Below are 72,089 nucleotides of genomic sequence, written 5' to 3' on the forward strand. Positions count from 1 at the left end.
AGTTCTAATTCAAACATTATCATGGCCTCAGATACCAAAAATACACGATAAACATGTTTTACAAAGAGTTCCATTCGCCATTCCTTCGCAAAAATATAGAGATATTTTACCACCAAAAAATGGAAAACAAGAAAAGTGCAGAGGAAGATAAAAAATTAAGACAAAAACAGCACATTTTAATGAGGCAATTGAAAGTAGAGGCAATTAAAAATAATAAAGTTTAAAAATGGCGGCCAAAATCGTTGTGCGATTTGTGACATAATAATAAAACCTCTTAATAAATTAGAATGTTCAGCGTATAAAGATAGCGTCCATTCAAATTGCGTCCCAAAATCTCACCAGGTCCATGTCCTAATTGGGATTGATGTTTTATTTAGTGACTCAGGTGATGAAGTATTTTTAACAGACAGGTCAATAATTTTCTAAGACCTTAGAATTCACTCTCCGTCACTTTATACTCTTTTATTACATCAACGGTGAGGTAAAGGAGTATGTTTGTTGATTATATCATAAGATTAGACACTTTGATTCAATATTTTATTGAAAAGTAAGCCTTAGTTGTTTAATTTATGCAGAAAAAGATGGGTGGCCGATCACTGTCTGGAAAGTGGCCGATTACTATCTGAGTGTGGCCAATCACTGTACTTTTTGCGATTTTTTTTTGATTTTATATTTTTTCTAATAACCATGTTTGGTATTATATAATATATTACACATAAATATCAATATACGTGCTTTGTAAACACGAAAAAAAAATTACATTTCAATAAAACCCCATTAATAAGCTTATTCTGATAGATAAAAGCAAGCCATTCGCTTAACTGCCCATCATTGTACCTATTACCCTAGGTCGTCGTTGATTTATAAATTCATAAAAATTTTAATCTATTTAATAGGCTCCACTTGGTCCACGGTCATTCGGTATGCTCCCATGCTATATAATATTATATTGTTAAAATTTTTGTACCTTTTATTTTACTTTTCATACTTTTTTTTGTGATACTGCATATATTTATTTCTGCTTTACACTGTTTTAATATATTTCTGTTTTTAAATGTAATGTTGTGAACGTCTTAAATTTATAATTTGTAATGTTCACCTTATGAAAAAATAAATAAATTTTGAAGTTTGAATTTGAACTCAAATATCGTGGAATTAAAAAACAACTTTGTTACAAAACCATTATTTGATTAACTCGTTCCGTGCGTCAGATACTATTAGCATGTTAATTAAATGTGGTAAAATAGTAATTAACTGGTCCACAGGTCTACCACGTAACCGCCAGTTTATATAAAAAACATATTTGTATAACGAAAAGTGCCTATTATTAAAACAACTTCGATTTTAAGCCATAATCAATTTATGATGGCTTTATATTTTTTAATTTAATTTGAAATAAGAATATATTCTGCTTTATGAAAACAACCTTTGATGATTTAAATTAATAATTTACAAGTCAAAATAAACACAAACATGACTGAAAAAGACATAGAGCATCGTTTTGAAAGATGTTACGTAGATGCAGCTGTAAAACTTGGTAAAGCTCTATTGCAGTATAATTTTAAAAGTTTGCAAAAGTCTAAATTAATAATTTTCATAAGATATATACCTACTGAGCTTGTTGAATTAAATCTTTGTCTTTTAGGTAGCGGGTTTGCAGTTGGCTTATTGGTGTCTGTATTGTTCACTAAAAGACGAGCATGGCCTCTTATCTTTGGATCTGGACTAGGCGTTGGATTGGCGTGGACCAACTGTGAAAAAAGTTTAAATCTATTCTTCGAGCAAGCGTGCCATACACCCGTCAATACAAACAGCTGTCATGAAGTGTTTTTGGAAACCCTAAAGAAATAAAAAATAATTACTTGCTTTCTATAATAAAAGACTTAGTTAAAAAAATTACAACCATATAAATAAGCTAGAAAATATGCATTTCTAGAAGAGATCTATTATTAACTTGTCATGTAGTATATATAAAATTTAATTTAAACTCTTCTTGTCGCTGAATTATGTAAAATCTGTTATTTCTCAAAAAATAAAACATTACCTACTTAAATTATTTTTTTATTATTGTATAATTCATTCACCATTCCTATTTAAACACGTCATGAACATATGTCTTAATTCAATCTCACCAAAATTACCCAAATTTCAAAATAGCTATTGCATAGTTATTGGTTAATTTAATCGTGTTTAGGTATGGTGCAAAAGGTACTACAAATGGTAAAGCACGTTGGCTTAAAACTGATGGATGTGAGTTCAAGTCCCGCAGGTATGTTTGTGTTGTGTTCCGAATTATATTGTATGACTTTGTAATTATTGTTTAAAACAAAATGATAGGTGAGTTAAATAGATATTATTTAAAATAATACAAAATATTGATGGGTTGGTGCAGTGGTCGGCAACCTAATATGGCATGTAGGTTTCTTGGAGGCATGGCCTAAGCTGTGGAGTCTAGAGTCAAGGACATGGCCCCCACAAGGGGAGGACTGACAGGGTTCTGTGGGGGGGGGGGGGGGGGGGGGGGGGCTGTGGCGCGTCTACCTTATAAGTAAGATAAACACACATCACAAATTTGCTCTAATGGTAAAAAAGTCACTTGCGGCGTTTTATTTTACTTCAAGAATATTAAAATTTTAAAATATGTGATTGTGTAATGCAAATATTGATTATTGTGTATCGATAGGTATTCGAAAACTTCATAACTCAAGTGGATTTATTGAAAAATACAAAAAAAATAATAAAAATACACTGAATACCCTTCATTTTACCTGGAACACTCTTTGGGAAACGTATCTGTAGAGCGTCTGTTTTTAACCTTAGGGATAGGTAGGGGGGCCCGACAAAGATCCTGGCCTAGGAGTACCCTTCAGGATGTGGGGGCAATGGTCAGGGATGTCACTTCTAGGGAGTCACTCTACTAACTACTCTTGAATTCTGAATTCGGATTACACTTATGACACTAGTTAAGTGTCTAAGTACCTACTGAATTAGTGTCTTCGCCGACAATATTGAAAAAGTATACACGCATATGGTTGAAATTGCATGTAAAAAATCCACAGCGTTCATTACAATAAACAACTTCTTTTGTAGTTTATGAATGCCATGCTTATTTCATGGAAAAATTCTAATTATGTATTTTTGTTTGAATTGCGACTTTTTGTGTTATGTGACAGCTCATTTAAAAATACCTATTCTCTGATATAACGAGTAACGCTTATAACGAGCAAATTCAGTCGGTCCCATCTTCCTTGTAATAACAAAGTTCGGCTGTATCTGTTGCCAGGTACCATGTATGTATTTTTAAATATTTGATTATTGTGTGTCTTTTAATCAGGTTAATCCATTGATATACTACTAGATGAGCAGTTACCATACAAGTGTCATTTTAAAAATGTACCACAAAAGATATTACGAATATCGTCTTATAATATTTCCTTGTAGGTATAATGCGTTAAGACCGTTAACATGGATTCCCGAATTTCACCCGTATTGCCCTGGCTGTAAAACTAAATTTGCATTCTTGGAATAGTGAACCTAAGGGTGGCTGCAACGCAAAACAGACAGAGCAAGTCGTCATGCGCTGACTATTAGTTAGAGTAAGATGCAAGCTAGATCGGGCTTACTCGGTAAGTTTTAACAAAGGCCGAGTCGCTGAAAATCGGGCGTCATTTTAAGAAGCATGATTCATCCAGTAGTATATCAATGGGTTAATCTAATATGCTGAAAAATTACCATAAAGTCCTGTTTTGGGAAATCCTATAAATCTCATTAAATTTGACAAAACTGGTTTGATGACATCTATTATCATGAAATCTTTCTTGTATGATTCCTATTTCACTGTAGAGGTGAGTTGGAAATACTGTCACCAGTTTGTTTACTCAAGTATCGGATGAAACTACCCATACTTAGTATGTGTGGCCCAATAAACTTGTTCCAAAAAACTTGCAACAAAACACATTGTGAGTCGCTGGCTAGTTGGTAGACTTTCAATACTATTGACATTAAATGCGCACGAGCGAGATAACACTTGAATACAATTATATTTTAATTTGTTAGTCTATGGATGTGAATGACTTCATCGTATGTATGAACAATAAGTCATAAATTTTCTGTAGCAGCATATTCCCACGGAAACGTGGTGAGGTGACAGGTGATGGCAGTTTAAAATAAAAAAAACCATTGTTATTCATTTTATCCTAACAAGAATATTATAACATAACATAAAAACAACTCATAAATTTAAAATGTGTTTAAAATTTTATAATAAATGGGACATTGCGAAAAGTCCAACTCAGTGTATTTTTAGCGATTCTATTGAAGCCGATATTTCAAATGCTAATATGGAGTTAAGTTTTAGTTCCAGTTGAGTATGAGACTTAATGTCGCATATGCACGCCAAACGCTCTATATAGTATTCCAAATACTAATAAGTATTTTGGAACAAGTTTTGATACTAAGTATTTTTTTATACTGGTAGTAAGTATACTTAGTCTTCAAAATCGACCAGTTTTACCACCTCTAGTTCACTGGTATTTTTTGTGGTCTTTCCACTAAAACACGCTGGATTATTAAACCGATTAGGTTCACTGAAAATAAGAAACAGCAAAACATTAAGGACATTTGGGGATAAAAATAACTAGTGGAGGCTTTTATCAGGCAGTGGTTCCCCCTCTGATAATAATAATAATGTATAAATATTTTACCATTGACCAACATTTTACACTATCTTACCTATGATAGATAATTTAAAATCGTATGAGTGTTTTCTTTCTTATTAAAATAAAACAATATTATGTACCTACCTTGTAATAATTCCACTTTCGGCAACGGAAATCCTTACCAACAGCCCTCAATCCTTCACGTGGTCCAGTGGAAGGTGTATGTCGGTAATAAGACTCGGTGGATGTTAATCTTCAGTGTTGTTTATTCGTAAAATAATCTTAAAGTATAGGTACCTACGGGAAAGAACTCGATCCGCAGTGAAACAACTTGAAGAGCAAATAATTCAAAATAGTTTTAAAAAATCTATTTCAAATTGCAGGGTTACGTGGAGGGTAGTATAACATAGCTAGATAGGGTGCATAAGTTGGGGTTGATCGATAATACAATATTGAGTAAGTACATTGCAATAGTCGAAATCACACCAATCGATTATTTTTAGCAATAAATACATACCTAATTAGTTACTTAGGGTGTCGATGAATTAAACAAAAGATTATTTATTGTCATTGGAGAGATATCATAGAGAGTTATGGGTACTTAACAAGTTTAATAATAATCAGGACTGGTTTCGTCCGCTTCGTCTACTGCTGACAATGTCCCTTTGAAGCGGACGAAACCTGTACTGATTATTATTAAACTAAGTGGAATTAGTAGTACATATTATTGCGTTTTATTTCAATTAATACAATAATTACAGTAAACACTATAAAATAAATTTCTGAGTATGGGTTCATAACCCGTAATAGCTGTCAATGTAAATATTTCAATATCGTAGAATTAACAAAAACTATATTTACAAACCATTGAAAAGCCGAGCCACGAAGAAAAATTGTAACATGAAGGAAAAATGACTATGATGATTGCTAATTCACATGCAAACATAGACAGATGTGTAATGAATGATAAATGAAAATCTACATGTAAAGTTTAATTCATAATAACTTTTTATGTATTTTCTCAATCTATTAAAAAAATCTTTTTGTCCAATACTTGTATGACACGTCCGACCCCAAGAATTTTGTATTGAAACGTAAAACATATCAACATAACCTACAATTTTATTGGTCAGGTCATTGCGATTGCAGCATGTACTACAACAAATATCATGTTATAATAGCTGATACATTTGACAGTTCACAGGGAAAGCGGGCAGCGGCCGTCATGTAATTATAATTCAGAACAGTCGGATCTTGCATCTCAATTCTCAATGTGAAAAATTGACATACTCTATCTCACTCTAAAAATTGACACAGCCAAGAGAAGGACTGTTTTAAGATGGCATTTTTTGACATTTCAGAATACATAAAGTCATCTCTTCTTGGTCGTGCACTCATGGCTGAGGATCGTGACCACATTTAAATTTCGCCATCCTTTGAGCGACCAAGACTTTCCATCCTTCTCGATCTTCCGCTTCTCTCAGGGCAGAATGGATGGTGCCCCCAGTCAGCTCTTTCACTTGGTCGCTCCATCGCGCAGACGCTCTTCCTCTGCTTCGCCTTCCCTGGAGGCTACCCAAAACTACCAGTCTCTCCAGGTTGTCCGGTCCGCGCCTGACAATTTGTCCAAAAAACTGCAGAATTCTTCTCAGACATATCGTCGAGAGCCGTTCCTTTATCTTCAGTCCCTGGATGATTGACTGGTTCGTCCTGTGCTCCGTACAAGAAATGCGAAGCATTCGGCGCCAACACCACATCTCAAAGGCATCAATTGCCTTCCGTTCTCTTGCCTTCAGGGTCCACGACTCGACTCCGTATAGGAATATCGAGAACACTAATGTTTGCACAAGCATCATTTTTGTGGCAATCGAAATTCCCCGATCCTTCCATATAGTGGTAAGGCGTGTCATCGCACTTTTTGCAATTTGTGTGCGCCTTCTTATTTCCTCTTCGCATCCGCCCTTTCCACTGATGGTCGATCCAAGATATACAAACTCGTCGACTGTTTCTAGGTTTTGGAGTGTACTTGGTGTTGGTAGAAGGTTGGCCCGATCAACAACCATTAACTTGGTTTTATTCCTATTAATAAGGAGGCCGTATTTGCGACTCTCTTCCTCCATACATGTCATCAAATTTGGCTTTTTTTTTTATGTTTAATGATATGTTAGAATAGCCTCACTAATGATCATGATGAGAAAATAAATAAAATGCGACAGCAAACAAAGATTTTTTATAAAAATACAAAGAATAAAATAATGAAACAAATACAAACACATTCATTTTGGTTTTAAATCAATTATATTTTCTTCATCAAAACTATTTACTAATTGTACATAATATTATATATAATAATCAATATTAATTGCATCACAACATTGTTAAAATGATGCGTCAATTCATATTAAACTTTCTTATAAAAATGTAATCTTGGCAGACTATTATTTCATGAGGTTCGGTTGTTAACTGTTTGCCAAACCAATGGCCCCTTGCGCCGGATTCAAACACACATATTGATAGAAAAAATTACAAATGCATTCGGCCCAGCAGAGGTATTTGAATACACGGTAACAGAGGCGAGCGCTCAAGCGTCTACTCCGCTGCAGGCGCTTCTTATAGTGAGATTTGAATAATAATTGTAGATACATGGGCTATTAGATATTATGTGATGTCCACATTTGTTCACTCCACCTTCCACTTCCAATTATAATCCAAGGAAGTCAAAATTATAGTATTTTGAAAAATCTATCGATGGATCCTTCAAAATATTTATTTACTTATTTACTTATTTTATGTATATCTTTTTAATGAAGCAACCTCGTATGAAGCCGGGTACTTCAATTAGTACAATATAAAAAAACAGATGTAGTTTTTCCGTAAATAATGACAGAACGCATGCATATGAAAATATATAAAAACTTTCTTATATTATTAAACAGACATGCTGAATAACTACAAGGTAATCCATTTGTCTTTGATGCACAAAAATATATTTCTGATGAAATTCATATTAAGAAAGCTAATCCTGAATTCCTGGCATTGATCAATACCCGGAGTATACCATTATATTAGTGGCTTGCTAAAACTAAAATTCCATATATCCACTGATGAGATTATGACATTTATACATCATGTGTGAAAGACAGAAGGTAGAATATAGCAGGTCAGGGACGCACCAAGCGGATGAGAAAGACCCGGGAGTCCAAAAATCCGATTTTATTTATTAATCGATTATTGATATGATTTTATGAAACATAATGTTTTATTTAAATACATAAACCGAATCTAGAAACGAAATATATATATATATATATATAGCACATATCGTCGGTGTTTTGTAAAAAGGGCGAATCAACCATTTTGGCGAAATCGAGATTTTAATGAAAATACAATATGTACCCCACTAGCTTTGTTGTATAAAAACGGCGAATTTTTATCTCCACAGTAAAGTACTTAAAAACGATAATCGACTAAAATTAAACTAATTAAAATTACGAAATAAAAAGCAAATGTGACATATTAGGCCTTTTAAAATATTATATAATAATACCTATTATAATGACAGTATTCTTTCTAAGCTTTATTATAAACTTGTTAGATATTTATAACCATCTACAGGTAAAAAACAAATAAATGTCAAAAGTTAAAAATCCTCCTCCTGTAAAGTAGCATTTTGGTTAATTCGCCCTTTTTACAAAACACCGATACGTTGCCTAGTCGTCGCTATAGGATTGGTTTGTCGAATATCCGTTTTTATCGAAATCGATCTTTTAATGCAGAATGTTTGTTTGTATCTAAATGGACCAGAACCATCCTTTTCTTTAAATTACTTTGTAATGGTAATGAATACATCATTCATATGCTGTAAAAACAACAATTTAAATAACTCCATGTATTTAAATATAGGATTATGAAATTTGTTTTTCGTCTCCTGAACATTTCGTCTATTCGACAAACCAATCTTACAGCGACGTAGTGTCAAACAGCAGCAAATCATTACCGTAAGTTAAAGCAAAATATTACTGCTTATTTAGGCGTTTAAAAACTCCAATCTACAACTAATTCACCACAGTTGTATGTAGAAATACCGAAAAGCATTCTTTTAAAGTCTAAAATAGGATTATAGCATAATAATTAAAGCGTTTTTGTACAGATATAATGTGTTGTATGACACGGCGCCATACAATGAACTGAGTCATAAGGGTACAACATTTGAAGAAAAACGCTCGGATAGTAAAAAAGCCGACTGCAGAAGCTATTTTCGGTTTATATTTTTTGGCTATTTTAAACTTTTGTTATTCGGATATTAAATCAAAAGTGGTTTTCATATATTGGAATTTTCGGCTGGCTTCCGGGTGACAGCCACCTTTGGCGCGGCCCTATAGCAGGTCATGTTATTTATAACATTCCCTTGACTTTCATAATATAATAAAATTATAAAACATATTATCGTCATATTATATTTAAAAATATTTTTTGTTACTTGAATAATGGTTGTCCAAAATTATATAATACGTAGAATATTTCGTCTCTGTTCTGGCAGAACACACTAACTGGAGATTACTAGTTTTGAGTAATATGACTTTGAAGTTGTTAAAATGTTTGAAATGGTCTATCATGTGAGTTTATTAAGTAATCGTAAAAAGAATGACTTTAAAATAAAGACTGTTTATTTATTAAGAAGGTTTCCAGACGGTAAAGTTTGAAATAAGGAACATTTTGGTATAACTAACTCAATATGTCATTTTTTCGAATTAATGTCTTCTGCCAGAACAGTGACGATTTGTTTAGCTGAAGCTAAAAAATTTTGACTTTGTTTTTTGTGCTTTCAGTTTATTAAACAAGCAAAACGTCGTAATGCAACAAAATGGCAAAAGATTCAGCAAAAAGTCAATACTCATAAATACATATAAATTCAATACATTCAAACGTTTATTCTATTCATCAAATTGTTACATTACAATATTCTGCTCAAACCTAAAACGCAGATCCATGTGTTGTTATTGATCTGAATAATTCTGTGTACGAAAGGAAAATAAGTCAAAAAGCACTACTTTTAAAGAAAGCCAAATGAAGATTGAGTTTTGTACTCTGTAGGTTTAAAGAGGGTTGATTTTACTTGTCTCTTTTCTCCTTTGCATTTATATATCTCTGCGCAAAGTTGGATTTATTATTAATGACACAGTAAAATTAGGGGTACAGTTGTAAAGGGCGAACAATTCATTATCTCTTTACTATCTCGATAAATCGTTACTAAGTCTACACATTGTCTAGGTAGAGACGGTTTGATTAGGTATCTCACCGACCGGTACTTCAGAAAACTGATATCGTTGGCGCACAATATTCCTAGACATATTTTTTTAGATGGATCGGTGAATCTAACTGTCACTTATTAAATATGATAATTTTTAAACTTTGCAGTGAAGTAAACGCGGGTAATTTAACGTTTGGCCGAGCCGCGCCGCCCACTAAGAGCCGCGCATATCTAGGTGATTTTTTTCAACTGTTAAATATTTGAAAAATATCCTCTGTCTTTCAGCGGGACAAGGGGAGTAGATGAATCTCGGTAGAGATTAGCGTTAGTCAAACTTCTGTCGCATGGACCATGGGGTGTGAATTTAGAGTAATGATATATAGAGAGGGCATATTTTTAAGCAAAATGAAGCCGCGTTTCTAGCGTATAACACACAGTAGAACAATGATTTTATTACTATCAACTTGAAACTACGAAACTTGAACTATGAAACATACCATCGTGTTGCTTCTCAGTACGACCACCAAATTTAAACACAACATAGTTAACCATATTATGTTCTATTTAAATAATTACCATTAACTTACAATAAATTGTTTGCAACAAAATACATGCTCGCAGTTTTTAAATGCATGTAATCAGCCAAATCACGCGACGTTTTCATATTTTTAAAATTCAGCCGAAGGAATTCTATCTTACTCCAACGCATAGAGCGGAGATATAAGCGTGCCGAATGCTTACTCACTCGCACTTATGGTTCATTTTTGTTCAGGCCTTGATCTCGAGGTAGCGTCGCAGTCGCAATTCCTTTAAGTCGGACTAAAATATTATTGATTGTGTTTTGCAAAAATTATATTGGTGGTATTGTTGATGTTGTATTGTCGATGGAGAATTAGGGCATTTCATAGGTTAGAGTAGATTTGGTATTAATATGTAATTCAGTGACGAAGGGTGGAAGTAGGCTGTTAATATCCGCCATAAATGGTGGACACTAAACTTTTTCAGTCATACATATTTGTTTTCATTGAAATAAGACTGCAATTTACAGAGACGGTGTTAGTTTGTTTTTAAAATTAAATTAAACTCTGCAAAAACCAAGCCATAATAGATAATAGTCCAAAAATACTCGTCTATCTATAAAATATCTAAAATTATGCAATTAAATCATACATAACTTTTATACATAATAATACTGTTTTATCGATTATAGTTTGGTTTAGGCAGAGCTTAATGAATTTAAAAAAATGAACCAACAATATGTGTAATATGTATTCTTAATCCAACGAAAACAAATAAGAATGAATGAAGTGTGAAAAATTTTGTCGTTTCGCTCAAAATACACCAAAACTATTATGGTTTGGTTTAGGCAAGGTTTAATTGATTTTTAAAAACTAACTAATACAATCTGTAATTATTTATAGTCTTAGTTCATTAAAAACAAATATGTATGACTAATAAAGTGTAATGTGCACTTTTTATGGCGGATCATAAGAGCCTATTTCCACCCTTCGCTACTAATACACATTGTAGTTCATTTGGCATACATATTCAATTAATTATAGACTTATCTCCCTTTCCTTTCCCAAACAGAATTATATTTGCGATATGCAACATTGTCTGAAACCTGCCAAGAGTATAAATTATATATTATATTGTCAGGTGTATTAATTTTGGACAGCCGATAAGCAGTATTATAAAAAATGTCACAACAGATCATCTTACATTTCATTTTACTCGAGATATTATCACATTTATCATTTTTATCTTATAATACAACAGCAGACAATAAATGCCAAATTTGAAAAGTTGGCGAGCTGAGTTTGTTTTATTTGTTATCCTTGTTGTTTCTTATCGTGTTCGGAAATTTATATGTATGCAGTTTGCCGTATCACACTTCACCATGAAATGTTGTATCGGAAATACGTATGTATATACGTACGTTGTCGTATATTAAAGACCGTCCAACCTCTTTGGGTCGTATAGTACTGAGATAAAATTTGTATCTAAATAAAACGTGGTTCTTGTCAGTTTCCAGGAAGCCAGCGGCAAACAAAATTTGAAAATAGCCAATATACTGGATTATTTGTTAGGTTGGGTAAAGTCAGTTTAGGTTAGGTTAGGTTTTCATTCTTGAATTCATGATTTTTGCCAAAATTGGCTATTAAAATTGGCACAGTTCCCGCCTGGCTTCCTGTATAACGACTTGTACCCAAAACACTTAATACGTAATAAAAATACCGAAATACAAGGGAAAGACAGTTGAAAATAGGTAAGTATGTAATTAAATTAGAAATACAGAACACTGCGTAATTTATTTCATCTCAGTGCTATGAATAGAGATGACCGTATAGTATAGTAGTAAAACAGCCGATATACTAGGTTACTAGGAAATTGAATTGATATTCATATTGAATCTAATAAAATTGGAGACCGTATAGTATACGGTCATTTCTTTCCGGTAAGAAAACTCATGGCGAACTGTGCTATGGTGAAATGTGTCGCTAAATTTCAAAACCCGTTATAACACTTTTTTTAAATAATTAAGATATTAAATCAAAGAGTCCAGGAGTCCTGTCTAATCCACATTAGAAATTAAATTTGGTGGATAATTTCCCCTTTCCTCAATTTCCAGTTTTAAAAAAAGATCACGATATAACGAATCGGCACTCGCCGGGGTCGCGATGATCGGTGGGTTACCTGTAGCGGGTTTTGAAATTTAGCGACACAAATGTAATATATACAATTTACATGTAACCCTCTCTTATAAATAAAATATGACTATTATATATTAGGGATTAGGGCTTCGGTAGAATTATTACTCGATTATTATTACACTTAGGCTTAATTTACAAATAAAATCATCTAGCAAGATTGGTCAGATACGCGTAAGAGCAATTGATTCTTGGTTTCAACAACTTATTAAATAGGTATCAAAAGTTAGATAAACCTAACTGATTATTTAAATGAAAAATGAAATGAGGTACTGTGTACACTACTCCCTCAGTAATCCGCCATCCCAAAAACCAGACAAGTGTCCAATTAGTGAAAGCGGCGGATTATAGTATATATGTTACGCCGATTGTGCGAAATTGAATATTGCATGAAATGGGCAAAATTTTGCCTAAATCATGAAAAATGCAAGCCCGTTACCTTATTCATGAATTAGACAAAATATCTGGAGAGTGCGTGAATTCGGCAGTAATTTTTCTGTCTAGTTCATGTCTTGGACAAATTAGATAGTAGCGCTACGGTGGTATTTTTTGCAACTAAACTAAATGTATCAAAATGCTCGTGCATTGGTCAAAATGTACATATATTATCTATGGTCAAAATAGATGATCGCGCTCCGGTGATATTTTTTGCAACTAATCAAACTAAACAAATGTCATTGATTATAATATAAAAATATACCAATCAATATGTAACTGCAATGACTTTCATATCTATTTACTATGCGCAAAGAAATCTAGAATTATAATATGATAACGGAAGAATTTTATTGAAATGTATTTTCATGATTTGATTCGTGCTTGGTCGATTGAATGTTTGTGATAGTTTGTTGACACTTGATAGCTAACCTCAAAATGGACATTCAGTTGAATACTTTAATTCAGAATTACAAAACCAAACCTAACCTAACCTAATAATAATAATATTATATTATATCCAATTATAACTAATAAAACCATCCGTATTAAATTTACTTTTTCTTCTGTCATGTTGACAGTTCAAGAATTCCATACCCTGGCGAATTCATGTACCCAGCAGAAAATTTACCTAATTCATGAATAAGGCAACAGGCTTGACTGTTACATGAATTAGCCAAAATTTTGGCCATTTCATGTAATAGTCAATTTCGCACATTCGGTGTAACATATACATACAGAATATGGTAAAAATTAAAACAGATATTTCGTAAAAATAGTTTTTTTTTTGAGAAATTTGTACTAGCAAATTACAGTTTTATTTATAATCAAAATCAAGTATTTACTAAATTATACATGTTTATAAACTAGGTTTATTAACTAAATATTAAACAGTAAATCACTTGACGAAACCAGTTGTTCAGTGAGGAAGATATTCTTGCTTAGGTTTCCTGGCTTTCCCTATGACCAAAAGCTTCATTTTGTGTGTCCCGGTTGCATTGGAGCATAGCATAATAGTGATGCGATCTTTGGGCACTATTCTCACTGGTAAGTTACTTTCTTCGCGATGAACGTACGTTTTACGAAGGAGAAGTTTCCAAAATAAACCCGTCTCATCTGTGTTGTATACTTGTACGCGGCGGACTATTGACAATCAAATACCGGCGAATTATAAAGTTTGATTTTGTGGTTTCAACTAGTAAAAATATCGGCGTATTATAGTAGTTGTTGGATAATCGAGCGGCGGATTTTTGAGAGTGTACTGTATTAAAAATGACAGATAATTTAAAAGTGAGCCAGGAGCAGAAGCAGCAAAATGAGATGGGAGCGACATCATGGGGTTCACATCGCCACAATGTTTACACATCTATGACATGAAAAAGAATATGAACACATAATTGCTTTGTACGACAAGTTATAAGCATTTTATTCCTAACATTAGATTACACTCTATAAACTCCTGCAAAATTAATTTATTATTTTCATAGCAAATTGCATTTCAATTGAATGTTTTTACTTGACTTGTAGTCCTTCAAAACTAATTAATATACTACTAAACATCAGTATATTTTCTTGTAATAGCAGTAGCGAAGGGTGGAGGTAGGCTGTTAAGATCTGTCATAAATAGTGCACATTAGCCGGCTCTCACATCAAAACTCGTCTCGCCTGCAACGTGTCGAATACGTTGATGACATCATTATTCACAAAACAATGGAGCTCCACAGATTGGTCGAATGCGACTGTTTAGTTTGAAAAAAATGTCTGCTATTGCAATCGACAAGTTGCATTCTTCTCGGGCACCGAGTCGAAGACTCCAGGTTGCATACAAATACCTACGAATTGGTCATACCTATACCGGCTCGCCACATCCAAATATGTATACGAAACGAAGGTTACGTGCGGCTGTCGCGGTCTTCATATGCAACACTGGATCGCCGTTCTTGGAAGGTTTGATTTATGGTTGTGTGGCAGACGAGGCGAGTTTAGGTGTGAGAGTCTCTTTGTTAGTCATATGTATTTATTTGTTTTTATTGAATCAAGACTACAATTTACAGATGGTATCAGTTAGGTTTTAAAAATCAATTAAACCCTGCATAAACCAAACCATAACAATTTTGGTATATTTTGGGCGATACGACAAAATTGTGCACACTTTTTCATTAATCCCTGCCTAAACCAAACTATAATAGATAAAAAATATTATTCTATCTATAAAATATTCAAAATTATGTATGATTTAATTGCATAATTTTAGATATTTTATAGACAAATGAATATTTTTTGTCTATTATCTATTACGGCTCGGTTTCGCAGGGGTATATTGAATTTTAAAAACTAACCAACACCGTCTGTAAATTGTAGTCTTATTTCAATTAAAACAAATACGTATAACCGACAAAGTTTAGTGTGCACTATTTATGGCAGATCTTAACAGCCTACCTCCACCCTTCGCCACTGTGTAATAGTAATGGATGTTTTGAGAACAAGACCTTCTTTACAAAAATAGGAAAAGTGGGTTACCTTCTGGGTGAGACTGTAAGAAGGTTTAGTTTTCGAGTGGAGTTTTGGAGAAATATGGGATAAATACACATTAAAAACTATGTTATTTTCAATAGTTATGTCTGTATCATATGCGTTAAAGTTTGTCATGTAAATGAAACACACATTCACTATTGGTAATATTTGATGACACTTAATGGACGTTGTATTTATTGCGTTTTCTGGCCTGACCAAACTCAATTGGATGGAAGCCTTGGTCCATGGTGACTGACTTTTGCATTTCTATCTTATTATGTAATCTGTTCTGTGGTTGAAACAGATATATAAAATTTACAATTGGGTATTAAAGTTTGAAGTTGATTTACTCAATTTGGCTGCCTATGCACTCGGATCCTTTAAATATGCAGTTCCGCAATTACTTTTAGTATGGAATTGTATTTATTTTTCAATTTTGACTTAAGTCACGTACTGTGGAACCATCTATGACAGAGTTGGCGAACCTTTTTACGTACACGTGCCAAAATTTCCCAAATATTATTTTTTGACTGTCTGACGTGCCGAGCAATTTTTCGAGTAGTTTGAGGAGCAAAAAAATGAAATAATAGCTATTCTATTATAAAGTTCAAAAATTATGGGTAAATTCCTCGGTGGGCCACAGTCGGCTCGTTTTTTTAAAAAATGTCTGCGGCGGGCAATGATCGTCTCGTTTTTCTTAGGCAAAAATTCCGCGGAGGGTAATTAATGTCTCATTTTTTTTTAGACAAATTGTTAAAGTTCAAAAGCAAACATCACTTTCCTTATAAATTTTATGGAACGAAGAAATATCAGTAGATATCATAAAAAATCATTAATTCAGTATATTGGCAAAAAATATTGATTGTAAATCGATCAAAAGCAGAGTATCTGCCTGTCATTCATGCAAGAATTTTGGCTGCTAATTATCGTGGAAAATTATCGATTTTCAATAACGCATATCTCAGAAACTGTTGGGAATTCGACACATATATATAGAGAATTTTATAGGAAATTTAATTAGCTTTCATTTTTATTTGAAACATTTTTTCTACATGCACCGTTTCCGAGATATAAGCTAAAAACCAATAATTACAAGATAAAAAGAACTTTTTATATACAACGTTTGTAAATTTTCTGTTGATTCATATAAACTTGACTTGACTAACTTAAGCGATCAAAAAAATTTGTACTTGATAGAAATACTGAATAATGAAATGCCATTTCATATTGATTTCCATAGTAACACATGTATATATCATTTAATAATTTAGTTGCCAGGACCCCCTAGCAACCAATAATGGTATCGAAATAACTTTTCATACAGAACAGATTTAATTAAAATGAATTCAATTCTACTTAAAGATGGCTAAAAGTATTAAAAAAATGCATTGGCATCGTGTTCTGATATATTCTAAAAGTTTCAAATGTCTAGCTAGTCGGGAAGTTAGTTAAAAATCGATTGCAAGATTTGTACCGGACAAACAACCACCGGACAAATAAGAATACGACCTAAGAAAAACGTTGTAAAAAATGTGATCTTTCGACCCCCCCCCCCCCGCCTTTAGCTCACCTCCCAGGAGCGGGACATTTAGTATGTTTACCTACTAACTACAATATATTCATTGACTGGACTATAGATATTTGTAAAACTTTTTGTAAAAAAAAATATTTTTTAAATTGTATCTAATTTTTTCTCTTCAACATAAAACATTCGCGCGCCATGCAAAATCATCACGCGTGTCATAGGTTCGCAATTCCTGATCTATGACATAATTTCATGTTTTTCGATATACGCAAAAACAAAAAAATATTTTTAAATAAAATCAATGGTAAGGTGATTCGAATTATTCTATTGCCATAGGCCTGCGTAGTTTCCGATCAATGTCGCCGGAAGTGGACCACCAGCAGTGAAGATGCGAGTACCCGTAGCATCGTAGCAATGAGTGTAAATCGCCGGGACGTATTTCACCTGGTTGAATCCGTCAGCCTCTTCATCTGGGAACTAAAATTATAATAAATATCAGTAAATATTGCTAAGCGGTCAGACCGATTAGACATCGTTCTATTTCAGAGGCGGGAATTTTTATTACATACATACAGTAAAACCTCGTTAATACGAATTCCACCGGACCGAAAGACGAAAAAAATTCGAATTACATAATGTACGGGCGGAAAATTATTAAAATTTTGAAAAGAAAAGGCTTTTTTAGATTTTCATCAATTTTGTTTACAATCATAGATGTGCCTACCAATTTTCCGATACGATTCTTTCAAATACCTTGTGTCATAATCTATAAATTGAAGTTACCATGTGGCTAAAATTATAGAAAAATACAAAATATTTTTCATTTTTCCAATTTGTCAACACAATTGTTTGGCATTGGTTCTCTAGTAAAACTATGTGAAAATCCTGTGTTAATGGGTCATAAAATGTCAGGATTATTTTTATTACCTTCATAAAATTAACAATTTATGATGTTTGTCACAATTTTCTATGACCGGCTCATACTTTATTACGATTTATTGAATATTTTATATGCTAAAACTCGTATTACGAAATTTGAATTGAAGGTATGGTTTTTTCGAATTTCGAATTATTCGTGTTCTTATTAACGAGGTTTTACTGTATATGGTTGAAAATCTGTATGTAGTGAGTCATCGTACTGCAGGTAACCCCGGGAAGCCATTCGAAGGTGAAAATAGTTTTTCCGGTGTAACACCCAAGTAAGGGTTCTCCGAGAACAAAAAAAAATATTTTAAGGGTTTCTTCAAAAGAATCTCAGCACAGCAAAAACACTACTAATAATAGTAAAAGTTGATTAATATAGAAGAACTTACCACATATCCCTTAGATGCCTTCAGCACAACAGTCTTTGAGGTGTGTATATGACTTTCCAAGTATTTTCCAGCTCGTAGATCATAAAACATTAACATTCCTGTAACAAAAAACAAATATTTTGAGAATTAAACTACAAATAAAATAATAACAAATTGTTTTTTTACATCTTTTAAATATTAGTGACAGTTTACGAGCCCGATGCATGGAATGCCACAAATTGTTATTAGCTATTTAGTCGCGTATCGGCTGTTTAAGGTTGTACCTCAGTTGAGGCACGGTCTAAAAAAATCGTAGCTAGGCGATGCGCGGATTGCGGGTGCAAATGACGCATGCCAAACGAAATATAATTTGTCGTATAAATCCAACATACGTCCATTTTATGTTCTATTAGTAACAATAATAATATAGTCATTGACATGTTTTCTTTTTAAAGTAAATGGGTAACGTTTTTAGTCATCTTTACACGATTTAAGAATTAATACGTCCGTCGCCATCACGAAACAAAGTGATGTGTTTCCAGCTCGACGTTCTCTCTCAGAATGCGAGCGAGTCCAAAATTTCGTCACGCCTATAATTGAAAATTATTTGCCGTTTCACTGATGTATCACCGTAACGAATGGCAAAAACATTATAAACAAATCATTTGCGCATCAGACTATAAATATATTTAGGGATTGTGTGGGGTGGGGGTGATGTGGTGATAAGGGCAGTAGTGGTGTAGATGGATGTACAGTAAGTCCTCGACTTACGCGAATTCGACTTACGTGAATTCGTACTTACGCGATTTTAAAAAAAATGCTTGTTTTGCTGCAGTTTGTTTCTCTGTGCTTGTGTTAACACACAATTTATTATGTTATAATATGGATCATGTAAAAAAATTAGTAGTAAAGCAATCTACGATAATTACCAAGAAAAGAGGAATATTAATAGAATAAATGGAAATATTGGTTATATGGATGGAAGATATGCAGCAACAACAAATTCTAATAAGCCTTATACTCATACAGGATAAAGCCTTGAGTCGTTTTGAAGACATACAGTGTAAAAATGATGATAGTGTTGATACTAATACATTCACTGCAAGCCAAGAACGGTTTCAAAAATTTTAAAGCCGTAATAAACTACACAACATCAAAGTAACAGGTGAGGCTGTCGAGTTATGCATATACATCAGTGGCGAAGGCTCCATACTAAGCGATTATTTAAAGCTTACCTTCTATTTTCAAGTATTTAATTTATATAAATAAATATCTATATTGTAGGACATTGTAGGTTATAATAAAAATATTGATTGCCATCTATCGTCGTTATTTATAAGTAGAGCTTTTAATTTAGTCATGTTTCGAATCAAAAATAAATGACGGAACGTCCAACGTGAGTGCTATTTTTAGAATTATTTCAACGATAATCCAAGCCGAATTTTCTACCGAAATTCAGTTGCTAACTTCATGCATGTCTGGGTTTTTGTTCGAGACTCAGAAGCGTTAACAGACAAGCTTATTCGAAATGTTGAATTGTTTATTGTCTTTGCTTATCTTTAAAAGCAAATAATAAATAATAAGGATGATTAAAAAAAATAATAACTATTGTGTTCGATCACATATAATTTATAAATTGTTATTAAAAATAAATATTGTATTAATTCGCGATTATTATTTAGGTTACTTCAGTCATAGACAAACATAACATGCTATTCACAGTTTATGTCATTTTGACATGTCAAAGCGGTGGTAAAGGTTTATTTTATAATACAAAATTCATTGTGTTACTGTGAATGTGGATAAATTATCTCATATTGTACCGAAATCATTCGCCAGTGCTTTAAATATATAAGTATTTATTAAATTGTGTAGTGTCCCGGTAGAAAATGTGCGAACGATTGCATTTAAAAATTATCAAAGCTTGACCTTCCAAGGGTTCATTTAGATTTGAATACAGCAAAAAAACTTATATTAGACATTTTCACAACAATTTATAAATGATAAATATTTGTTTTTAACTGGCAGTTATACATTAAACAAACTTTTTTGTTGGCGATGCGTATTGTTTGGTAAAGAAAGTATGCGTGGAATTCTACTGCCATAAGTGATTTAAATAATTTGACAAATTCAGCGGTGGAACCTATGACCAGTGTGTCGTTGTCATTAGTGTGCACCTATTCATCAGTAGTAATATCGTAAGTATTATCTTCTTATTTTCCGTAATTTACCTGACAAGTGTGCTCTTTTTCTCTGATCTCCACAGCTTACCTCTTTCCAAAAGTCACCCTTCGCCACTGATATACATACAGAGGAAGCTATGAATTTTATCAAGGGTCTAGGAGAAATCATAAATAATTACAAGATAAAAAGAACTTTTTATATACGTTTTTAAATTTTCTGTTCAATCATATAAACTTAACTTGACTAGCTTAAACGATCAAAAAAATTTGTACTTGATAGAAATACTGAATAATGAAAAGTCATTTCATATTAATTTCCTTAGTAACGCACGTATATATTACCTGCCACAATATATTTTTAATGTGGACGAAATTGGGCTTATTGGTAAAAAATGCCAGATCAGTCATATTATATATCCCAACTAGAAAAATCTATGCCAGGTTTTAAGGTGTTTGAAGATAGGCTAACCCTTTTACTTGGTGGAAATGCTGCTGGGGATTGCAGAATTAAACCACTTCATCAATCAATGTTTTCTTAAATGTATGTATGTATGTAGGTCCATTTTATTTTCACTTATCCTTTGAAACCAACACATATTATTTAAAAAATTGCACGATTTTAAGTTTTATTCGACTTACACGATTTTTCGACTTAGACGAAGATCTTCGGAACGAATTAATCATGTAAGTCGAGGACTTACTGTAGATGTTTATTGTCTTGATGCAGAGTACAGAGTATCGAGGTGAGCTAGGCGCTCAGATCGAGCCGCGATCTAATAGTAATGATGATCGATACGAGCTCGGGAGTCTGTGCTCGAGAGACGAATATCGAATGACGGACTCGAGTGGAGTAGTTCTTATAAATCGTCTTTCGCTATTTATATAAAAGCAATCAATACCTTACACGAGCCACTAGGTTAATATTGAGAAACCAATTGACAGCAATGTCTAACAATTACGAGGTGTTTTGATGAGCAAGATGATAGATGATTGGTTTTGAATATCAATTCAATATGCAAATAAAAATCACCAGCGAAATTAAATACACTTCAGATATAAAAAGTTTGTAGACTCCCTCATTATTAGTCCAAACTCTTTAGCTTACGAGCTATTCAATAAGTGAGCACAATTACCTAATCCAGTACCGATGGTCAGCATATCACCCTGAAAACTAGCAGAGCGAATCCCGCATCCGTTATATCTAGATGTGATTTTTTTGACTGATTGTAGAGTTCTGCAGTCCAGCAAGAGAGTGTACGACTTGCAGCCTATCGCGTACAGTCCGCTCTCCTGAGTGGCCAAGCAGACCAGGTCTTGACACGACGGAAGCTTCCGCGATATCTTCTGCTTGAAGGTTTCCGCGTTGAACACATGGATGTATCCATTCAGGGTCAGAGCTGCGATCTCTTTCCACCGTTTGTTAAATGTAATCGCTCGCACTTTTTGACCTGGCAATCAGAAAATTATTATTTATAGTATATTTTTTATTCAATGACTAAATTACATGATTTAATAATGTAGCCTTCCAAGCCACCTTCCACCCCCCCCTACTAATGCAGTCGTTAAGTTCCATTATCATGAAAAGTAGATCGACGACACCCATGTTTCTATACATTTCTACCTAGAAATCATCTATAATTATCTAGAGTTTAGGACTGCCAATAAACAAATTTCTTTTAGGAACCTTTTATGGAGACCCCATGGACCTCAAATTTTATTCGAATATACTGTTGCCGCTTTAGCATGTGTACTAAATATTAAATTTCTGGGTATATGGGAAGTATGCGACAATCAATTGATTGTAAAAACATGACACAAAACACAAAAACCTAATAAAATCTTAAAAATCGCAAATTTTTATATCATAAAGTAGATATATTACTGTATAATATCGTCGTTAATATTCTACATACACGTATCTCAAAAAACACAACTTTTCAGGAGAGGCAAACAGCAACTTTATTATCTCCGTTTTTAATTCAGAAATAAATTTTCTTCTATGAAATATCCATTTAGTATACCTAGTTACACAAACTTTCATGAATGTTTCTTCAATCTATCGCACTACACTTTCGACCGATCCGTCATATTGTCGAAGATGTCTGCAATTTCCAGAATATTACTGCAGTAAACACGTATCTTGACTTGCAAGAAAGAACTTCAGTATAATCATGTCGGAGTTCAGTATTCTGTGTACTTACAAACATGTATCTCAAGATACGAGTTTATAATATTTATAAAAGTCTTTTTTTGTGATACGAATTTTGTCATTGCTTAAATCTATTATGTTATAAATTATGTTTTGAGATACGTGTTAGTGGAATATGTGCGTATTCAAATTCTGAATTCATTACATCAAACAACTCAAAACTGTCAAAAATTGAGATACGTGTTTTAGAAAATCAATGTATGTAATACTAATTTCAGTGAACAAAAAAATGTTGATTCATTAAAAAGACAAGGCATCATAATGACATAATATCTATCTTTCATACAAGAGCTACAGATTGTTCAGGTTTTGCTCTCAAAGATACTCCAAACTCTTCATTTTTGGCATTATGCGACCTGTGGTATATCGGTAAACTCAGGTAATAATTTTTTACGATTCAAGGGAAAAATTCATAATCGTTCAATATCAAGTCTGCCACTGAAGGCTTATTCAATGGTGAAAATTATTTTTTACCTGATCTGCATTCTTTAATCACAACTGGCGAGATGCACTTGTGCAGAGGTACAGCAGGAGTCTCCGCCGTGGCTGCCGTGGGAGCAGGAACGGCTGGCTCCGACGTTGTAGTCACAGAAGAAGAAGAGGGAGGATTGGCGCTGCTGGAGGTCGATGCGGACGTGGACGGGGTAGGCTTCTCCGGTGGAAGGTATTCGTCATCATTGTCCTCGCACTGAATTCGCCACAGCGCCATCTTCGTGTCGCGGCAACCTGACACAAAGAACTGGTCATCCAGCCAGCACATGTCTAGTACCTAGAATGCGATATGGAAAAAAATAATATAAATTATATTACCCATCAATAAATTAAATATAACAAGAGGTTTAAAAAAATCCTCAATGATCCGGGAAATGAGGGGGTTGGAGCGGATCATTTTTTGAATTGCTCAACTCCAGCTCTGCTCCGGGACCTAATACTTGCTCCAGCTCCGCTCCAGTGTCCGCTCCGCTCTAGATAAAAAGTTTATTGTATACAAATCGGGTATTATATGTATACAAATGTTAAAAAAATTAAAAATAAGGTTTATTATTCGTCCTTTTCATTATTAATTCTATTAAACAAAATTGCTGACAGCAAATTGTCTTTCATTATCTACCTCTTTTGTTAAAGAAAGTGAGGATATTTATCACTCGGCAGTGTTGCCGTATTTCAACTAATTCCAGTGTTGCAAAGTGTGAAATATAATATTTTCATTGGATTTTAGGACGAAAATTTAATAATAGATAAAAACATCCGGAGCAGTGGAGCACTACAAATTTTCGGTGCTACTGGTAAAACCCCATTCCTCTACTGCTCCCTGCCCCTGCTCCGAGCTCCGCTCCAACGCTCTGCTGGAAACAGCCTGTGGTACCTATTCGCATTACACGTGTCCTGCCCACGATATAGCGTGTGATACTCTCAATCATACAAAATGTATACAAATTCATGATTGCACCTAATGCGGCATCTTCCTTTGACCTTAGTTGGGCCGTAGGATACGCGAAATATAAGTGCGAGTGAGAAAGCATTCATCATGCTTATACCTCATGTCCATGCGTTAGAGTAAGATAGAAAGTAAACATGTCATGACGGAACTCTTGTCAATTTCATGGAAATTAAATAACATTTTTATCCATTTTGGTAATGACTTCATATTTAATCAGTACTTACCGTTAACGTTGCATTATTAAACATTGTTGAAGTACGTAGCCAATTAATCTTTAAACAAGCTAGTTACGTCTCCAATATAACAATATTACAACACGGAATTTCCGTTGTATTTTGCAAACAAACATGTGTGTTTCTGTATTACAAAATCACAATAAATATTTAAATGAGAATTTAAACACAAAATACTACTTTCAGCGGTAATAGTTATGTAAAAGATAGAAAAAAAAGATTAACAGCCTCTTCAATACTACGTACGAATTTCTGACGTTTAATAATATGTCAAACGGAGAGTTGCTAGCGCCTCTACCGCCAAAGCATGTGCACTTCAATTCCATACTGCAGTCGATACTACCGGTTGAGTTTTAATATACTTCGTTGAAGTAGGCTTGCGCTTCCGTTGCGCAACCGTTCATAGTGCTTCATTCGGGGATTGGTATCCAGTCAGTGAACGTTGATAAATTTACCTCATGCAATTTAATTTTATTTAACTGATAGAGTTACCCAGTCTCTATGTGCCTCCCCAACACACACAGGGTCCAACGTGGGCAGTCTATAGACGGCAATCTCACAGGAATTTTGCGCCCCGGTGGCGAGCAAGGTGCGGGATGGATTAATCTCCACCGAGTGAATGCCAGGCTGGTGCCCCCCCGCTGCCCATACATGTCTAGAACGAAGTGTGGGTATTACGTCTAGTTGCCGTGTGTTTACATCGTAGACCATTAACTGAAACGAATGAACAATGTTAGCATATACAGTCGAACTTGGTTATTACGAGGAAGATGGGACCGATTGAATTTTCTCGTTATAAGCATTACTCGTTATATCGTTACATAACATTTTTCGCGCCACGTCCTACTGAAGCATAGACCATAAAAAATCTGAAAACCATCGTAAAAATCCCCGAAACAAGCATGGCATTCATAAACTACAAAAGAAGTTCTTTATTGTAATGAAGTGCTGAGCCGCCGGCACTTGTAGGTGCCTACTGACTTCACAAAGCTTGGATTTATTAAATGCAATTTCAACCATACGCATGGATACTTTTTCAATGTTGTCGGCGAAAACATCAATTAGGTACTTAAGACACTTAACTAGTGTCATAAACGTAATCCGATCCCGGCGGCATCGGTCTAGTTAACGTTCCGGTTGGATTTTATTGCTTAGGGTCGAATTTAAACGTTGATTTTAAACGATCGACACACTAACAGTTTTGCTCGGTATATCCGAGAAGTAGCTAGTTATAAAAGTGAATAAATGTATGGAGAAAATCATAAACTAAAATGTCAACGAATGTTACCTCGTTATATCCGTGATCGTAATAACCAAGTTCAACTGTATTATACATTTTAAATAACCATTATTGTTCCCAAGTATATTGTCTCTACAAAGTGGTGTTGATGATAACAGACTTTTTATAGAAGGAATAAACACTCGCTCAAACTATTTAGCCCTTGCTCTGGACCATACACATATTTTTGCCAGTTGTATATTATATTCCATAGAGATGTATAGAGCCTGAAGATACCAAATGGTGAAAAATTGCTTACTAAAACTTAACTTAAGGAAAAGGACAAAGCTCTAGAATTTAAATTCAAACCAATGACGTTTAAGAAAACCTTCTCTAGAAGGCAGAAAAAAAAGGACTATCAACTTAGATCAATTTTCAATTGGTTGCAAGTCATGACACGTTGCAGATTTGGTAGCAAACTTCACACTACACGTTATTGGCTATAGTTGTTCGTTATTTTAATTTGGCATTATGTCCAACCACTAAGTTTAGTTTTTTATATAGAAACATTTGATTAATAAACACAGTTTTTATGATTTTTATGGTTGTTTATTGTTTCATGTCTATTTTAATGTTACATGATATTGTGGCTTTATTATTTATGTCTATTGAGGACAAACACCGTATCAGAGGAACGATTATTCAATTGAGAGATTATTTGTGTACTGCTTGATTGAAATGTTTGATATTGACTACTCATTATATAATATAATATGATACGTTCAGTTAATGTCAGTTCATGTCAACTGTTTTTGTGACAAGTACTTCACTATCGAACGAGATTGTTAGTTCTATTTTATGTCGATAGATGTTACTATATTATATGCCTGCATCTGTTAAAAACTAGAAGTGTTTCATTGAATCAGTCGATTCCATGAATTATTAAATTTAGAGTTATGTCAAAGATGAATCCTGAATTACACAAAATTTGTTTTTATTGAAATTAAATAATTTTGAAACACCTCAGAAAACATACATATTAGAAGAAATCCTAGTAAAAAAGTTAGACCAAGTGGCACATCTATTACTATTGTAATTCTTCAGAGTGTGTATGTATGAGATTTAATTAGCATGAATCATAGTCAGGTAGGTGCTCTATGTTATAACTTGTGACATGAAGTCACCCGACGACATGACGTAATTGTGACGTAAGCTCAATACACGCATCGAGGCGAGCCGCTCAATGCGCACGGCTGACCATAGATATTATTATGCTGAAACACCTATTTGTGTATGGGGACAATGAATAACGCCAGTATTAGAGTAGCGTTAATTTCTCGAATGGTATTGACTCACTCCAATAGTACGTCACAATGATGTCATATGACGGCATGTCGACCGGGAGACTTCAACTCGCAAGTTACAACATAAGGCAGTAGCTCAGGGGATAGAGTCACCCGGACAGTAGAAAGATGTGACGTTCAAGTCACACTGATTAGTATGTTTTCTGAGGTATTTCATAATTATGTAATAAGCCCCGAAACTTTATTTTATTAATTACATTACGTTATATTATAGGAAATAATGTCCAGTCCTAACATATCATCTTCATCCAAGGGGTATATAACACTGACACTATTGAAACTCTAATAAAAGTGAAACTAGAATACGAATGCGTGATTACTAAGTGAATGTGTTTCTACTAATTACCTTATTGCATTTAGTTCCGAAAACAACCTGTCGATCCGAAAGCCACTGCGAGCAAAACACTTTATTGATGTTGCCCAAATTAACCGGAGTCTCTTTGAACATGTCATGGGTCAGAATATGTCTAGATGCGTACGAAGAGTTGATGAACCGCGCCTGGAAACAAACACAAAGAGACACTTCTTTTAGGATTATTTCATTGACTTCCGTAGACAGTGACAAGTTGTCAACGGATTTATATTTTGTTCTTGTAAATTAATTAAATTCCCAAACATTCATGGCCCCCACGAGGGAGGCTGACAGGGCTCTAGTCTGGGAGCCCGGGCTCAGGAAGGGCCTGGCGTGACGATTCGACCAGATAAGTGAGATAAACAAAGATCACAAATTAGCTCCAACAGTAAAAAAAAATATTTTCGGCGCTATTTTCCTTCAATAATATTAGTAATTAAAAATATTTGGCTGTACGGTGCAATTTTTAACTGTGTACCTACTGATACTTGACAATTCCATAATTCAAATGGATGTACATGAGTACCTTGGTATCAAAGTGGGACATGAGCCATCTGCAATAATTTGCAGGAGAGGCGATTTTTCATTTCATATAAATATTGAAACATAATATATATAAAAAAAATACTTGAGTAATGCTTAGAGGTATAGAATCACATTTATTAAGTTAAATCTAAGATATTCATTTTGTAAATATCAAATATAATCGTTCAAAATTGCTTACGTCCGTTTTTGACACATACTTTTGCGTTTGTCCGTGTTTGATACGCAAACGGCCGTACGTGTCCGCTTTTGACAGAAAGTTTAATTTTTTTAAATAAAATTGCAAGGTAGTTCAGATTTCTTTTATTGACAGAATTTAACAATAAATGAAAAGCCTTAAAATTAATAATCATTTATTTTCTGGAGATAGGTAACAATTCGCAGAAAATTTAAATTTTTTTAAAATAAAATTTCAAGGTAGTTCAGATTTCTTTTATTGAAAAGATTTAACAATAAATGGAAAGCCTTAAAACTAATAATCATTCATTTTCTGGAGATAACAATTCGCAGAAAGCTTAATTTTTTTAAATAAAATTTCAAGGTAGTTCAGATTTCTTTTATTGAAAAGATTTAACAATAAATGGAAAGCCTTAAAACTAATAATCATTCATTTTCTGGAGATAACAATTCGCAGAAAGCTTAATTTTTTTAAATAAAATTTCAAGGTAGTTCAGATTTCTTTCATTGAGAAGATTTAACAATAAATGGAATGCCTTAAAATTAATAATTATTCATTTTCTGGAGATAACAATTCGCAGAAAGTTTAATTTTTTTTAAATAAAATTTCAAGATAGTTGAAATTTCTTTTATTGACAGGATTTAACAATAAATGAAAAGCCTTAAAATTAATAATCATTCATTTTCTGGAGATAACAATTCGCAGAAAGCTTAATTTTTTTAAATAAAATTTCAAGGTAGTTCAGATTTCTTTCATTGAGAAGATTTAACAATAAATGGAATGCCTTAAAATTAATAATTATTCATTTTCTGGAGATAACAATTCGCAGAAAGTTTAATTTTTTTTAAATAAAATTTCAAGATAGTTGAAATTTCTTTTATTGACAGGATTTAACAATAAATGAAAAGCCTTAAAATTAATAATCATTCATTTTCTGGAGATAATAATTCGACTCCCGCAAGTTCCACGTCATCTCCATCAAGTGTATCAATAGCTTCTAAATTATTCACTTCTTCAAAGCATTCACATGCATCAGTATATTGTTGGCCATCGATTGGCAAATTATTATTTGTTTCAATTATGTTCTTATACCAATGCAGGGTTTCTATATTCTTCCATTCGAGTCCAAAATGTTTCGAAAGTAGAGAATTTACATCGTTTATCTTGTTTTCATTCAGTTTAACGCCTATAGGAATCGGTGCTGGATTTACTGCATCGTATGTTTTATTCTTTTTTAGAATTTGCTTCTCTCTCGCGATGTCACAATTGTAAGGTATTTCACCTCTTACCACAATATTATTCTTTTTCGTTTTGCGGAATAAAATTCTCTTGCATTGAGATATTTTGAAATGTAATTGTGCTGTAGATTTTATGTTTATTTTAGCTTCGTCTTTCCAATTATGAGGACTCCAATCTGTACCAATTATTTTCAATGTTCCGTGTGCTTTAAATACATCATGATATTCTTCAATATGTATTATTGTTTTCTTTTTCTTTAAGTCTCTTTCGATAAGACCAAATACCCGATCTGCTGGAAGGAAAGAATGTCCAGTGACTGGAAAAATTATCTCTAGCTTAGTGATTGATGGAGGAGCATTGTTATGAAGCCATTTGGCACACATCGTTACTATTGTTAAATTTTTATTTTGGCCAGCACACCCATCTGCTACCAACCGAACATTTGTGTATCCGTTCAATACTTTTGATTGTAGTTCATTGAAAATGATTGATGCTACTTCATTTGAAGATTTCCTCCCTTGGTTTTCATTCCATGTATAAATTGACACATTTTGTGGTGACAAATTATTTTTTGACGTTCCTGATACGACTGCTAAATTGAAGCAGTAAAATTGTCTCGAGTAATAGGCGGACTGGTCACTAACTTTTGGCAACACAAGGTTTTTCTGGCAATCGAAGGACATAAGAAAACAATCATCGTTTTTCTTCTTCAAATATTCGAAAAAACAGTTTGCTTTTTTTTTGTGTAGAGTAAGTTTAAATATCAAATCTTTTTTCTCATTTTCATCCTTTTCTAATTTCACTTTTTCTTTTAATTCCAAACATGTGCTACATTCATCAGTGCTTGGAGTTGCAAAACTCATATTAAACCGGGTATTAAACAACATCCGAAAGTATGACATTTTTACTTTGAAGTCATCAGTGACGCTATTATTATACATTGACCATATTTTGGTAATGCTTAGATCTGAATCTAAGTAAATTCTTGTACTTCGGTCTCGTTTATAATGTGACTCGATTCCCTTGAGACATTTGGTGAAATCGATGACAGAATTCATCTTGTTTTCAAAAAGTTTATCCTTTCTTGATCCACCCCTTGTTTCAATGGGTACTAACATGTTATTTTTTTTAAACCGTTGGAAGACTCCGATAACTCTATGTTTTGTTATATTTAATGTTGATAAAAACGTGGCCCTGCATACGGGAAGACAATTCCCAGCAGTGTTTATAATGCTGTAATGAAATGTAGCCATTTTTTGTTTTATAAAAACTTTTTGACGGCGTCTTTTTGGTACGAGAGTCCTACAGTATTTCAAAATAAAAGAATCCTGCTTGTCTTTAGCTGGTGCAGAATAAAACGATTCGTGAAACTTCCTTATGTCTTCCATTGTCAATAATCTGCATTGAAGACCACGACGATGGCCGCATTTAGGAAAGGAAGGCACGCCTTTTGCAGAATATCTGGAAAAAATAATATATTTTAGTGTTTTATTCAACTTAGAAACCACGGTTTGAAAAAACATTTTGTTCTTGAACCACCCTTTCCGTGACCATAGTAATGACATGGAGGTAATAGCGTATGTGTAAATGCGTTAACAATGAAAAATACTCGTAAATAACGAGTGAAAATGCGCAAAGGTTAATATTTAAATATTATTATTCTTATAAAAACATAAAATTATGCTTGAGCACATCATATTTTAACAATAAATCGCATTTAAAAAAGATGCATTGTGATCGAAAAAGTTTTGTAGTAGTATTCTGATAGTACTTACTTTAAAGTCTTTTCTTTGGCCCTTTTCCACTCATTGGGCTTAGCTACACGTTTTCTAGCATTCCTTGAGTCCATTTCAGTTCATTAAATATTATACTTTTTCTTGAAAACTATTATAAATGCACTTATTTTGAAAAAAACTGACAGAGAACCTCTATTTTAGAATAATGTTATCAGAGTGCCGAAATCCCGGCAGCCATGACAGTCTGAGAAGATTCCTGCTCAGTGATTGGCTGGCCCTTACCTGCGCGCGCATATAAGTCAAGTGTCCGTTTTTGATATTATACACGAACTTTAAACACAAAAATCTCCATGAAAACGACCGTTTTTGATACTGTCGAAGGCATTGTTGGAAAGAGCATCACTAACACTACCAGAATCAACAAAAACATGAATTTAGTGGAGTGTGGCTTATGTCCCACTTTGATACCAAGGTACTCACATATTAAAAATACAAAAAAACCTTAATTTTACAGCATACACTATTTGGAAAACGCTGCTGCAGCGCGTCACATTGCCTTTACCTTTAGCGATAGGTAGGGGGGCCCTCCAAACATCCTAGCTTGGGGGCCCGCACCAGGATGTGGGGGCTATGGTGGCATTACTATCATCCTTACTACCCCATTTACACATGCATTGACTTACTAGTGCCAGTATATGTTGTCATGATCGTAAAAATTTTATGTAAACATGTATTATTGTGCGCAAGTTACAAGACTGTATTCACGGATGAAAAATGTTTAGCGGCTTCTGAATTTTCACGCAATAGTTGCAACTTGCGCGATATATGCATATACGCAATAGTTGCAACTTGCGCGATATATGCATATGCGCAGTAGAACAATAGTGGCGAACTTGACCACGGCGCAAAGCATTTTGACGGTTACCGATTTTCGAAACCTGTCCGAACCTATCAAATAGCACCACACAATGACAACAAACGCGTTCGTTTACGCTTGAAAAATGAGATTGGCGTTGAGTGTGTAAACAGTTATTGTCGCGATAGTTTTATTTACACACTACACTATTGTCGTCAATAAATCCATGCACATGTACAGGCGCTACAACTTCGGAACCTTCTGAGTTATCAAAACAAAAATCTACAAAGTAGTCTGTAGTGGTAATAGATAGTATGTATCCCTACCAGTGTTGCCATCTTTTTCTATGCTGATTATAGTACAAAGGTGTAAAAATTATAGTATTTCTGAAAAATATATAGTACAGGAACATTTTACGTCTTGAATCCTTTAAAATTATAGTATTTTGGCATATTTGGCGTAAAACTATAGTATTTTACATTTTTTGCGAAATTAAAATTAGAGTATTGTACTATAATTATAGTACGGTTGGCATCACTGATCCTTACCCACTATATTAATCATATGTCGGATTGGAGATAAGATTATAACATGCTAACCTCTTTATTTTGAATTTCTCTGGAGCGCACAAAATCGACAAAATTGTATGATGACCTCAAAATCTGTTGCTGTTGTGACGGTGTGTCTTCTTCGCTCTCTGAATCTGAATAGCATACAAAGTCCTCAGGCTTGTCAGGTTTCCGCTGTCTCTCCAGTCTATTATAAAACAAATTCGATGTTTTCTTTCCAGAAATTCAGAGTTTATAAACTGCATTTATCCCTTGGTATAGGTAAAGCATTCTACAGTGGCACCATAGGCGATTCGCGCGTGTATTGAATTGCTTGCGACAATGCCTGTTTCAATGCTAGCAAACAATACCACTACAACTGCAAATGGCATTTGCCGTACCCATGGTGCCACTGTAAAACGATTTACCTATATCAGTGGAGAAGGGTGGAGGTAGGTTCTGGAGATGCGACATAAATAGGCTAACATCCATTTCTTATAAAAACAAAAATCTGTTATTACAACATCCACTCTGTGGAGGTGCATATATTATGATCTTCCTAGGATCGGGCATGGTAAAAAAAAAGAAAATAACTATGTCAGTCATTCTTATGTGTCTTCGTTTAACTAAGAATACAAATTGCAGATGGTATTGATTAATTGTTAAAATTAAATTAAATCCCGTCAAAAACAAACCATAGTAGATTTTAGAAAAAAAATATTCGTCTATCTATAAAATATCTAAAATTATGCCATTCTTAATATAACCATTAATTTTAGATATTTTATAGATAGAAGAATATTTATTATCTATTATGGTTTTGTTAAGGCAGGGTTTAATCAAATTTTAAACATAACTTGCAATTTGTATTCTTAGTTCAATGAAAATAAATGATGACTGTATGACTGACAGTGTGCATTATTTTTGTCAGATCTCCGTAGCCTACTTCCACTCTTCGCCACTGCTTGGTATTCACCAAAAATAAGGCACACTCCTCATACAGACATCTCCATTGAGATTTATAATATAGGAGATGCTTTTAATTTATTACGCATTGATTAAACGTGTTTTTAGTTTTTGACAATGATTAACCATTTTATTCCCAGAAAACCTTCAAGTGTTTTTTTTGAAATTGAAAAACTGATTGGATTTCTTTTTAAAATCATTAAGATATGTTGGAGTATTTATTACAAATCAAAAAAATCCTAGTGGACGTTCAGCATTCGTCAGATTCCCAACGGTTTGCCGTTCTAATTCATCTAATTAGTGTTGCCAGTACCTAAAATTAATTCAATAATTTATTTGTCTATAAAACAGCAACACATTTATTGAAATGTCAACTTGTAATGAAATTCCAACCTGCTATTGCTCGTCGTCTACAATAACACAAATTTAGTTGTCGTATTCATTTGTTTTAAATCCCACTTATTTCATGTATAAGATTTATATAATGAAGGTTTTTAAAAATTACTTTTACCCAAGGCTTTTTCAAATCGTTCACTTGTTTGGAAAATAATATGAGAATTTACCAGACCCGGGATTCATTATAAGTCAACACGTTACCGCTCGACCGTCATGAGCGATCAATTACACTAGACATGTTTAATATGGAGTAATAATATTTCTTTTACTTGAACAAGGCACACACTGTACTGTAAAGTTTAATACAACTTGGTTTTGACTTTGCAAATTAACGTAGTAGGCAAGAAAAATATTGTAAATAAAATATTATTTTGAATAAAAAAATTGTTGGTAATTTGGCCGCAGAGGTGGACATGAGATTTTACAACTTTCTTTTTAGACCAAACTAAACCTAACCTAACATAACCTAATCTAACCTACCCCAACCTAATATTACCTCATATAATCTTAGTTTGTGATATTGGTGTATCAAAATGTATGAAAATTTCAAATTTTCAATGAACGATTATTGGATCGAAAAGCCGATGCGCCGACAGAAAAAGGTATTTATTATTATTGTCTACATGAAATAAACGTTTTCGTAAAAAAAAAAAATATAAAAGCCCATGTCCACCTCTGCGGCACAATTACCATATTTTTTTTTTACAAAACAGTTTATTCCTTGTAGGCAATTATATTAAATATCTTTTTCTGTCAGCGCAGATGCTTTTCGATCCATTAATTGTTAATTTACAATTTTCATACATTTTGATGCATCATTATCACACACTAAGATTATAGTATTGGGTTGGGATAGGTTAGGTTAGGTTGGGTTTGGTCTAGAAAGAAAGTTATAAAAACTCATGCGGTCATCTGCGGCACATTTACCAATTTGTTGTCAACATCTTTAGTACGCAAGGATCTCTCTATATGCATGCATGCTCAATATAATAAAAAATTGGTTCTAAAATCATAGAGACGGTCAACAAGTCGTTAAAGAATGTTTTGATTTAACAAAATATTGTATTGGAGGGCATCACTAACAGTAAGTACCAGCATTTCACTAATTGTGATCACAAAAAAAGTGAAACCAAAGTAAAATTTGAGAAAGATTCTGACACATAATGGCCATGAATGAATGAAAAATTACCTCAAAGATCTTGCTTTGGCCCGCCTTGCTTCGAGCCTGTTAGAATTATAACAAGGCGGGAGCCTTCCTTCCACACATCTTCGAACGGTCTGAGACATTTTTGATAGAATAATCGCTCAGAATAAGGCCCCCATTTGCTGACACAAAATATGAGAAGCGTTAAGAAATCATTTGGGCAAGTTTATTATATAATAAAATATATATATTATATTATTGTTTTATACAAGGAATCATTATCGAAACATTATTTGATATGAGATACTATACAAATTGTAAATATTTTGACATGACATCCAAACGTCAAGAACGAACATACGAATTTATCATAGACTATCATGATACGAATGTTGATTGTTGAAGTATTGTCTATGAACGATACATTTTTATTGCCTATTAAAAGCAAACGGATGAAAGTTTTTTGTATTGTAGGTAGGTGTAATGTTAGAAAAAGGAATCGAAGCATGTTTGATACTCGAAATAGCTCCGTTGTACATTGATATTTAATTTAAAAATATAAAATTACATGGACGATATATAGTTCGTATCATTGAACCTGAACTGAACGAATCAAATGGAACGTTGGATTTATTTGATTTGGAACCGTTTGGTAGAATGTCCACGGAAACGCTATTCTGACAACCAATTAGTGTTGCCAGTACTTAAAATTAATTCATAATATATTAGTCTCTAAAACAGAAACATATTTGAAACGTCAACTTGTTATGAAATTCTAACCTCCTATTGTGGTCTACAATAATACAAATTTAGCAAACTGTCGTATTCATTCATTTTAAATATAAAAAATATAAAGAATGCTTCATAAATAGGTAGCCATTTAGTTAATTTAAAAGATTTATAGGTATGAAGAGTTTTTAAAAATTACTTTTGATTAGAGCTTTTCATAATTGACCACTATTGTTCATGTCGACAGTATGATATTGTGACTTAGGACGACAATCGAACATATTAAATTCGTTAGGTAATATAAAGATCATTCCGGGTTGATTTAACACAGTTTGTAGCTTAGAATCTCCGTTACAAAATATAAATAAAATGAAAATAAATTCTTTGTCTGACATAATAATTATAGTAATGATATTAAATCGAACTTGCATAGAAAATAGTGCTATATTTTGAGATAATAAGACCAAAAGCGGCGCCTTGTTCGCCTATGGTTACTTATGAATAATAGGTATTGATTATTAATCTATAATACATATAATTCAAGTGAACTCCTATGGTGTAAATATCTAACATATTAATATGAACACCTCACGATATATAAATGCCGAATAATGCTTATCAACACTTTGACAGATTGCCATTAGTCTATGGATCGTCCGAATTGGTTTGACGTTTCATGTCAAACCATTTCTGATGGTCCGAGAACGGTTTGATTTTCAATGATACGCTGAACCAAACGTCAAATCTCAAACCATTTCCGGTCAACTACAATTTGTATGTATATTGTCTATGGTTTAATTTGATTTGTTTCGTTCATGTTGAAAGAAACGAACCTATTATTGGACACAGTGTTGCCCTCTTTTTCACACCACATAGTAGGTATGCGGCCAAGAAAAGAGTTTTACCTACCAATAAAACTCGTATTATTCATGTTGACTTTGAAGTCCTTGCGATAGGGTTTGCTCTTTCTTCTTCGCGTGAGGATATAGTCTACTAATTTATTTTCCTTTTTCTTGTCGTTGGTTATTCCTCCGTTTTTATTTACTGGTCATACCCGCGCGTCTATTTTTTATGTATGGAGTTTGGGATCCCTTTGTCTTCATTATGATATGACTCAAGGGACCAGATAGAAGTTACCTGGACTTCAAAGTCAACATGAATAATAAGAGTTTTATTGGTAGGTAAAACTCCTTTCATTATTCGAATTTGACTTTGAAGTCCTTGAGATAGGTATCTGTTTGTTATCACCTGGTGTTGGGTATGCCAAATTCCTGTATGTGACAATGATTCATTGACGAGGTATAGACCATCGTGACTTTCAATGTATATGGTTGAATAGAGAAGTAAATGGGTTCTTTTCCCCTTCTGATAGTGGTGTGTCCATCGTTTTCTGGTAGTTGTGTTATGTGCCATTCAAATTTGTACCGTTAGTTAGTCAGCCAGTGGGTTCGACAGGCTGAAACATGTTACAACTTGTTCATTTTCTTAAGTTTGTTGCATTATATTTATTGTTTCCTTCCTAGTAGTATTCCAGAATAAAAAACACTCTTCAGCCGGACGTCTCACAAGAAACACGCATTGTGTACCTAGTAATATTCAACCTTGTATTAAAACTTCAGTAATAAATATGTTATGTGATTTTGTGTTATAAATCGGAAATAAAGGAAAACGTTAAATATAATTAATAATATCTTTTAATAATTCCAACCCATAACATAAAATTGGTGTCAGGAAGTGTGGATAAAGCTAAATAACGTGAAATAAATAAATTAACGGTGAATTCAAATTCTTTAAAAATAGCAAGAATCCTAAAAATAAAACACATGATAATATTACGTATAAACTAATTGTTTTTTTTAAAGTACATCGTTGTGAAAAACGAACGGAAATTAAAAATCTAATTAATAATATAAAGTTGTATATTCTCCTAAATCTTCAAAATCATTAAATCAAGAATCTTCTATATCTTCAAATCTACAAGAGAAGTCCAACAAACTCCTGTCTCCAAGAGTCTTCAAATATCTTCAAATTCCTGAATTCGACGAATAATCTCCAATTCTTCAAAATCAAAACTCGAATTCTTCAAGCTCCAACTCTAATTCTACAAACTCAAATCTTCAATTCTTCGAAATCCAATCTCGAATTCTTCAAGCTCCAACTCCAATTCTACAAACTCAAATCTTCAATTATTCGAACTCCAATCTCGAATTCTTCAAGCTCCAACTCCAATTCTTCAAGCTCCAGCTTCAAATGCTTCAAGCTACAGCTTCATATTCTTCAAGCGTCCATCAGATCTACAACTCTCCAAGTCTTCAAATCTTCAAAATCTTCAAAACATAATCTCCGAGTGTCAAGTGCTTAGTGTCTGTAACAGTGACAGTGTAAAGTGTAGGTATTTATACTCCACAACAGAACGGTAAATTAATTATTCTTCATTTATATGAAAATTATCAATCACTACAATAATACAATGTCGTCACTAAGTTTAGATACCTTGATGAAATTTATTTCAACCTTCGATGGAGAAAAGAAAAATCTTTATCCATTTCTTAATGACTGTGATACAGCTTTTGAGATATGTCCGAATGAATTAAAACCCGTCCTGTTAAAATACACGATTCACTGCGTAGTAGGTAACGCCAAAAATACAATTTCAAATTATAAATTTGAATCTTATGAAAATTTTAAATCTTTCCTCAACACTACTTACGGTGAAAATAAACATACGTCTCAATTAGAATTAGAACTCAGAAATTGCAAACAGAATTATAAAGAACCCATTATCAAATTTATTCAGCGTGTAGAGAATTGCAGAAATAACCTCATCAACGCAATTAGACTTATACATACGGATGACGACGAGTTAAAAGGTCGCATTAAACAAATTGAGGATAGCGCTCTAAATACTTTCATGCTAGGAATCCATCCTCAAACGTCTATGGTAGTTCGATTGTCTAAACCAACAAAATTAACAGAAGCAGCAAATGTGGCTATAGACGAGGATAAGATTTTAAACGATTTCAAAGGTATGCACATAAACTCTAAAAATAATTATCATAATCAGTCGCATCATTTCAATTACAATAGTCAAAACATAAATCAGTTCAAAACTTTAGTAAATAAAGTGTGCAGATATTGCAAAAAATCAGGACACTTAATCGAAGAGTGCAGAAAACGACAGTACAATAATCGTTTTAAAAATAATTCAAATCCTTCTCAGCTTCAAACTAATCAAACAAATCCAAATGTTTCTTTCCATCAATCTCCGCAAAATTCGCAAAATTCACAAAATTCACAAAACTCGCAAAATTCTCAAAATTATCAACTTCCAGCACTCCAGGAGACCTGCCTCCTCCCGGTACGTGCAAAGCATTCAGGCAGAATATTTTCATTAGAACCAAATACAGCGTATGTCGAATTTCCATATACAGAGACAAAAAATCTAAAATTGTTGATTGATACGGGCGCCGACATTTCATTAGTAAAAATAAGTTCCCTAGATGGAAACGAACTTGTTAATGAAACTGAACTTGTCATGCTCAAAGGTATCGATAACTCTCCAAATCCAGTAAAAACTATCGGAACAGTAAATTTAACATTTCCTTTAAAATGTAAGCAACTGCATCATACTATCCATGTCATTTCAAACCATGTCACTAATATTCCTTTCGACGGATTACTAGGTCATGACTTTTTCGTCAATAATAATGCAAAGATTGACTACGAAACAAATACAATACATATATATAATGAAATTATTCCTATATTCACTAAAATCAATCCTATCTATACTTTAAAGCCTAGATCTAAAACCCTTATAGAATTAGTTGTTCAAAATCCTGAAATTAACGAAGGTGTAATACCGAATATCCAAATACTTCCAGACGTATACTTATCACGTACTCTTGCAAAGGTACTTCCAGAAAATAAAGTATATGCCACAATCGTCAATAGCACTATTAAGTCAGTCAATATCTTATCAAATAAAATAACTCTCGAACCATTTAATAAACACGAAAGTTTCGTTAATTTTACAAACTCTAATACTAACGCTTTGTCTCAAATTGACAATCAAAGTAATGTTCTCATAAATAATTCTTCAGCGTGTAATCCTTCGTATTCATACAATGATTTCATCGAGAAACAAAATTTCAATGTCAAGTTGAATGAAGTCCACGAATCACTTCCAAGTCAAAAACAATCTATTGCACAATGTATTTCGAATGATACATCAATATCCAAGGAAATAGCTTCAGAAATAAATACGATAATTAACCCTAATCACAATGAAATTCCACAAATACTTAAAGAATATCATTTGTCTACCATAAACGAACATTCCGGATATCACAGAACCTTAAATCGCGTACATCTAAAATACAAATGGACGACTATGAAAAAAGACATCAAAGATTCCATTAAACAATGTGAATCTTGTCAGAAAAATAAAATCTCTCGAAATAACCTTAAACAGAACTTAAGAACATTTGAAATCGGCGATAAAATTTATTTAACCAATAACGCCTCTAAAATAAATAAATCAAAAAAAATTTTTTCTCCTAATTTCCAAGGACCTTACGAAATTGTCAAGGTTAACAGTCCGTTAAATGTTACAATTAAGGTTCAGAATAAGTTAGTTAAGGTTCACACAAATAGAATTAAGCAAGCTAATTTAGATCCCTCACAATAAATAATTTCATTCAAAGGATTATGTTATTATTTACTTTATTATAATATGTACTAATATTAAGAATTTTATTGTTTTTCTAAATGTAAAAAAAAATATATATATACCTGTATCTAATATGACTTCAATTGTTCTAAATCTATTTGTCACACATCACAATCTATTGTTCACAACAAAATCTATTTTCGAAAACCAATGTATTAATATGATTATAATTTCTTTTAACCAAATAACAACTCCCCCCTCAGGTTCGTCGAGAATATTCACAGTATATACGCCTCTGCGTATTTCTCGTTAACCCGTTTTTTATTCTAGCTCAGTCGGTGAGGGGTTGTCAATAATAAGATGAAGTTCCAGTTGAAAAAGTCTATAATGACTCGGTTTATTTTCAGTATGTATCGTCCAGTAGATAATATTTTTACAAGCCAATGTAGGCGAAGGCGGCAGACAAGTAATCGTAACGACCGATTACAGCGAACGCGAGAGATATTTCCCACCCGTAAGTAAACGGGATGCGAAAATCTCACCGGGTAGTACTTCAGCGTTCAGAATACGAAGAGATGCGCGGCGAGACTGATGAGACTGGTCCAGAGTGTTTGAAGAGAGGCTGCTAGTAGAGAAGATGCTGTTCCCGAGGGATGATCCGGTAGACTGATAAAAATCTCTCGGATGCGTCCTCTTTTATAGCAGCATCCCTTATTCTAATTGGTCCAAAGAGATAATGAGAAGGGGTGACCAAAGATTCTACTATTATCGTTAGCTCGTACTACATGTTACCTCTTGTTTATTTAATAAGAATTTACTGGATTGTCAGAAGGACCAAGTATCAAGAGATAATATATTTTGTGCACGTGGATGGATATATTGACGTTATAAAATATCGTCTATCTAATTCTATGAATTTTATATGAATTTATCTAGAGCATTTGAATAGCTATCTCCGGCATAAACTCGCGGTTTTTGTCTTATATGCCAGGAGTAAACACACGATTTGATTAGCGTTTAAATTACATGCATTTACAACTACTTACTAGGTACCTATTGACATAATAATAGGCCCTGTAATTATCATCCATCGACCCTCACATAAATATTTGTGATTTTATGACGTAAACCTGTCTGTTGCCTTTACCTTTAACAATTATACATTTACGATAATTACAATTTAGTCTTAAAACTACGTCTTATATAGTAATATGAAATAATATTTTACTATTTCCAAAAAAATAGCAAAATACTACTTCTCGCAAAGGAAATTCGACTTGACTTGACTTTGGATATTCCTAGGTTATGGGGTTCCTGCACTTTCGTAGCTGATCCCCTTCATCTCTGGGATTTCATCTCTAGTGTAGGTTTAGCTGAGTTTACGTGTGCGATTTTAGTTCGGATCTTGAGGAGATCTTTGTGAGGTTTTTTTTTTGTCCTCATGAATGCAATTGGTGTTGTTGTAAGTAGTTTTTTACGTAATAGTAAAGTAGAAAGATTTTATGTTTTAAAATAAGTTAAGTGCTTTTAAGTAAAGCAGAGAAGATTTTATGCTTTTAAGTAAATTAAGGGCTTTTAAGTAAAGCAAGAAGAAAAAAATTAAAATCTTAGAATTTCCCCCCGACATCCCCACTCGAGCCACCGCCCGGGCCACCTGGACCCTTCCTCGCGATGTCCCTCCACCCGCCAATCATTCGCCGCCGCAGACCCTCCGGTACCCAGACTTCTAATCCGGTGACTTCAGGGGAGGAGGAGTTTTGAGTTGGCTTCAGGGCGTTGTTCCAGACATCGGAAATCCTCCAGACATCGGGAAATTTTCGGCCGGGCCCATTCCATGCCAGCCCGCCTGTCAGCCGGTTTTCAAAGGCGATCGCCACACCAGCTCCAAGCGAAGCTCCAAGTGAATTCGAAGAAGAGAGGAAAGCCAGTAAAAACCTCTGAATGATATTGAATCATTCGTGACTTTACGTCGTTTGTGCGCTCATCAAAATTTGAGCCGCGGTGTGGTGAAAAACTCCGATAGTGTGTGTGAGACACTCCCGGCCAAAAACCCTGCCGCTGTGATTTTCATCTGAAAGCTTTATTATCAAAAAGAACAGATTAGTGTTTAGGGGAATACATGCATGGTTATGGTTATCGTCTGAGTTGTGGGTTCTTTGGTGGATCTTTGGTTGCTCCTTTCTGGTCTTCTGGTCGCTAAAGAGGCCCTTGCGCGCTCGACTCTGGTATTGAGGGCGGCTTTGGACGGGTGACTTTTGGCAGTTTGGTGTTGAGAGCAGAGGGGCTGTTAAGGATCTGGAATCAAAAATGGTCTATTAGTTTTATTTTATTGTTCGTCGCCGTGTTTGTTTCTTTTTGGTGGTTAAGTCCTTGTGTCTCTTGAGTATCATTCTGGGTCTATCGTAATCCATTATGGCGTTTTCATCGTAGTCATTTAAGTTTTTTATCGTTGGGTTCGGATGGTTATCCATCGAGGCAAAGAATTTTGTGGCCAGTTTCTTAATATGCTCTTCTAGCGTTTCTATTTCAAGGTCTCTGTGCAGGGTTGTGTCTCTGACGTAGTTCGGTGCGCCTGTAATTGTTCTTAGAACTACGTTTTGTACTCTTTGCAATTTCTTAGTGAGATTTGGACTACCATGTGCCCATATGGAGCACGCGTAAGACATTATTGGTCTGATTATAGCTGTGAGTAGCAGCAGTTTGCCTCTCGTTGAGACTTTGCTGCGGCTGCCTAACATTGGGAGTAATCTAGCTCTGACTATTCTAGCTTCTCTATCTTTTTCATTGATATGTTTAAAAAATGAAAGCTCTTTATCTAAGTGTAATCCTAGGTATTTAACTGTTTTTGACCACGGTATTGTCTTATTATTCATGACTATGCTTTGCCTGCTTTTGCAGAGTCTGTCTGATCTGTGGCAGAATATGATTGCTGCGCTTTTTTCTGTATTTATTTTGATGCGCCACTTGTCGCACCATTTGGCTATTTCGTTCGCGGCTAACTGGACTAGTTTAGTGGCCTGGTTATGTTGAATTGATCTAGCTAGTATCGCGGTATCATCTGCGTACTGTGCGACTATGCAGGATCTTGCGGATGTGTTTGTAGGAATGGGAATGTCTCTAGTATATAGGTTATATAAGATGGGCGCTAATACGGATCCTTGAGGGACTCCTGCTCTGGTGAACCTAATGGAAGATTTGGTTCCATGGTACTTAACTGAGAATTGTCTTCTGGTTAGGAAAGAGTTTAGGATTTTAATCATTGGCAGGTCTACTTCTGCTCTGGAGAGTTTGACTATCAATCCCTCGATCCAAACCTTGTCGAAGGCCTTCGCTATGTCCAGGAACAGTCCTATAGTGAATTTTCTGTGGTTGAGTGCATCTTTAATGTACTCTGTGGTGCGTAACAGCTGGTGTATCGTAGAGTGGCCTTTTCTAAAACCATGCTGTTCGTCTGGTATGAGTTTTTTCTCATCTATAATGATTTGTAATCTTGATTTTATAGCTCTCTCTAGTATTTTACTCATCGTTGGGAGTAAGCTAATTGGCCTGTGGTTCTCTGGGAGCTTTAAGTTCTTGCCGGGTTTTGGCAAGAGGATAATATCGGCAATTTTCCAGGAATCAGGGAAGTATTGCTGTTCTAAGCAGGCGTTGAGTATGTTGGTTAGATACTCAACGCCCGTGTCTGGGAGCTTTTTTAGGGTAAGGTTACTTATCCCGTCGATGCCAGGCGCTTTGCGGTTTTTAAGTCGCTTGATTAAGAATTCAGTTTCGTCTATAGAGACGGCTACCATAGGTGACGTTGGAGGATTAGGTGTGGCATTGATTATGGCTCTGGCTTCTCTCCTAATAGATTGTATGTGTCTTTTTTTACTAACTAGTTCAGTGTCTGAGTCAGAATCTGAGTCAGTGTATGAATCCGAGTCTGAATCTGCGGCTGATACCGGATTTGGAGTGAATTGATCTTCTATGCTGTCAGCGAATAGTTCGCATTTATCTTGGGTGGTGAAAACTGGGCCCATTGGGCCAGTTAGTGGCGTTATTGGACATTTTTTGGTCCTCAGGATTTTAGATAGGCTCCAGTAAGGGTGGCTGCCCTTCACTAGGTTTTGGAGTTTGTTAACCCAAGTTTCCTCGGAAAAGAGTCTGATCTCTTTTCTGACTTTCTTCTTTAGCTCTTTGGCTTTAGAGATGACAGCAGGATCGCCCGTGTCCTGACCGAGTTTTCTAGTTCTGTTCCTCTCCGTTATGAGGAGTCTAATATGTTTTGGAAGGTCAAGTCTGTGTTTGATGTCTGGGCTGATGGGAGTAGAGGCCGTTTTAAGAGCCTCCTGTATGATAGTCGTTAAGTCTGCAATAGCAGAGTCTATCTCTAGTTCGTCGGTGAGAAGTGTGCGGGGTGTGAGATGTTCCTCCAGATAGGCTCCGAACTCTTCCCATGATACTTTATATCTGGTGGAGTCGGGCAGTGTGGCGAAAGGGTCTACTGGGTCTCCCAAGTACAGTAGTATGGGTTTGTGGTCTGAGTTTTGTTCGTCAACTGCTCGGATTATTGGTATGTAGCTGGTGTTCCTGCAGATAGCGAAGTCTAGGACGTTTAATGGTAGCCCGTATCTGCGCAAAGTGGTTTCTGATGGAGCCACTACTACGGATTGCGTGTTTTGAGTGTAATTAAAAACTTTATTGCCTCTAAAGTCGGTGCTTGGGCAGTTCCAAAGCCGATGCTTTGCATTAAAGTCTCCTGCTATTATTGAGATGGGAAAAAGTGGGTCTAGGAGGTCGTGGAATTCTTGGAGTGTGGGAGTTTTATTGCAAGGGCTATATATGGATGTAAATTGGGTGAGACCATAGTTTTTGGTGTTAACCAGGACCGTGGTCTCCTCAATGTTAGGAGTGAAGGTTGGAGTTGATGTTGATGGTCGGTGTGAGGGGCAGTGGTCTATCCTTGATTTGATGATGACGGCTGTGCCTCCTCCCTTATCAGACAGTCTATCCGTCCTATAGGTAGAGTAATTTGGGAAATTTATGTTATGATGTGGTTTAAGCCACGTCTCATTGACTAGTAGGATATCTATATCATGCTCTTCTAGGAAGTGGATGATTTCCTTTTTGTCTCTGTTGACGGTGCCTCCAGCGTTCCAGAAGGCTATCTGGAGGGAAGTAGGTTTAAATTTTGAAGCCATTGGGAGTGTGGGATGGGAAGTCGCTTAGAGATGGACGTTTTCTATCTGTCTATCTAGTAGTTGGTCTGTTCTATGGAGGCTAATGACGCTGTGGCTTGTTTTAATAGTTTTTCCATGCCTGAGCACAGATTTTTTAGCGTGGCGACCTGTGGGTCGTTCTGATCTAAATGCCTAGGCGGGGGTCTCGGGACTTGAATCCTCTGGGGCTTCTGGTATGCCGGCGGTGTTTGAAGGAGAGGCTGTTTTTAAGGAAATTCGGTTTCAATGTGTAAGAGTATATCGATCAGCGATGTTTCCCCCGCATTGCCTTAGTTTTAGCCGCTGTTTCTATACCGCACAGCTGCATAAAGGTCGTGATTTTAATCCATTTGATCAGAAATTGGCGAAGCTCACGCCGGTTGTTACCAGAATTTATTATTATTTTAAATATGCGAATTTCCTCATGCTTTATATTACAGACGATAAATATACTAATTTTGAACACAAAAATCGAATAATATTTCATAAAATTTAAATTCAAAAGGCTCTAATGAAGTTATTAGTTTTTTTTTTACTTACACCGACGCGCACACATACCCACGCGTTGGCTGGCGTTGCCATGTTATAATTTTAAGTATGGCCATTCGCAGCATTCTCACACACTTACACCGACGCGCACACATACCCGCGCGTTGGCTGGTGTTGCCATGTTATACATTGATTCTATAATTATTAGTTTATTATTAACAAGTTTACGGATTGAAATATTATTCGATTAGTGTGCCCCACAAGACATATTATACATCTTATTATAACCTCTCGCTACTGCATTCGTCTCTTTATTTTGACAATCATTCTGGCCCATTTATACTAATATACAATTACATAATAAACTTATATCTAACATTTTATATTACATAATCACAGGTTTTATCTTATGGAACAAGGTAATTTACATTCATCATTCTTGCGTACTATATTACCTTGTTCGTAGCTATCGACGCCCCGTTCGATATGTTTACATACCGAACGGGTAATACAAAACCAGTGAACAGACAAACAATTATATATGATTAGACAAGGAAGCGTTTTAGGCGTTTTACTAAGCCGTATAGTTAGAGATCAGGTTTACATGTCGGCTTATTACTACCTAATTTATTAAGCGAAGACACCTACCTACAGGTAGGTGGTGACACAAACTCATGGTAAAAATTTGTGTACCATAAGTTTATTCTTTTGAAGAGAGGTGTTATGTGCCATTCAAATTTGTACCGTTAGTGAGTCAGCCAGTGGGTTCGACCGGCTGAAACATGTTACATCTTGTTCATTTCTTAAGTTTGTTGCATCATATTTATTGTTTCCTTCCTAGTAGTATTCCAGAATAAAAAACACTCTTCAGCCGGACGTCTCACAAGAAACACGCATTGTGTACCTAGTAATATTCAACCTTGTATTAAAACTTCAGTAATAATATATTATGTGATTTTGTGTTATAAATCGGAAATAAAGGAAAACGTTAAATATAATTAATAATATCTTTTAATAATTCCAACCCATAACAGTTGTCGTGAAATGTCGACTCACTACGCCAGTTACCTCTCTTTAAGATATCACCTATTGGGTATATTTACAGTTTAAGTAAGCCACCACTGAGCGGACACTGCCTGGTGGTTCTTGTACCCCTGCTTCCAACACTACTGACCTTATCTAATTCCCTATAACTGTCCTGGTGGCTGGTTTTGGTGGTCCTCTTGAAGATATAAATAATTCCGAAATATCCCCACCTTCCCCTCTCCTTGGGTTTGACATGCAGACGAGTTTCCGTAACCAGAATACTGGATCGATGTTTTGACACGTGGAAGCGCTAAGCTTCCATTCCGATTGACGATGCTTGGCGGTGTCTGTATTTGCACCAAACATTGGTCATACAATTATGTCCACTAATCCATTGTCTACTATTACTGAGTAGTGTGAGGTCATGAACCCTTCGTCCCGATGCGAGAAGCAGCCGAGTAGGTAGCTGTCCTGCGAGACGTTTCGAATAGGTTGTACTCCACCGGTGTTGTTTTCCTAAGATGATCTACCACTCGTCCTGGATCCCAAACCGGTGGTAACATAAATTGTGTTGTACTACCACGTTGATGCTGATATCTACAATGATAATCGGTTTGCAAAATGTGGCTATGGCTGACTTATGCACAGGATAGTGTAGGCTACTGCACGTAGCCTAGGTATCTGGCCAATTTCATTGGTTGAGAGCTATTATGATCCATTAGGTTCATGTTACCCATGTCATTGTCTTTTATTTGTTCCAAGCTGGTTTGTAAGTTTTTAGAGTCGAAGGCCGCCATCTGGAAGTAAGGAGTGCCCTTTCTTCCACCATTCAATTTGATGTTATTTCCACCCCACCCGAAATTATCCATAGTTAAAGGGACAGGTCCTGGGTCTTGGAGGTGGACGGTTGGCCTCCATACCTACTAGTGTCGTATGTGGGTGAGGCATTTGTATAAGTAGGTACTATCGCCCTTTTTCGTAAGTCCACTCCCCAAAAGCATTGTTTCCAGCTCGGTGGCACTAGTAAGTACTTCCCTTTTGCTGAGTTCAGGTGCGCTAGGACTCGTGAAAGTATGTTTGGTGGGGGAAATATCCACGCCAGTCTGAAGTCCTACACTCGGCTGAAGGCGTCGTGAAACAGCGCGCCACTGTCTGTAACGTCTCGTGACACATACGTTGCAATGCCATGTGCTGTTTCGCTTGCGAATAAATCCACCTCGGGAACAACCCATCTTTGAAACAGGGGGGTGGTTGCGGTGTTGATGAGGTGCCATTCGGGAATGAGTTGTCTGGGGAGAGATGATCTACCACGCAGTTGTAATTTCTGCGGAAGTATTGTGCAGTAAACGTGATGTTGGCTCGACTGGTAAATACTAGTATCTGTCGGCATTGGTTTAGGAGGGTGACAGATTTTGTGCCGCCCTCGTTGTTGATGTATGCCACCACTGTTTTGTTGTCTGTCTGCAGAAGCAGATCTGATCCTATGATTGATTGTACCTGATATTGAATTGCAAACATTTCCTTCCTGTTGGAATGCCATGTCATGCTAACTGTTCTTGTTCCCACGTAACTGATAGGTGGTGTTCATTCAGTTGGACTCCCTAGCCTGTGTCGGCTGCGTCTGTCGTCAGGAAGTGATTGATGTGTGTCAACTCTGAGGAACCTATCACCTGGAGCCACCACATGATGTCCTGTTAGGCCTGTGGTGGGATTGTCGTCTATTGGCGAGAATGGGACCTCGACAATATTGATGACTGGAGCTTTGTAGCCGTCGGCAATGCAACCTTCATCGTGGAGGTAGGATGCGAAGTTAAGTCGCCCCAGAAGGGATTGGATATGTGCCTGTCTGAGGGACCAACTGCCTTTTTGTACCTGCGTTGTGTCAACTCCTTGGATCCTATCGCCTAGAGCCACCACATGATGTCCCGTTGGGCCTGTGGTGGGATTGTCATCAATTGGCGAGGATGGGACCTCGGCCATATTGATGACTGATGATCTTTTAATATTTATTAACCACTCTAAAGACTGTAGGAAGGTTATCCTGTATTCTACCTGAACCGAGACTGTTTCTCGGATTGGTTGGCTACTAAGAAGTCGTCTAGGTAAGTGAATATTCTCAGCCATTCTTTTGTAGGCGTTCGGGGACCCAATTGGTCAGGGATGCCAACATAATCGGAGCGGCTGGCAGCACGAACGGGAGACACGTGAATTGTAGGAGCTCCCCTTGGTAGGCTAGTCGAACGAATCGACGATGTTAAGAAGCCATTGGTACCTGGAGGTACGCCTGGCTTAGATCTATTATTACTAGCCAGTCTTCTGTTTGTAAGACGGCTGGAACCTCGTAATGGTGAATTAGTTTGAATGGCTTTGGCTGTAGGAACGCATTCAAACGCTTTCGGTTGAAAACAGGGCATAGGGTCCCGTCTTCTTTCTTGATCAGAAACAGGGTTGAGAGAAAAACTGGGGGTTTGACCCGTTTATTCTAGAACCCCTGAGTTCTCTAAGTCCTCGATCTTGAGAGTGGCCTCTGCTGATTGTTGCGTTTAAAATTCTTTCCGTAAAAGTAAAGAAGGACTTACCAATGGTGGTGTCCGCACAAAAGGTATGCGGGCTACGGCTATTATTTTTACCAATGTTGGGGGGGGGGGTACACTACGCCATCCAGACTCCCCGAAAGTCTCTTAGGCGGCCCCCAATGTTTTTGGTCGTCCAGATGCGGTCACCTTCGCTTAGAGTACGGATCCCTGGTGGAGCCCGTACCTACGATGGAGAACTCCCTTCCCACAGGGCGTTGCCCCTTGGGAGTACCCCGGCCATAATGTGAGTTCGAGGGCCTTCCGGGACTCTCAGCTCGGAGGAATCCTTGATAGTGCCTCCCGAGTGAAGGTATCCTTCCGGTAAGGATCTGAGTCATGTTCTCGCAAATTTTATTATGCCTTGTCCCCAAAACCGTCTTCGATTTTTTGGTACAGGCTCATCGCTGTTATGATGTTTTGAGGATTGGTTGCCCAATCCACTAACCCTTGCATACCCTTCCAGAAGCTGTCTCGTTGGGAAAACATCGCATTCTGGAGGGCCGCGATGGTCCTCTCCGTCAGACGGTTAGCTGATGACGAGTGGTCGCACTGACGCAACTTGTTATTTAGACCTAACTCTACGACCGTAGGGGGCCGCCAAGAATTGTTTTTTGGGCGTTGTGCCATTCCTTGCCGGTCCCCCTGCTGAAATAAGGTACGTAACGAGGATACCTCAAACATCAGCATCTTAATCGACGCTCGTACGACGAACTTTTCCTCTTGTAGCAGTTCTGCTTCGCCATCTGGCAATGGACCTTTTAGAATATCCTCCTCACGATCATTCAGAGGTTGCGCCATAATCACTGATCACTTAACGTTCGTACAAGATAATTTTTTTGATAGTTAGAATGAACTGTCAGACGCAACATGTAAACAATAAGAAAGTTAAATCCAGAATGAAGATAAAAAATGGACGCGCGGGTATGACCAGTAAATAAAAACGGAGGAGTGACCAACGACAAGAAAAAGGAAAATATAACCTCACGCGAAGAAGAAAGAGCAAACCCTATCTCAAGGACTTCAAAGTCAAATTCAAATAATATAGTACTTTGGCTACGAATCGTGGGTTTCAGTTCAAAAGCAACTTTTTTTCTTAGCTTCTCAAATTTTTCTTTATTGTGAAATAAATAACATGGACGGTCTTTATTTTTGATTATTGGAGTAGGTAGGTATTTAGAAATTAAATCTATGAGAAAAAATTATTTCTAATACCCACCTATTCAAAAGTACCTACCTACCTACAGTATTTTGGGCGTACTATGAATTTTAATATCGAACATCGTAGATACGCTGACCAAAATTATATTACAGAATGACATTATTCTTCTTCTCTCACCATGTCATGACCCAACATTGGGGAAAAGAGCAAGCACAATTCGCGTTACTTCCCTCGGTCCATCGCCAACTCTCGCGCCTCCCGCCATGCCAGACCTGCAGCGTGATTATTACTTTTGTAGCACCGCTGCAAGGTAAGAGAGGGCCGGCCACGGCGACAGTAGACGGTACCCTTGAAGCTGTGCCATATTACGAAGTGTCGCACTCTCTGGCGGCATCCGAAACGTCCCAGTGTCTCTTCACATAGGTACCTACTTAGGTAATGTTTATTGTACCTACGGTCTGCAATCTCATAAAAAATTGACGGCGACATTGTTTTGACAATAATCAGTATTTATATATTATTGCTAGCCACCTATATTAACAATACTAAATTTTCTCTCCTTCGTGGCATGAAGTTGTTTATTTTGGCTATAATAATAATTGAACTTTCGAAACATGGCAACACTATACATATTATATTTTTTTAAATTGTCTATAGTACGGTTTATTCATTAAAGCCATATTTGCCATTATTTTTGATTTGATGGTTTCCTGAAGAAGTTGGATTTATTTAATTTAAAAAGCTATGCACGATTAGAATACGCAATTATGCCTGGAAGACATAATAAAAGACGTGGTCCTCGCTCGGTCCAGGGACCGATTGGAGAGTCCGCTAGAATTTCCTTTGGTATTCAATTAGAGAAGTTCATGAAAGATGACAGCGAAACTGAACTCAAATTTCCGTCGTGTTTATCTGTCCAAGATAGAGAACACATCCATAAAAAAGTTCTAAAAATGGGACTCAATTCTAAATCCAGAGGAGCCGGTAATCAAATATTAATTTGTTTTTTAAATTTTGAGCATGGAACCTATGTAAACTTGGTAGAGGATACCCACTCACACTCATATATCCGGAAACAATAAAATTGTTTAGAATATTAAATTAAAAAATAATATACTTTCCTATATAAATATTTAAATGTTCTCCAAAAATATTATGGACGAACTAAATTGTATGAATTGCAGTGAAGAAAGTAGCAAGGGAGGTTATGAATTTGTCAGTGTTGCATTGTTATGTTTTATAAATCTGTGCTCTAGTAATGATTTTATATTGAATGGTGTTGTAAATGTGAGATCGATTTGTATTCACATATTATCCACCTACTGTGACATGCTATCAAAATTAGTCAATCCATGTTTTTTCATTGGTACTGTTAATATTTTTGCTTCATTGTTGATCGCTGCTTGGTTCATTCGAATATTATAGAATAATACAACACTCACTGTAACATAAATTGCCCAACATAGTGTTGCGCAAACACGCTGTAATATTCGCTTTATGTGGCTGGGACACGTGTTCCGGATGCCGCCAAAGAGTGCGACACGTCGTACCTTGTGGCACAACCTCAAGGGTTCCATCGCCGGCCCTATCTCACCCTGCATTTGCTACAAAAACTCTGTAATATTACCATTATAAATAAATTGTGGTATTGCACAATATGTTGCAATACCTACTATAATTTCTAATAATGCCTGGACACATGCATGGATTTCCATAGTGTGTAAATTAAACTACTGCGACAATAACTGTTTCCACATAATTTTTTTTCCCGATCCTAATAAGATCATTCGTTGCCGTACAGGCAGAAGTCACTAACTCCAGAAATTGAGATTTTAATGTCATTATATAGAAAAAGTAATGCTGCTTGACTGGCAGAAGTCACGATTTAAGATTATTGAACATATAAAAAAATAACTCAAAAAGTAAAGATTTTGTAACCATTTTAAGAACACCAAAAATACAAATTATTGATTATCTTAGAACTGTGTATTTGGAGTTGGTGACTTCTGCCTGTACGCCCACGATATGGGCATCCACAGAGTGGAGGTTTGTATTAACAGATTTTGTTTTTACAAGAATTGGATGTCAGCCACTTGCTCAACCTATAAGGTCAATATACTCATACACAAATGGAAAAACAATATGTGTACTTGCCAGACCCAGGATTCGAACCTGGGACCCACGATGCTTAAGCCACAGCCATTGTGGGCGTAAAACGCTTAATAGTGCTGACTGGCTCGCCAATCTCATTATTTAAGTGTAAGCGAGACGCGTTGTCATTGTATGGTGCTATTGATAGGTTGTGAAAATTGATAAACGTCAAAGTGTGCTGCGTGGTGTAGTTTGTATTTTTCCGGCAGTTCCAACTATTGCGTGAACTTTTTTGATCCATGCATGCAATTTTGCAACTTGCACGATAATTGGTGTTTACACATGCATTTTATTGTTATGGCCACCACGATAATATATAGGTACTGTCAGCAGTAAATCTATGGATTTGTAAGTAGGTATAATATTTTTTTGTAGAGCACCCAAAAACATATTGCTTCTTTCACTTCCATGTTAACACTGAAGTTCCGAGCTTTGTTTCTACATGGAAATCGCGTCTTTATGAAAAGCTGTCAATTTCCGTGTGGCTTAAACCACGCTGTCCAATGAATCTGCCGTGTCTGACTGAACCTTAAAGAGAGGTCTAATAAAAAATTTTTACTCCCAAGAAAACTTGACATTTTTTCCACCACCTTTTGAAAATTCTCACTGTGTATGTAATATAACATCAGTCATAATTAAAAGATTCCATCATCGACACAGTCTTGAATATATTATTATTGCCGTTTATAGGTGTCCACAGATACATTACGGTTTACAAGAGGTCTGGATCTACATTGGTTCAAAAGGATGCCAGACTTGTTCTCGACCCTCATATGAGGCAGTCCATCGCCGAGCTCCTGGAGATGTATCCCATCACCAGCCGGGAGAAGGAGGACCTCAACAGCGAGCGGGAGAGATCACAGACAGGCCACAAGAATATTGGATACCTCAACACCACTATCCCTCAGATACCTAATACGCAGATCAATCCGGAGGTGGCTGCCTTCAAGAAATCGCTTCCCGTCTACCTGCACAATGATCAGATTATAAATACGATAAATTTAAACCAGGTAAGCGCAAATCCACCGCATTATTGATTTGTACATAAAGTGAACGTAGTTATGCAGAGAGCATACAGTCCACACAATCCACACATTGTTGTTTACGTTTTACTCGATTTATATATATAATAAAAGGTTGAGAACCTCTCGATTAAATATAGAAATACAATCAATCAGTGGCGAAGGGTGGAGGTAGGCTGTTACGATCCGCCATAAATAGTGCACACTGGTTATTCATACATATTTGTTTTCATTGAAATAAGACTACACTTTACAAATGGTGTTGGTTAGTTTTTATAAATCAATTAAATCCTGCCTAAACCAAACCATTATACTTTGATATCTCATTCATACATATTTGTTTTCGTTATCTTGCGGATCTTAACAGCCTACCTCCACCCTTCGCTACTGCGATCAATTCTCCAACAACGAATATTCACTTCACTTATAACAAATTTACATCCTGCAGCGCTGTTTCCGTGCTTTTCTGCAATACATTAACTTTTCTTTTCAATGCACCATAATGCATCATCTTGCCGACATTTTAAATGGGAATTGGGAAAAAAAAAATTATTCAAACTCAAACGTGTTTGGGCAGTGGCTACACTAACTCGACTACCTGCCTGCCGCGGTGGATCAACTGACCCCCCCACTACTAGTAATCAGTGATGATTCATCACAACCGCGGAGTTTTACCAGTGATTATAAGACGCCATCGATTATAAGACACACCCCAAATTCAGACACTAAAATAGGAAAAAACATGCATCTTACGAGGGTGGGTCAATAATTCCTTAGAAAAAAGCATTAAAACAGTTTTTATTTTTGTATTTTTTTTTTATTTCTCAACATAATCTCCTTGGAGCTCAATACACTTGGTTAGACGTTTCTCAATATTTTTTAAACCGTCAGAAAAATAAGTTTTCGGAAGGTCCTCAAAATAAGCATTTGTCCGATCGATGACTTCTTCATTTGAAAAAAAACGTTGTCCACTTAGCCATTTTTTTAAGTTTGGGAAAAGGAAAAAGTCACTGGGGGCTAAATCTGGCGAATACGGTGGGTGGTCGACCAATTCGAACTTCAATTCTTCAATTTTAGCCATTGATCGTAAACATGTGTGAACACGGGCATTGTCCTGATGAAAGAGGATTTTTTTCCTGTTTAAATGAGGCCGTTTTTCTTCAATTTTGTTTTTTAGCTGGTCCAATAAAGATGCATAATAATCCCCTGTTATTGTTTTTCCTTTTTCCAAATAGTCAACGAAAATAATTTCACGTGCATCCCAAAATACAGTAGCCATAACCTTACCAGCTGATTTTACGGTTTTCGCCTTCTTTGGACATGGTTTGCCTTCGCAATCCACTGCTTTGACTGTTCTTTCGTCTCGGGAGTATAGTGGTGTATCCATGTTTCATCTGCAGTCACAAAGCGACGAAAAAATTCATCCGGATTGCGTTGCATGACCGACAACAGGGCTTTGGAGGCCACCACCCTATTGCGTTTATTGTCGACTGTGAGCAAACGCGGCACCCATCTTGCAGAAATATTTTTCATGCCCAATTTGTCATGTAAAATAGAAATGACGCTACCTTTTGAGATCCCTGTAACCTCAATTATCTCACTCAACTTTAATCTTCGGTCACTTAACACCATATAGTGGATTTTATTGATCATTTCTGGTGTAGTCACCTCTACAGGACGTCCTGAGCGTGGTTCATCCTTTGTTGATGTACGACCACGTTTAAATTCATTTAACCAGTTATAAATAGTTGCAAGTGAAGGAGCAGATATGCCGTGAACTAAATCCAACTCATTTTTTATTTCCTTTGCTGTTAACCCTTTTATATTAAAATGTTTAATAACAGCTCTAAACTCAATTTTCTCCATTTTCCATTTTTCCATTTTCCACAAGCAAATTTTTTTTTTAAATGTACGAGAAACACACAACAACCCGACCAATCTGATTGAAACTTCGCAGCATACTGAATCGGTAGTGCCGCTGCATGAAAACAAACCGCTTACAGTACTAGTCGCGCCACCTGTCGGCTTTTCTAAGGACTTATTGACCCACCCTCGTATAATCGAGGATATACTGTATATTATAATATATGTCAAATTAGACAGATTTATTCAAATTCTTTTTAATATTAATATTATCTTTATTTTTTATTTTCCAGGCTGTTGTTATAGTGGGCGAGACAGGTTCGGGAAAGACGACCCAAATACCACAACTCATTCTCGACCAGTGTCAGAAAGAGAAGAGGGTGTGTCGCATTATTTGCACACAGCCACGCAGGATTTCTGCAGTATCGGTAGCTGAACGGGTAAGTTATAAATAACGCTAATGCATGTCTTTGGTCACTTCATAAGTGGATAATTGGCAATTTCTTGATTGGTATTTGATGGTTAAAATTATCTTTACTGTTCTTGGTTTACAGCAAGAATTAAATGTTTCAACGCAGCTAATAAAAATATTGTTTTAGCACTTACCAAAGACAATATTATTATTATGTATAACATTAATAACTCATTTGTTGGATAGGCGGAAGAATTGATGTAACATATGGGGCAAAACCCTCTAAGATTTGAAGCACTAAAATATCTTGCACACACTAATATAAATAAAAATATTAGTGTAGTGCAGTGGTTCTCATGTGCGGCCCTGGTGGATTTTGATGGGCCACAAGTCCATTACAGCAGTGGTTCCCAAAGTTGACTGGGCTCCGACCCATCTAACAAAAATTTCCAATCTTGGGACCCACCTCTTAGCTGTCTTAGAGAAAAGAGGACATAAATATTGGTAATGCTCAGATTCCCTAGTGGCGAGTCGTGGAACTACTTATATTTTTTATAAGTGTTACCAATTTGAATGAAAGACTGTTGAAATAAGAAATACAACTTAAATAAAAAAAAATTATTACTTAAATACCCACACCTGCAAGGTTTTTTTACAAAGTTATTTCAATGGGAAGGATGTATTTGTTTCTTATTTTTCTTCATTACAGTTTTAGCATCAACTTCAACTTTAGTTACTTTTAATCAGTGAGTTTGATATAACCAATTTATTTCGGTATTTAGTTTTAATATCAACCATAGCCGAAAATCCGACCTCACATAGATATGAGGTAGTAAAGAGGAGGAGGACTTTCATAGCTTCATCGAATAGGCAAGGATAATTATCAGCAACTGAGAGCCAGAATTTCGTTAACTGTTTACGATTAAAACTATTTTTCAGTGACATATCTTCTGATAAATCAATGAGTTCTTCACTTGCTTTTGTTGACATACTAGTTGGTAAGTCGTCTTGAAATGGGTTACAAATCCAACGCAACGAATCAAACTTTTTCATCTCTTCCCCAAAACATCTGTAGTGCATTGGCAATTCAAATTATTATTATTTTATCACAATATTTTCCATAACTTAAGTTTATTGAAATTTTTAGGAATTATAAATAGCTGAATGAAATATCAAATTTATCACTTCCTATTTTTTTAATTCATGTATACAGTGGCGAGGGCCCACTCAATATTTGCTCGCGACCCACTGGTGGGTCGCGACCCGTAGTTTGGGAAACCATGCATTACAGAATATTATTTCAAAAATTTATTTATTAAATTATGAAATAGGTTGAATACACATGACTTGTATTTCTTTCCAAGCTCAAATGATCCATAATGTGTTCTTGTGATGAGATCATGTGTGAAATAATCCGTTTCTGACTTAACGAAATTTCTGCCGGTATACAATTCCACGCATTTGTTTAAATGTGGGACCAAATATGGAAAGAGTCGTCACCATTTTATTTAATACTTATCGTATTCGAGAGAGAGAGAGAGAGAGATGAGGTAATACTATTTTTTAATTTGTTTTTATTGGACTCTTCGGGGTGTAGTACAATATTTCAGTCAGTTGCATGATAACCTACGCTTATTCATGTTGTAATCGCGTGATTATCTTCAGTGAGAGTTTATTGAAAGACATTCAGTTTTGCAGTGAGTAGTTTTTGTTTATGTTTAGGAAAACATCTGTATATTAATTTATTCGTAAATAAAATTTAGCTTTAATTTTTTCAATCGCAACAAAAGTGAAATTTGGCGCGGCCACGAGACGTTTCCATAGAGCTGTCAATGTCAATTGTGCGGCCACAGTTAAATTTCACGTGAGAACCACTGGTGTAGAGCAGTGATTTTATCATGTCATGTCAAGTCATGACTTACCTACCTGAACTGGACGTCACTGGCGCAAATGATAATTAACTAATACTTTTGGAAAAAAAAGTAATATTTATCTCGTCCAATTGTCAACCCACCCCACCCACGTCCACCAATCAATATTTTTCTGTATAAAACTGTAACCGTTAGCTTATATATTTTAAACGATTTTACAGAAACAAAACAAACAGTCCATAGAAGGTGGCGAAATTCATTACTGACGACTCAATTCGTAAATTTTTATTCCTTTATCTATTGTTGCTACAAAATTTGCTCTACTATATAAATTTCGGTTACATGTAAATTGTACGTGAAATATTTCACAGTGGGACAATTTGCCGTGAGATTTCTTATCGAAAAGAGATGACCGTATACTATACCAATTTTATTAAATTCAATATGAACATTAATTCAATTTTCATGGCTGATTTTGGCAAAATTCATGAATTCAAACATGAAATCCTTACCTAACCTAATCGAACCTGACAAATAATCCAGTATATTGGCTATTTTCAAAATTTGTTTGCTGCAGGCTTCCTGTAAAGTGTAAACCGACAAGAACCGTGTTTTATTTAGACATGATTTTTATGTCAGTACTATATGATGAAGAGGTTAGACGGTCTTTAATATACGGCCATATATTTCTGATACAACATTTCACGGTGAAGCAAACTGCATACGTACAAGTTTCCGGACAGGATAAATCTCTCTCTAGGTAGGTACTTCATGATTGATATGACATATCTAGTGAGGATAATTCAAAATACTGTGAATGCAATAAATTTCGTTGTTACTCGAAACCAGGCTCTGGAAGCCCACGTTGGTGAAACACTGCACCTGGACTCATTTTATGTGGTCAGAGTTACATAATTTGTGATTATCAGATAATCCCAGACATTATGTTAATAATTGTTATTGCTTTTAGGTGGCGTACGAGAGAAATGAAAAGGTGGGCCAGTCGATCGGCTACCAGATCCGTCTGGAGTCCCGGGTGAGCCCCAAAACGGTGCTAACGTACTGCACCAACGGGGTACTCCTGCGAACGTTGATGGGTGGCGGTTCCGCTCTCGCCTCCACCACCCACGTCATCGTGGACGAGGTGCATGAGAGGGACAAGCTCGGTGATTTCATTTTGATTTCACTCAAAGAAGCTTTGACTAAGTTCAAGGACCTTCGGGTGGTACTTATGTCCGCCACCATTGATGCAGGAATATTTTCAAGGTATTAATGATAGTTACTGACTTAATTAATGACAGTATTTTCAATTATAATAATCTTGTGATCTCAACTGTGAGAACTAATTTGAAAATATGCCAAGTAATGTCTATTAATTATTCTCAATCAATGTAGTCATACAAAGAGTCTTTATAATACTGTGACAACATGTTGTTATATTATATACAGTCGAACTTGGTTATTATGAGGAAGATGGGACAGACTGAATTTGCTCGTTATAAACGTTACTCGTTATATCAGAGAATAGGTATTTTTAAATGAGCGGTCACATAACACAAAAAGTCAAAAATAATAAATCTGAAAACCATTGTAAAAATCCCCGAAACAAGCATAGCATTCATAAACTACAGAAGAGGTTGTTTATTGTAATGAACGCTGGTAGGTACTGATAGGTATGGGCTTACGGAGGGTGTTGATTTACACTTTTCCACTTATTAAAAACACCGATTCAGGGACATTAAGTATTTTTCGCTTGGCAAGTAACAATTAATTACTAACAACATTTGTAAACGCGCGCTTTCGCGCAAAAAAGGTAGCGAATTGTATTTAGAGGCGACGTAAGGGATCAACAAGGGTAGGTAGCCGACTGACTGTATCTACTGTCGACCCTCCATCCGCCCAGAATCAGATAACGGTAACTTTCTTTTTCTTTGTTTCGCTGTGCATCATGGTCTAGCACTGACTCATTTACAATTATAATAATATTCCCAACTCTGTCGATTGGAGGATTTTTGATGGGGGATTTAGGCATTATGATAATATAATAAATATTATTTGGTATCAGTACCTTCCTACTGACTTCACAAACCTTGGATTTTTTACTTATTTCAACCATATGCGTGGATACTTTTTTAATATTAATTGTCGGCGAAAACACCAATTAGGTAGGTACTTAGACACTTAACTAGTGTCATAAACGTAATGCGATCCCGGCGGCATCCTGTCTGGTCGGATTTTATTGCTTAGGGTCGAAATGTTTTTAAACGATTGACACATTAACAGTTTTAAGAAAATTTTTGACAATATTTAGCTTGGTATATCCGATAAGTTGCTCGTTATAACAGTGAATAATTGTATGGAGAAAATCATAAACTAAAATGTCAACGAACGTTTCTTCATTATATCCGAGATCTCGCTATGTCCGTGATCGTAATAACCGAATTCGACTGTAATTATATTAGTGTTAATACTATGTACCCATTTTTTGGGTATTCGAGTGTATTGTATGAAGTTCACTTTCATTCAAACATATTCATAATATCAGTACTAGAGCTATAAACATACCGTGGCCCCCATGAGGTTTCGTAACATTATATTTTACGAGAAATGGATGTTAACCATTTGCTCAACCTATTAGGTCCATGCTCTGGATTCAAACACACACTGAAAAACAACAAGTATGTGAATTTTTTCAGACCAAGGATTTGAACCCGAGACCATCATGAAATACACCGAATATACCTTTCATTTTACCTGAAACACCATTAAGAAAACGCTTATGTAGAGTGTCCCATTGCCTTTAAGTTTAGCTATGGGTAAGGTGGCCCACCAAAGATCCTGGCTACATAAGCATTGTGTTTGACAGTTTTCACAGAAAATATGACGTAGTTAGAGCAACGCATAACGAGAGTAAACTTGTATTGTTTATAGACTGCATTGCCGATACCGATTTAGTATACCTAGTTTTATCTCGATATCTCAAAAAGTTCCGAAGTATAAAACTTCTCGAGTTCTTAGAGCAGTGTTTTTTTTTTTACCTTATTCGTTCCTGAGAAAATCATATTTAGCCTCCACAGAGTGGAGGCTGTATTAACATATTCTTGTTTTTACAAAAAATGGATGTTAGCCACTTGGTAATATATTATTTAATGAATTAACCTTGATTGGTTTCAGATATTTCAACAATTGCCCGATCATATCGATACCTGGCCGACTGTTTGACGTTGAAAAGATCTTTCTGGAAGACATTCTGGCAACATTAAACTATAAGTCTGACGCTATGAAATCGGGGGAAAAAAGTTTCAACAAGAAGAAAAAACAACCATCCATAGCAGCTTTAGCTTTAACGGGTATGAATGATCAATGATATATGATGATATATCAGTGGCGAGGGGTGTAAGTAGGCTCTTAAGATTGGACATAAATATTGCACACTAAATTTTGTCAGTCATACTTATTTGTTTTCATTGAACTGAGAAGACAATTTGCAGGTGGTGCTGGTTAGTCTTTAAAATTCAATTAAACCCTGCCTAAACCAAACCATAATAGTTAAGATACGCTATGGGCAATCCAACAAAAATAGTGCACACTTTTTCAGGCATACTTATTTGTTTTCGTTGAATTAAGATTACATATTACAGATGGTTTTGGTTTGTTTTTTATAACTAATTAAGCCATGCTTAAACCAAACCATAATCGATAAAAAAATATTCTTCTATCTATTAAATATCTAAAATTCGACTGCGGCAAGTTTAACGTGAAGCATGGCCTTTTCGAGAACTATAATACTGACAATCTTTTCGTAATACATTGCAGCGCCATGGCGGCGGACATGACACTTCAACTATAATTTTCGCACTCTATGTATGGTTTAATGGAATGATTTTTAATATTTTATAGACACATATTTTTTGACTTATCCACTATGGCTTGGATTAGGCAGGGTTTAATTGAATTTTAAAAACTAACAAACACTATCTATGCATTGTAGTCTTATTTCAATGGAAACAAATATGTTTGACTTACAAAGTTTAGTGTGCACTATTTATGTCGGATCTTCACAGCCCACCTCCACCCTTCGCCACTGATGCTTGATAATGGCACTTGAAGAAATTTGAGCCTAATTACGTATTACAAAAACAACTGCATTTGGCAATAAAATTTTGTTGGTTTAACCCGGAAGTTTTGTGCAAAAATGCCAGGTGCATGTGATATGACTTTTGAACAATCGGTAGTTTTAATTACCTTGTTCTGATAATTTCTTTTCATTTTAGAAACGGCACCTGTGGCTGAAACACCTAAGGATGAACAGACTGATACGACAACTTACAGCCTAAATGCGGATCTGCAAGCTGACGTGGATGACTTTTTGAGTGATTGCTTTACCGAGGGCAGCTTGGTGAGATATTTAAATCAATACCAGCGGCCAATCGAATTAAAAAAAAATGACCAGCACCCTTTGCAATTTATGAAAATAAATAAGTATGACTGACAAAGTTTAGTGTGCACTATTTATGTTGGATCTATGCAACCTTGGGTGTTTGGGTTACAAAGGGACTGGTGAAGAAATGTGTGGTTTGTTGAAACTATTTTTCTGTTTCAGGATTCCTTCGGCCAGATATTGTATATGTATGTATCAGAAGGGGTGCCGATTGACTGTTGCCATTCCGAGTCCGGCATGACTGGACTGATGGCAGCCGCTCATCACGGCTTGACAGAGACCGTTGAGCAAATTATCAAAATGGGTAATGGGTTAACTTATTAATAATAATTAACTGCCTCAATAGATAAAGTGATAAATGTGATATATTAATCACATTTAGATCTTTTTGGGTGTTACGTGATATGTTAGAATAGCCTCGGAGGTACACATCTTCCTTAGAGAATTTTTACAGAACCCTGTTTGGGAGTCATTACTTTTTAAACTCTAGAATTTTTTGCTGTTCAGTTAAGTACCTTCAAGAAGTGTTCTTATTTGTAATTTTGCTAATTGCTGTCAATTTTTGTAGGAGGAGATCCAGCAGTTGTAGATAATGCTGGAAAAAATGCATTCGTGTACGCCACTGCCAACAAACAAATAGAGTGTGCCAACTTCTTACAGCACATGATATGTGAAGAGAAATCGTCGTCCGCTCTAGAGGAGGTTAACGCAGAAATGCCCGAGGACAATTTGCAAGTACAACTTTACATGACCACGACAAGCGATGATGCAATCGACCACACTCTCATGCTGGCCATCGTGAAATATATCCACCTGACCCAAGCCAAAGGTGGCATATTGATATTCCTCCCAGGCTATGATGACATTGTACGCCTGAGAGATGCGGTCGAATTCGATCCGGACATGCTGCAAGCCAAATTCCAACTCTTTACCTTGCACAGCAATATGCAGACGTTAGACCAGAAGAAGGTCTTCCACCAGTCGTCCGGCATCAGAAAAATCATCATCGCTACCAACATAGCCGAGACTTCCATAACGATCGACGACGTAGTTTACGTGATAGACTCTGGAAAAGTCAAAGAGATGTATTACGAGTCATCAGGCGGGGTCAGTTCTCTCCAGGTTGATTGGGTATCGAAAGCCTGCGCCGCGCAGAGAGCCGGAAGGGCTGGAAGAACTCGCCCGGGAAAGGCATATCTATTGTATTCACGACGTAGATTCGAAAGCTTCCTCGATAATTCTATTCCTGAAATTCTACGTGTCCCATTACACGAACTATGCCTGCATACTAAACTGCTTGCTCCGGGAAATGCCACAATAGCCGATTTCTTATCCAAAGCTCTCGAACCACCTTCATTTTTGGCCATTCGCAATTCTGTGAACTTGTTGAAAACAATCGGGGCCCTCACCCCGACGGAAGATCTCACTGAAATCGGGCAGCATTTACTCGATCTCACCATCGAACCAAAGCTCGGTAAAATGCTGTTATACGCGTGCGTATTGAAATGTTTGGACCCGGTTCTGACTATCGCATGCAGTCTCGCTTATAAGGAACCTTTCCAGATCAATCCCGATCCGGAGAACAGACGATCGGGCGGGCGTGCCAAGAGAGAATTCGCAGCGGACTCTTTCTCGGATCACATGGCACTTTTGAGGGCTTTCCAAGCTTGGCAGGCCGCGAGAGCTGCCGGTTCAGAAAGGAAGTTCTGTCGAACCAACCTGATCAGCGGTGCTGCTATGGAAATGGTTGTAGGGCTTCGATCACAACTGTTGGCGCAGCTGAGAGCCATCGGACTTGTGAAATCGAGAGGCCCCGGTGATATAAAAGACGCTAATGTTAACTCGGAAAAGTGGCATGTAGTTAAGGCTGTTTTAGTTAGCGGCCTATATCCGTCCGTTGCGAGGGTCGACCGGGAGCATGCTACCTTGAGGACGAGCGCCGAAGTACGACTGGCTCTTCACCCGAGCTCAACGCTCCACGTGAGCGGAGGAAAAGCAGGTCTGATGAAATCTCTTAGTGCTCTACCCAGCGATTGGTTAGTGTATGAAGAGACTACTAGAATTGGCAGATTTCGATTTATCAGGTGTAACACAGCGGTCACAGCATTGACTGTAGTGTTATTCGGAGGTCCTCTACGCCTCAGTCCGGATGCCCTTCGCGCTGCAGTACCAGGTCTATCTGATGATTCTGACAGTGAAGCTGATAGTGACGAACTTCCCGAAAGCTCGGCCCCCGTCAGTTGCTTAGCTTTAGACGACTGGGTAGTATTCACAGCAGATTCCCGCGATGCTCTCAGTGTATATCTCTTCCGGCAGAAATTCGCTGCTCTCATGATAAGGAGGATGCTCCACCCAGCAAAACTCGCCGGCCCCGCAGACGACCGAGTCATCTCGGTTCTGGTTCAAATCTTAGGAGCCGAGGAGCGAAAGATCGGCCTCAGTCAGCCGATGGGCATTGGTCAGCGGCCGCGCCAACTCATGATGGACGTGCACAACGTGAGGCCGAGGAGTGAATACGATGATCAGCCGGGCGGTTTCGATAGCAGATCGCCCCGGCGTCCCGGTTATTCCAATGATAATTTTAATTCACGAGGAAGTTACAGCGGATCCGTGCCCGCATTATCTAAACCTGTCAAACCTCAACAGAGCCGCCAGGATGTGGATAACAGACCACGGCCCGGATTCTCGGGAGCCGCGCCGGACTCGAATATACTGCTGGCCAATATTGAGAAATATACAATGGCTAATGGCAGCGTGGAGGATTCTCCCGTGATTAGGTATTTTGTAATAAGGGCACAAAACTCGAAGGTTATCGAAGGATGCCAGTTCACCAGGAAGTGGAATTTTATTCTCAGCACTGAAAAGAAACTGGTGAAAGCCATTCAGGTGAGTGATGATTTCGTGTCACAGAGAAAAAAACATGACAGTAAAAGTACAATGAAATAAAGCTCAATATTTTTAAAAATCAATAAGTCACACAAATGTCAAAATCTAATGAAAAATAAATAGTAATAATATATTTTATTTCTCATATTTATACCTATATTGCAAAAAGGGGTTATCAGTGTTAATAGATATTGTCAATTTTTTCTAATTTGAATGTAAAATACGACAGAAAAAACCGCTTACACACACAAAAATGTAATTTACCACTCATATTGAAATGCGGTTTTTGTAATTCAAACCTTCATCTTTTACGCAGCATTCTCACGTGGCAATTTTTGTCAGTGAACTGTCTGCTAAATGTTGATCGAGAAATCGAAAGGAACGATTCCATGTATCGATTTTAGTTGAATCAATTAATAGTCGTAGTCAAGATGGCGTCAAGTGAAAAGTTAGACGTGCCGATACGAATTGTTACCACCTTGACTTGAATGATGTTTCACTGTTGAACCTCAACTTCATTCAATTCAACTTTGTTGAAATATGGTTCCCACTTATCAATTGACTTTCCAATTGCCAAATGAGAGTACTGCGTTAGTGGTGTATAATTATGTTGGTCACAGTAGTACAGTAGTAGTAGTATTATTAATTTTTTTATGTTTTATTTCGCAGTCTGGCCATAGAGCATTGCTGTTTTTTTCAATCGGAGGTAACATCTCAAAATTTTTCGGATGTGCTGAATTCACCGACGAGGTCTGCGAGAGGGAGCTTCCCACCACTCACAAGCTGAAATGGCTGTCCGTCAATCAAATCCCTCACCATGTCACGAGGTAATCTTCAACATTATTAGTATGAAATTTATTATTTATATACAGGGTTCGAGATGGGTGGGGTGCAGTATAAGATCGCATGTTCAAACACCGCGTCTGCTAATTGACATGTTGTTTTTTCAACGTTTGTTTGGATTCAGAATACAAACCTGACAGTTTGAGTTAACAATCATATCTAGGTGGCTCTCGTGGTGCAGTGCGTAAGGCACTGGCCTTCGACCCGAGAGTTCTTGGTTCGATCCGGTGAGGACACAATATTTATGTGATTTGCTCAAAGACTGGGTGTTTTTGATTGTTCAAAATTACTAACAACCACCTTGTACGAAAAAGAAAGGACATGGTTATTAATAATTCTAAAAAAAAAACAATCATATATATAGTAAAAAGTCTGCTATGAAATCTATTTGGAATGCCAATATAAAAGAACACAGACTTGTGAAGATGTCTGGATGGGGGGGGGGGGGTTGTGCATGTCACAATTATGAATGGATCTAAGAATGTAATATGTTTTGTAAGAGTACTTCCAAACAGACAAAATTATTGATTGTTATTAAATTATTTTGTTCTATTTTCAATCATATTGTTTGTACAAGAATTTACAGGTTGTCATCCTGTTTCTAACTCGTAAGGGATAAATTATTTTGGAGTTGCCATCAGTTTGAATTTTTGTAGTTTTGATCTCTCTCGAGTTAAGGGGATCCTATATGCCAGGGGCGGGCAAACTTTTTGGATGGAGGGCCAAATTCAAGAATTCAAAATGAGCGGCGGGCCGCAAGTAAAATATCATTTTTAGATATACACTATTTATTATCACGAAAAATAAACATTACAAAAAAAATAATGAGAAGAATGAAACTGTTGTACATTTTTTTTAAATTCAGGTGTTAATTTTGTAGTTGATATTCTCAAAACTGCTTATAAATGGGCATCAGAGATATTTGATAGTAACGAATTTTAATTGAGGTTCATGATCGAAAATGTTTGTTCACATAATATGTGAGCAACTATATTATTATATAGGTTGATCCAAAAATAACGAACATTTTTCTTACATAATCTTTAAATTGGTCGAATTTGTCTGAATTAAGGGCATTGTAAAATTGGAGATTTCTTCACGACGCTGCAATTCTCTTAAATCAGTGTCACACTGCAGATCAATAATCTCAAGTTGTAGCTCTGTCGGTACACTATCAATACCTATTTAAAATGGATCGCGTACTATTGCTAAACAAATTTTAATCTATTGTCAATATTTAAAAAAAAATATATAAAAAAAGTTATTCGTAATCAAAAGTACAATTAATGATGGCGGGCCGCAAAAAAATACCCGGCGGGCCACATGCGGCCCGCGGGCCGCAGTTTGCCTCCCCCTGCTATATGCCAACAGAGAACCTAGCGGAAAAATACGAAGCTTGCAATTTGATAATTATTTTTGATAATGTACAATTTCAAGTGTATTAATTAATAAAGATATATATCTGAAAACATTAAAAAGATTTCTTTTTTTTTAAGTCGAAGATAAACTTACAATTGTAAGAAAAATGTGAATTTGTCCAATATTTGGTACATATGTTACGTTATTATTAAATTATTTTTATGGTTATATTTATTATTAAAATTTAGTTTATTAAGTTTAAATTTTTTACGGTTTAGATTTTTGACTAATTCATGGTTTTAATATATTTTATATTTATTTTAAAAAACATTGATTTTTATAGAAAATATAAATGTGTATAACTTGAAATCATTTTTATTTATAGGATCCCCTTTAAGGCGATACCTCTACCTACCAGAGGCACCTAGCGAAAAAATATGAAGCTTGCAATTTCAGACATTTTTTTGATAATTTACAATTTAAACTGTATCAATTATTAAATATGTATCTGAAAACATTAAAAAGAAAAATATTTTTTATTTTAAGTCAAAGATAAACTTACAATTGTAAAAAAATGTTATAAAATGTGAATCTGTCAACGGACAGTTTTAGTTTATTAAGTTTTCTATGTTTTGTCATAGAGATTTTTGGCTAATTCATAGTTTAAATATTTATTTAAAAAAAAAAATTTATTTTTATAAAAATATAAATGTGTATAACTTGAAATCCTTTTTATTTATATGAAATCTTATTTAGGTATGGACGCTATGGTCCCAATATTAAAGTTCGATTAACATCAATTAATCAATGTTTACTTTTGTTGCAGGCATTTGATGAATGGCTTATGTGAAAACAGGCGCATATCGTCAGCTAAAGACGGAGTCGAAATATGCGAGGAAAGCGGAAAAGCCCTGTTGACGCTGCTTGAACAACAGGTCAGAAAGAACAGAAACAACGGCCGACCAATACAGAAACAGCACAACTGAACTGACTGAAGATCTGAGATTGTGACGTCTAGCTACCAGATGTGAATAATTCTATTAGATCTTAGATTGCATGTACATATTATTATATTATGACAAGCTCTGTTAATTTTTTTACAATACTGCTTAATGAGTTGTATTTTGTGTACAGTAAAACCTCGTTAATATGAATTCCACGGGACCGAAAATCGAAAAAAAAATCGAGTTACGAAACAAGAAATATATGGGGGTAAAAATTTGATTTTTATTAATTTATTTTGTTTGTGATATAGCGTCAGCTGAATGCAGAACTATTCTAATTCACATTTGAAATATTTTGCAGAAGAAGAGTTTTTTGAAACAGCCTACTTCAGTTATTTATTATTTAGGTGTAGCACCATTTTTTTCATCAATAATCCTACTAAAATATGATGCATCCATTTATCCATAAAGATAATAAATAATTTCAGTAAGTTGTTTCAAAAAACTCTCTCCTCGAAAATTTCAAATGTAAGTTAGAATAGTTCTGCATTCAGCTGACGATAGATGTGCCTACCAAATTTACCATACAATTCTTTCAAATTAAAATCTGTACAAATACCATGCGTCATTAATCCATTAATTGAAGTTACCAAGTAATGTAGGTAGGTATTTACCACTATTTGTTGAGCTAGAATTATAAAAAAATATTATTTTATTTTTTCAATTTGTCAACACAATTGTTTGGCATTGGTTCTCTAGTAAAACTATGTGAAAATCCAATAAACAATCAACAATTAAATACCTACAGTCCTGAAACAAGTGAGTTATTGTTTTTCTTTTGAGTGGAGTGCAGTTGTGCCTCTGATGACATACCGCTGTGTGTGTCAATGGGTCATAAAATTTCAGGATTATTTATATTACCTTCATAATATAATCAATTTATGATGTTTTAAAAAAAGTCTGTCACAATATATAATGACTGGCTCATGAAAGAGTGTACTTTATTACGATTTATGAATATTTCTGTATGCCAGGACAAACATATTACGAAATTCGAATTAATGGTATGGTTTTATATGAAAATAATGTTCAAGGGTTTTTTTCTCTCGAAATTTCGATTTACGGCAAATTTCGAATTATCCGTGTTCTTATTAACGAGGTTTTACTGTATCTACTTTGTTTTCAAATAGGTTCCAGCTTTTGTTTAGATGATTCGGTTTCTAACCTCTGTACAGAGGAATTAACTACAATTTATGAGAGGCTATGGCTCAATGTATACATAAATATAGCAAAATGTATTGTATATTATTATTTTGTGGTATTTGTTTAGTTTATGATGCATGTAAAATTGAGTTTTGAGAGCTCTTATAATTATAGTATTTGACAGTAAATTTTTGCAGTTTTATCTCTTGGTTTACAGGGAGAAGCTCTGTCTTTTAACGAAAAATATCAGTTTTTTTACCATAAACTGATCAAAGACTACAGATTAGCTGTTCAATGTAACAAAAGCCTAAAGCAAAAAACTAGCTGAGATATTATTGAGAATTTAAAATTATACATAATTTTGATATTTTTATTTATTTAAAATTCAATAAATGACAATACGCTACTACAAACTTTACACTGCAAATCGGTCTTAACTACAGATGTTGAAGAGACTCTCCTGCCTTCCGTGGTTTCGCTATCGAAATGGCTAAAGCAAGTTTCAGTTTGTCATAAATGACAATTTTTTTGCAACATCAATCACAAAACCTACTATGTAACATTTTGTAGCGAAATTTTTTTACCTTGAATATGTTCATAAAATGCAATTTCTTCTTCTTTGGCCATATCCGCCCCTTAATTGGCGCATATGGACACCACGCGGCGCCTCCAAGAGTCCCTGTCACTCGCCAGTCTTCTTGCTTCGTTTCAGGTCAAACCAGCATCCTGTAGCTCCGCCATATACACTCTATAAATAGTATTTAGCGGCCTTCCAGGACGCCGGAATCCAGTTGGCTTGAAGAACAGGCAAGCCAGGTTGAGGTTCTCTTTTGGCATCCGCAGCGCGTGGCTGAGCCAAGTCCAACGTCGCCTCTTCACTCTCAGTGTGATGAGAGGCTGCTTGGTGCGTTCTCTTATCTCCTCTTTGCTCCTAAAGTCATACCACTCTACACCCAGTATACGTCGCAAACATCTGTTTTCGAAGCTCAGTATACGGTTGCTCTGAGCCTTCGTAAGGTGCCATGATTCGCTACTGTAAAGCAGCACTGTCAGAATACAAGCGTCGAATAGACGGCATTTGGTTTTGACCGAGTACAATCGTGAGTCAATTCCTATTCGGATAGCGAGCTCTTTTTGCAAAATGCCATCTCCCGTGATGTGTACCCCCAGGTACTTGAAGCTGTCAACGCTCTCGATGGCGATTAGAGACAGACAAAACATCGAGAGCGTCGAATTGCATCGACAATATTATTATATAACTAAAACTATCGAACCCCACGGTTATGTGGTAAGTTTATAGCTTGTATGGAAATGAGTAGACCAGTGGTCGCATTTTGTATTTTTAGACTCCATCTCTATAGAAGGAGTTTTTCCTCAACATCTTTGGTTAGAATATAAATATTGGGCTATGCATTTTATCGCAGGGGATATGTTTTGGACACAATCGCGACAAGCGAAATTTCGCAATCAATGGGGCATTTGAAAAACAAAACAATTTAAAATATGAAAATACTTTACTAACAAATTAAACAAAAGTAATAACAACATATTCGCCATACATAAAATAAAAGTAATACATATTATATAATATTATTATAAACTGAAAAAATAACATTCATTTTGTTTCGCTTGGCCTGTCTGCACTTATTATGTAAAATTTGTCGATAACTGTCAAATAATCTGATCGTATGTGCGTGATTCCTGTCATTATGATGATTTTTGGCACGTGACCATGCAATATAATGAATTCGCACTCGCCGGCGTCATGGTGAATACTCGTATGTATATAATTTGAATTCATCTAAAAGATGGGTTGGGCTAAATTGTTGCATTAAACAGCTCGGCTATCTTTTTCAGATCTGCATTTACATTGTGATTATCCATGATTATATGGATTTGATTATTTTCGAGATAGGTATTACATTCTCTGATTGATTTATGTTGTCGATAATGAGATCCTAAAGCAAAATGAAAAAATGTTCATTTTCCATCTGTGGAAGTAATAATTAATTACGTATAAGTACTATTATTGCCTGTGATTGATTTTTGATTGATTTAATTTATTTTAATTTACAGCAAAATATAAAATATCTTTTCTCCTAAGGTTGTGACATTAAAATTCTCTACTTTTTTCATCACCTATATTCTTTCTCCCACGGAGGGGTTAAATTACGCTATGTGGCTCCCTCAAGTATTACTATCGCTCAGAAACCTTCACATTTTGCCAGCGTCCTATAGTTGCACCAAATATA

At 35.7% G+C, this 72,089-nt stretch overlaps 2 protein-coding genes across 2 annotated transcripts; one reads left to right on the forward strand and one right to left on the reverse strand.

The window, feature by feature from the left end:
- Positions 1-16,227: 16,227 nt before the first annotated feature.
- DCAF12 (DDB1 and CUL4 associated factor 12-like protein) lies at positions 16,228-35,245 on the reverse strand. The gene is made up of 8 exons (XM_085945985.1): positions 35,039-35,245; positions 32,539-32,695; positions 27,382-27,534; positions 24,945-25,166; positions 23,253-23,547; positions 21,703-22,017; positions 18,408-18,505; positions 16,228-17,571 (listed from the first exon to the last, which is right to left on the reverse strand). Exons 1-8 carry the CDS (start codon positions 35,134-35,136, stop codon positions 17,419-17,421), a joined length of 1,491 nt encoding a protein of 496 aa, XP_085802111.1. The 5' UTR covers positions 35,137-35,245; the 3' UTR covers positions 16,228-17,418.
- Positions 35,246-51,495: 16,250 nt separating this feature from the next.
- Positions 51,496-68,864, forward strand: LOC147072953 (3'-5' RNA helicase YTHDC2-like). The gene is made up of 10 exons (XM_085945976.1): positions 51,496-51,826; positions 53,684-54,003; positions 56,172-56,318; positions 59,132-59,427; positions 61,336-61,511; positions 62,436-62,560; positions 62,765-62,906; positions 63,171-65,488; positions 66,158-66,315; positions 68,517-68,864. Exons 1-10 carry the CDS (start codon positions 51,610-51,612, stop codon positions 68,674-68,676), a joined length of 4,059 nt encoding a protein of 1,352 aa, XP_085802102.1. The 5' UTR covers positions 51,496-51,609; the 3' UTR covers positions 68,677-68,864.
- Positions 68,865-72,089: the final 3,225 nt, after the last annotated feature.

This window comes from Rhyacophila brunnea, unplaced genomic scaffold (genome assembly GCF_057557595.1).
Source record: "Rhyacophila brunnea isolate RB1 unplaced genomic scaffold, BYU_Rbru_1.0 scaffold_19, whole genome shotgun sequence".
In the NCBI taxonomy this organism is placed as follows: domain Eukaryota; kingdom Metazoa; phylum Arthropoda; class Insecta; order Trichoptera; family Rhyacophilidae; genus Rhyacophila; species Rhyacophila brunnea.

What these genes read in the sequence shown, in the direction of transcription:
- DCAF12 (XM_085945985.1), bottom strand. Translation starts at nt 35,136, where the DNA reads ATGTCTCAGACCGTTCGAAGATGTGTGGAAGGAAGGCTCCCGCCTTGT. An exon ending in GATTAAAGAATGCAGATCAG is followed by an intron (nt 22,018 to 23,252) that starts GTAAAAAATAAT and finishes TCTGATTGCCAG; the next exon opens with GTCAAAAAGTGCGAGCGATT. An exon ending in AGGCATCTAAGGGATATGTG is followed by an intron (nt 17,572 to 18,407) that starts GTAAGTTCTTCT and finishes TTATAATTTTAG; the next exon opens with TTCCCAGATGAAGAGGCTGA.
- LOC147072953 (XM_085945976.1), top strand. Translation starts at nt 51,610, where the DNA reads ATGCCTGGAAGACATAATAAAAGACGTGGTCCTCGCTCGGTCCAGGGA. An exon ending in CAGTATCGGTAGCTGAACGG is followed by an intron (nt 56,319 to 59,131) that starts GTAAGTTATAAA and finishes TATTGCTTTTAG; the next exon opens with GTGGCGTACGAGAGAAATGA. An exon ending in AGCAGCTTTAGCTTTAACGG is followed by an intron (nt 61,512 to 62,435) that starts GTATGAATGATC and finishes TTTTCATTTTAG; the next exon opens with AAACGGCACCTGTGGCTGAA.